The sequence below is a fragment of the Ischnura elegans genome, chromosome 5 (assembly GCF_921293095.1).
Source record: "Ischnura elegans chromosome 5, ioIscEleg1.1, whole genome shotgun sequence".
Taxonomy (NCBI): Eukaryota; Metazoa; Arthropoda; class Insecta; order Odonata; family Coenagrionidae; genus Ischnura; species Ischnura elegans.
The window spans coordinates 127,203,183-127,275,271 of record NC_060250.1 but is presented as its reverse complement, the minus strand read 5'-3'; the positions used below and the strand labels follow the sequence as shown (position 1 = coordinate 127,275,271).

General features: G+C 38.3%; 3 long non-coding RNA genes across 3 annotated transcripts; 1 reads left to right on the top strand and 2 right to left on the bottom strand.

The window, feature by feature from the left end:
* Positions 1-22,983: 22,983 nt before the first annotated feature.
* LOC124159888 lies at positions 22,984-30,721 on the bottom strand. The gene is made up of 3 exons (XR_006865052.1): positions 30,517-30,721; positions 29,973-30,068; positions 22,984-23,332 (listed from the first exon to the last, which is right to left on the bottom strand). It is a non-coding gene; the product is annotated as an uncharacterized LOC124159888 (long non-coding RNA).
* Positions 30,722-32,146: 1,425 nt separating this feature from the next.
* LOC124159887 lies at positions 32,147-47,029 on the bottom strand. The gene is made up of 4 exons (XR_006865051.1): positions 46,955-47,029; positions 46,120-46,392; positions 42,133-42,235; positions 32,147-32,738 (listed from the first exon to the last, which is right to left on the bottom strand). It is a non-coding gene; the product is annotated as an uncharacterized LOC124159887 (long non-coding RNA).
* LOC124159886 lies at positions 43,803-50,094 on the top strand. The gene is made up of 3 exons (XR_006865050.1): positions 43,803-44,116; positions 44,924-45,171; positions 49,062-50,094. It is a non-coding gene; the product is annotated as an uncharacterized LOC124159886 (long non-coding RNA).
* The last annotated feature ends 21,995 nt before the right edge of the window (positions 50,095-72,089 follow it).

Below are 72,089 nucleotides of genomic sequence, written 5' to 3'. Positions count from 1 at the left end.
TATTAATTTCTGTAAATTTGCAATTGAACTCGATTAGCGGTCTTTGAGACCGCACGTCACTTACTAAGAATGCATCAAGAAAAGGAATAAGCGGGATAAATTTCATGGCTACTCACTACTTAGCCTTCCAACTTTAACAATTAAGGCCTTTTTTGAATCTGGCGAAATATTGATACATAAATATAATAATTATAACTCAAGTGTTTTTGGCATCAGTTTTTTGATCCTGCTTCAAATCACAATTTATTATGACAAATTGGTTCGTATTGGGAGAGTAAAAATTTTAATATAAGTTTTAAAATTGTTAAGCATTGAAAGAAAAATAAAACAAAACAATAAAAATGGCGTAGCAATATTTTATGAATTTTTGATTTATTGCGGTCTCCCAGACCGCACGTCACTGGTAGTGTAACAAGAATTGCACGTCACTGGTAAATGGTTAAAAACGACATCCTCAAATGCGAAGTTTGTGAATTTCCTCATTTTCAATTGTGCATGTATATCGTCCAAGTTTAAGTAAGGCCCGACCTTAAACTGATCCCAAGCGTGGCCTACAACTAACTTCATTCCATAGTACTGAGTGTAGTATTTGTAGCCAAATTTTCTTCGACTTGTATCACGTGCTTGTGAAAAAATTGACGCGATTATTCATTTGCTACACGTCCTGCTTTCTTTATCCCCACAGATTTCAATTCTTCTCCTCGTGATCCGTCGATCATTGTCTCTTCAGTTGCTTTCTTCATAGTAAGGCGTCACGTAAGCTCACGGTACAATGGCATCGATTTAACGGAAGTTGTCGAGAATTAGTGATGAAATCCGTCGTTAGCAAACGTTCACTTGATGGATAACTTATCTGAAAAGGAATTAATAATTATCTTCAGGGCTTATTTGATCAGTATCGGAAACCTATGATTATAGCTTTTTCAAGTCTTTATCACTGATGCTAACTTTCCATAACTTATAATTCTAATACGGAATGATTACTCGAAGAGCTAATGTTTGGGCAAATCTTATAGCAGTTAATGAGCAGCGCTTGCAGATACGGTGAAGAAAAACAAAAGAAAAGAATATGAAACTTTTCGTACTTCCTTTGGATTCTTTTAATGCCGAAAGTTAGTTTCTAAAGGCCGTTTTACACGGGGCACGGGATTGCGCAGGTTAGAGCTGCATTTATTTCTAAAATGGCGTGAAATTGCGCGAATGCGTGAACAAAATTAGAACGGGCTATTTTGCCGTCTCGCATCCACGCATTCTCGCATGTGTTCTAGCAATTCACCGCTTTACACGACGCAATTTTGATTGCGCCTTCGCACGTACGTCAGATTGCGCCTTAAGTGTTTTGGTGCATTGCGGCATCATCAGGCAAAATTTCAATTTTTTATTAGGCTAAAAATAACATAGTTATAATAATTATAAAATTAATTATTTTTAATTTAAAGTGAATTTGGCGCTTTGTGTCAAAATGTATTGTAAGTCACTTTCATTTTTGAGAGTAGTGAATGGGTTTAAAAAGTTTTATTCAATTTCCCAGCATCATGTGGTTCCACCATATTTCTTCGAATACCGTTGAACTTGCCCAAATAAGTAGTTTCAATAAAGCCAGAGGTAAGCAAGTAATATTTTTCTACATATTATTTCTCCAACTCCAAGAAGACTCACAGTTTTTTATGGCATAACTGTCATGATTTTGATAACCTATTAAAATGCAGTGTCGTTTCACTTTTCCCACCCTCCAAGATTTTTTTGGGAAAAAAATACGAAATGATTTATTTGGTGGTGATAAAAACGGCGTGCAGGCAGACTCACCCACCACCCACTACTTTTTATTTTGAGAATTTTTATGTAAACGCTTCTTCCTCTTTCAAGAAAGGAGACCGCCTCTGTCGCCTTGACAATGGCCGGCATTGTCCTGTCGCCGGGATAAATACCCAATAACTTCTCCTTAAAGTGGTGCTGGTCCTTTTAAGAGACATCCTGCAAGGGACGCCATCTTCTTCTCGAATTCCATTCCCGCCGTGAGGGGGAGATAGGCTCCCCGCCGAGTGCGCCTCTGCCGGGCGTAAGGTCAACCAAATTCCTATCCCGAAAATGGAGGGGGTGAAAAACAGGGGATGGAAGTTAAGTGACGGAAAGAAAAGGGGTGGTAGGTTGAGCCCATGTAGTGAGTAAGGGGGAGAATGAAAAAGAGATAAACCCTAGATTGGTTTACCTACGGTCTCACCGACCAGAAATTCGATTAATTTGGTTAAAACTTTTCTACATGTCCAAGCAATATTCAATCAACCCGCGCTGCAGTTCAAAATATACTTAAATTTTTGCCTCCCCTGCTGTAATCCTCCTCAAGTTAATGATATTTGTTTATCAAAATAATTATCTTAACTAGTTCTGTGAAACTTGCTTTTTGACAAAAATTTGGTGTTTTCTACGATTCATCAAAAAATGGGATAGTTGATTCGCATTTTTGCGAGGTCACGATGCTTTGGCCTGAAATTAATAAAAAATAAACCACGTTATCTCAGTAATGAAAATACGCTGGATATATATCTAAAATTTTAATAGAATAGCATTTGAGAGTGTTGTATTGAGAAAAATAACGGAGATTGTTTTTTCAAGGGTTAATTTACCGCATATCTACTATGTACTGCTCCAAAAGATTGAAATTATCACCGGTGACGTCGCCTCGCGACTTGTGACGCGCCGTGACTGTAGATGAAGGAAAGCACGCTGCAGTATATACCCAATCTAAAATAGTTTCCTATTTCAAAAATTTCCTCCACTCCATGGACTTAAATTTCACTTTGCTTCAGCATCTTTACTCATAGAGACATTTTTTGGTTCAACAGGCCGTGTGACACCACTCGCCTCTATAATTTACCCCATTGTTGATGGCATGCTAAAAAATACAAATGAATGATATCTAGGCTATACAAGGTTAAACATTCGTGATATAATTTTTCTCCATCTTCTATAATGAATTTTTTTACCAAAAGCAGATAACTACTTTTTACTGAAACCAGAAAACCTATAACCTCAACTTTGTCCTTTTTTTACGATTCGGCAAAAGATAATGGCATAATCAATATTTTTTACCTCGAGGTCACGGTATATTTGCCTTGAATGGGTTAAAAGTCGAGTGCCTTACTTTTTTTTGAAGAAAATTACCTACGTGTATTAAAGAATTTTAATTGAATACTATATGAGAGCATTTTATTTTAGGACAGTTAAGGAAATTGTTTTTTGAAAGTTAAAAATTACACATACTCCGTAATGGTCAAAAAGACCGGGGTGACCACTCATGCCTCAAGTCCTTTGCCTCACTACCGTGGGGTTAATAGGGGTGAGTATGAGAGGGAGAGGGGGGGGGGGGAGGGAGGTATTGCCCGTTTTGGGACTGCGCGGCATAAAAACTTCCTCTTAATGACCCCGGCGTATTTCGGCGAACATTTTATTGCACCGCGGCACATACTCTCAAGGGAGAATCTTCTGCGTGTGTGGAAAGAGCACGACTTCCCACGGAGCGGTGAGTCCCTAAACCGCGTCATAAAGAACAGTTAATGTTTTGGGCATTATTCTCGCTTTTCAAAATAAATTTTCCCCGTCATAAATCAGGAGGAGAGAAAGAAAAAAGAGACCGGGCGGAAAGAAAGGACCTGAGACAGTGACTGAAAACTTAAGTCGTAAGTAGACATCTCTATATATCACGCGGGAGATGTACAAGGAACAAGGCGTGTTTTCTCTACATCAAATGGTCAAAGGAGCCCTTATGATTAAATTGATAGCGGTTGAAACAGTGGTTTTTGCTTTCAATGCCCAACCTGAAATATTCAGATTTTTAAAGAGAGACGGCGTCAACTTCGTAAAAATATTACTACTACGAATACACGCACATAAAATTGGGCCAAAAAAGGTACGTAAAAGAGACCACATAAACGGAAATCGCAGCGAATACATATGGGAGAAGTTAATAAATACCTACTAACGGATCCTAAGGTAGGTAGGTCCTATTTGTATAGCATGAAATCAGCCTACTCTAGATCAATTTTAATAAAATGACGTGCTGAAACTAACTCTATTTTCCAAAAGTATTGAAACGAAAACCATATGAGAATGCCTTTTGTTAAAAAATGCTTGTAACGAAACAAGTTATGCGCAGTAGTAATTAATATATTGGTAGCTACAAATGCTAAACGATAAGCTACTCTGACGATGCTGTATTTATTAATTAGTAAAGAGTTTCTTTACTTGTTCAGGAGAACCTTCTTCCACGACAATAACTCCATATAACACTCACCGCCGATCACCCGGGAGAGTAAATGCATCATATCAACTGTTTCTCTCAAAGTAAATTAAATATCAACGCGTATTAAGCATCGCTTAAGACTTCATAACAATTGGGTCTCATAGATGCTTGCTAGGCTAGTTCAAGTTCAAACGAAGAATGAATTATTCACAGCTCTACAGAGAGTTTAAATAATGAACATTGCTATTTATGTCCTCAGAAATTTCATGCAATTCGACACTTTGGAACTGTTTCTAATATTAAATCCTAAATATAATATGGCCGAGAAATTAAATAGCTGACTTTAATAACTGTTTTAAGGCTGAAAAAGATATTCTGTTGATAATTTACCCCAGTGTTCATCGCGATCGGAGAAAATGAATTGGTGAGTGCCGTGAACTTCATTCATTTGTAAATCCTTCTGAGGCACATCACAGTCAGAGAAGGAGGGGGTGCAAGCCAAGGACGATGGCTTAGCATCAAGATTATTTAGGCATGGAGGAAGCTGCGTCACATTTGAAGCATTCAGTCTTTGTTCTCTAGCGACATGAGATCAATCCTGTTCTCAGCATGAAATGAAGTTGAAGCGACATGGCTAATTGAGGATGTAGCGACGTTTCTTGCCCAAGTACTTTCATTGGCTGGAGGCTTGGCGTAAGCGAGGGAGTCTTGCATCGACCATTAAGATTGCAGGAGTTCAGATACCGGCGTCTAAAAATGATTAGACTTTTCTGCTGCTGCGGTACCTGTTTAACCCATGACAACTATTCCTTTGAATGTACCACACAGCTACATTGACGACAATTTTTATCCTCGGATACATCTACAACAACACTATACCCTGCGAGCCACCTCTAGGCTGTTTGGCACGGGGTGATTAATCACCAACATACAGCGTGAAAGAGGAAATTCCTACATGGGCACCAAACGGTCATTAAAATATTACGCACATCAACAAGACACATTTCCACATATATTCAAAGGCAAAACTTACCAACTTCTCATGAATAAATCTGTCTATGAATCTAGAATATGCAAAAAATGCCGTTAGAAATACTAGAAAATTCCAGAAAAATTCATTAAGGAATATGAGAGTCAGTATACTAAAGTCAGTCAGTACACTACAAGTCAACTAACCTAGCAAGTCCTTACGCTGCCGTTATAGTCTCTTGTCAATCGTGGGAAAAACGACATTTTGAATTAACTGTTTTCCAGTCTATCTCTCTTATTTTATTCTTATGATCTGATCTACACCGCAAAGTAGATACCTTACAAACCTGAAAATCCAAATTTCTATTAAAGTTAGAAGGAAGATATCTCCGCAACAACTTTTTCTATTGTCTTAAGCGATCATCATCGGGGAGAAGGACAGGTTTGGACCTGCGCATGGCTTTGCTAAGAGAAGTAAGAAGAAGTACATTGGAAAAATCCTTCAAATAAAAATAAACTGAAAAAAAATGTATGAGCTTATTTTAGAAAGCAGTGGTACAACCTTTGTAACTTCCATTACAGCGAGATCATGGATAAATTTTTTCATAACCTATATTGCTTAAATCCTTGACTTTATGTCTCCAAAACATTTGAAAGTTTATATTTCATTTCAGAATTCATGGCTTTTTGGGGGTAAATAGTCATTTTAAAGTCGCGAGGCAGGTTACCCCAAAAATATATTAATATTGACAAACATGTACCGCGTAAGTTTGTATTTAACCTTTCATCAGGTGCAATATTGGAATTGCTGAGTTCAGGCGAAATGAGCCTGATAGGCACAGAAGTGAAGAAACATTATTATTTCTTATCATCGCTCACTGGAACACCTTCAAATTGTAAAACAAAATTATTAATGTAGTTGAACACTTACATGATGTCTTTCATGCTATGCACATGCCGCTTTACTCGCCGTCATATGGCCTCAGACCGATCTAGCAAGGTGCGATTAAACGTACTCTTTGAACTAATAAGTATTATGATATGCAATGTATTTCAGCATGTGAATTCTATAAGATCACTGTTTTCTATTTTTTTATCATATTTATGCTTTATGTCGCTCTATTCTGCCATTATTTTGTTAAATTATGCTGGATAATCCGCCACTGATCGGTCGGCATAAATTCGAAAAGTGAAAGGTCGCATGAAGCGTGTCAAAACAAACTGCTATTATGAGTTTAAAGGGTCTATGTCACCTATTGGCACGAAGGAATAAAAAACAACTTTCGCTGCGTCTGTCAGATCTATTGCGCCCGAGGGAAGGTTAATATTTTAAAAATTCTCTAATAATGTTCACGTATTTATCCCGGTAGCCTTTACAACATCAAGAATTCCCCAGGATAGGTACGCATATGTAACGAACAATCGTAAGTAATCGAAGCATTATAACTATTGAAAGAGGGTTCCACAACAAATAACATTAGAGGAAAATGTACTGCGTTTTGGGGAAATATAGAGGGAAGGTGTCGAGACTGAAAACGTGAGGGAAGTCGCCTAAAGAGGGCGTGAGAATCGACTGTGATGTCATCTTACGGTTTCCTAGTTAGGTGACTGTCCCCGGTCTGACCTCTGCTACTATCACCTCTCCCTTCCCACTCCATCTCCGTTGCCATGGGAACGGAGGGGGGGGGGCAGGAAGGGGTCTGTGGTAATTGGACGAGGATTTTAAAGATGATCGGGAGAAGATTTGTGGGAAGGAGAGGCAGGGAGGAAGGAGTTAAGAGGGTATGAGGAGAGAGCAAGAGAAAAACGGGCACCACTCAGTCTTGCCCGCGGGGCGCCGGCGTCCATGCTATGATCGCAAACGCCGACGGAACGACTGCGTAAGAGGAAGCCGCAGTAGAAGTTTCCTCTGCGTTGTCACTTTTTAATCGTATTTTGATCGGTTTTCAAAAATGCCCGCACCGCGGCGATGACTGCAAAGCGATCCATTTACGTATTAGTAACACAGTACAATCTCGTGGTAATCCGACACGTCCAGTAATCCGACGTGTAGGAATGGCGACCTCCCTTCGGCTGACATAATTTCATCCGTTTTATATAAAAAATTTTTCAATACATAGTATTTCTTTTGTTATTATGTAAATAGGAGTTCGTCAGTTTATAACTGAAGATCATTCAGAAAATAAATGTTCTTTGTAGAGCCGCAGTGGTGTCCAGGGTTTATTTTGTCTTAATCGATCATAATCATGACAATTAATTTGGTTATCTAGTCTGACTCACATCCTAAGCAGTAGGGAGAGTGGGCGTCTCACTCTATGCATGTAATTACAAAATAATACCATTTTTATGACTTGTATTTTTGTGCAAAACAAAACAAAAATGAGAGGCGAAATGTCGAAGGAAAAAAGCTCGGACGAGCCATATTCCGAAATGACCAAAACTCTTATCGATAGTTTTCGCGCAATGAAAAGCAATTGACTTGCGTCCGTTAACTTCCGAATTTTCCACCAAATTTCTTGGGCAAAGCTTCATCGCTATGTGGTCGATCTGACTTCAGCCAATCCATCGTATCGTTGTGCGGTTACAGACATCTTAAATCGATACCATGTATATAACCACCATAAAGTTCGTAATGTTTAAAAAAAATTGCATGAGTAAAAAACTAAGATGGTGAAATTGTCTACGGCCTTGAATTTCCAAAATAACATAAAATATTTTTGAGGATGCTGTCGTATAGCAGCGATTGAGTTATTTTCCAGACCACTAATTACAATTTAATATGTTTCAATCTTACTTAATTTTTTTTCTGAAGATTTTACGTACAAAATTGTGAGCTTCTGTGCTCTTTTACTTCCTCTGTCAAAAATCAATAGCAACTCACATTATTGTTTTCTCCATGGCTACATTGAGACCGAAAGGTATTAAGGTTTTTTTTTATCTTTAGACAATATTTTACATAAAAATAAATACATATTTACATAAAAGAAATATTGAAGAGCAGAAAGAGAAAAAGAAAGTCGTAAATACGTCTATGAGAGTCAACGTGAATGATTTGCTATTCTATTCCTGCTGTCTGTGAAACGACTGGATGATTTCCTTCTCAGGCAATCGGAGCCATCGTAACGAGATTAACTGCAGTTACGGGTCACTCCAACAGAGCGCACCGTATTCTAGAACAACGTCTCTTTGGAGGCGAGTCTTTGGCGATTCTCTGTCTGACCTGTGGCTAGAGTGGCCGAGGAAGTGCGGAAGTGATGCGTGGGCGATGGCGGACGACTCCTCTCTCACGGCAATCACCGCTTTCCGAAGTACCCACTGTGGATGCCTCTCACACGCGTGATCTCCACTAAATCACCCTCTTTATTCTCCCTGCGTCCGCGTGCTCTGTCGCTGAGCCACTGATCAGCGGTATCGCCCGCTGACTCACGAAAGAACTTATGAATGCACGCTCGCAACATAAATGACCGATGAACGTGGAAAAACGCCGCTTAACATAATGAATGAGTTGTGTGGATGCAGTTTCCCACCGACTAATATTGAACAGAATGTATTATATTCGTATTTTGGGCCAACTTCGTCCTCAATCGGCGACGGATTGCGATCTATCGCTATTGACGATATAGTCGCATTGAAATCGATTGCAACGCTCCTTTGGAGATAGTCCATGTACAAAAACTTCCGTGTACTATGAACTGAGATGACGTTTCAATTTACTATCCAAGTGCATTACCGCTATTTTTGTGTTTGGTCATTCTAAATATCCCATGATCTGAACTCGTAAAACATCACAATTGTGGCGCGGTGGTACGCACTGTAGTTGCGTTCCGGTGATGAATGGCAGCCATTGGGATTTTTCTCCGCAAAATTGTCTTCTGCTGAACGCAACTACAGTGCGTACGACCGCGAGCTGCTGGCCGCTTTCAGAGCAGTCAAATACTTCAGACATATGGTCGAAGGCAAGGAGTTCGCAATTTTTACTGACCATAAGCCCCTAACCTTTTCATTCAAAAGGAAAAGCGAACAGTTGTCTCCCAGACAATTTCGTCATCTAGATTTCTTATCTCAGTTTACCTCAGATATTCGCCATATATCCGGCATCAATAATGTCGTCGCTGACGCCCTAAGTCGTGTGGAATCAATCCGCTCTCCTATTAATTTTAATGATTTGTCTCTCTCCCAAGCAGACGATGAGGAGCTCAAATCATATTTATCCCCCAGCTCTTCCTTGTCTTTAAAAAAAGTTAAAATTCCTGGGTGTGATAGTGAAGTGTTCTGTGATACGTCCACCTCTGCAGTGAGACCCTACTTGACACTACCCTTCAGGAAGCCGGCCTTCGACACCCTCCATTCCCTGTCACACCCTGGTATCCGCGCGTCCACCAAGTTGGTCGCGGAGCGCTTTGTGTGGCCTTCCCTCCGCAAGGACTGCCGCAACTGGTCCCGCAGCTGCCTTCAATGCCAGCAGTCCAAGGTCCAGCGACACACCGCATCACCCATAGGATGTTTCCCGCTGCCATCCGGCAGATTCCAGCACATCCACTTGGACATCATTGGACCGCTGCCCCATTCCAACGGCTTCCGCTACTGCATCACCGTAGTGGACCGTTTTACGCGGTGGCCTGAGGTTTTTCCTGTTGCTGAGATCACTGCAGAGATTGTCGCCAAGACACTGGTGTCCGGATGGTTTGCTCGCTTCGGCATACCGGCGAAAATCACCACTGACCGAGGCCCGCAGTTTACCTCTCATTTGTTTCAGGAACTCACGCGAACTGCCGGCGCTGACCATCTCCGCACCACGGCGTATCACCCAGCTGCAAATGGGCTCGTGGAACGTTTTCACCGTCATTTAAAGGCGGCGATAATGTGTCACAATCATCAAAGCTGGTCCGACATCCTGCCTTGGGTTCTCCTGGGGATCCGATCCGCCTGGAAGGAAGACCTAAAAGCGACGCCAGCCATGATGGTATACGGCGAAACCCTTCGCCTCCCGGGAGATTTCTTTTCTCTTCCCACAGGTACTACGGTTGGGCAGAGCACTTTTGCTGTGCTGCTGAGGACCTTTATGGAGAGCCTGCGCCCCCAACCCACCTCATGGTATGGAAGCAAGGCTATTTTCCAGCATCCGGATTTGGCCCTGTCCTCCCATGTGTTTCTCCGCAATGATGCAGTCCGGAAGCCTCTTCAGCCTCCATACGAGGGACCATACGAAGTTCTCCACCGTTCACCCAAGCACTACACGATACGCATCCGTGGGAAGGAAACTAAAGTGTCCATTGACAGGTTGAAACCGGCCTACTATATGGACGAAAGCATCCCACCACCGAGAGATAATACTGCCTCAGCTGTGCCTGTCGTGATCGAGAAGCCACACCTACCAGCCCAGAACTTGGAACGGACAACCCGCAGTGGCCGCCGTGTCCATTTTCCTCGCCACTTACTTGATTATATCCATTGATTCTTTTGAAATCATTGATATCATGCAATACATTTTTTGTGCGCCCTTATTTTGGTTTTCTTCTTCGCATTAATTATTTTTTTTCTCTAATTCATCATCCTCCTCCCAGGCCGCATTACTGTGAAGGGGGGTGGTGTGGAGCCGGTGCAGACGACGCGCAAAATACGATCGTCAGCTGTTTGGTAGTTCCGCACGCCACCGCCAGTGGAGCGGAGACGGCCGGTCGGTCGGAGCAACCAGCCAGAGAGTTCTACGCCTACCGTCTAGCAGTAAACGTGGTCAAGGCTACTACCTGGTGTAAAGAGCTGATCGATTGTAGTTGTCTTCCGCAATAAAAGAAACGCTCACCACGAGCGGTTTCGTTACCTTGTAAAAGTCTTTTCCTTTGAAATTGAACCAGCGACGAGGGCAGCCACGCCACACAATGGTCAAGTGCATGGTTAAATGGTAAATTAAATGATTAAATCGGATGAGATTAAATCATGACGAGGGTATACTATCTTATCATCAAGGTTTCTTATAAAGGCATAGTTACAAGGTGGAAAGGTATAAGTTAATGTCTGAAACCATAAACGATTTTATTGCAGCGGAACGAAAAATTTGCGATTGAATTAATTAAATTAGAATGGGATCTATTTTATATATATATATCAGTTGGCACAAGTTCAATGGTTACAAAGTGAATTCATGCGTTCATACATTTGGACATTAATTCGCAAGGACTGATATATCGTATACGAGACTTTATAAACCCTTTTAAGTAAAGAGGTCTCATAGATTCATAAATTTCAAGTATCAAAACTATCGTAATGATTTCATAGAGACATAAAAAAATCTCGTATTGAGAATAATAAAGAATCCGTATTTGTGTTATGTTCTCCGTTGCGGCCAAATGAAATGATCGAATAACTTGTCTATAGTTGAACAAACATCAGTCAAAGAAGCATTTCAAAATATTAATGTAACATGTGGATAAATAAATACCGTTTAACTAATGGTCATACGTATTCGAGAATGAAATTGTTTATTTCACACAAAAAGAAATATTGAAAAGCTTGGTTGAGGTATTTGTGTATGACAAACTGAAAGAATTGCGATATTTCCCGCTGAATTAAGTCCGTGAAAATCATGCGCGACATTCTGAAGCCATAGCATTGCTATCCACAACACATGAGGATTTACATGAGGATTATATAGAGGTCACGGAACGACGGTTTCATTTGATTAGCATAAGCATAAAATATTGATGCATCCTCACACTTAAATCAAAACTGGATAACACGTCACATCTATAATGCCAACTCACTGGGTGCATCGATAATACCGCTTGGATTAAGTCGAATGCGAAACGAGATAAGCACCAATAATTTTAGCTGTAAAGTAGCAATCGGAGTACCAGCCAGGTGAATGAATGCCAATAACCTTAAGCTAAAGAAGACCGCCGATAGTTGAATACCACTCACTTTTGTCGGAAGTGGTCTAAAAGTGTCATCAATTATCGAAATAGGTAGTGCAAGAGAGAGAAACGTGTTTCGCACCGATTTTCCAAAATCATCCTGTTTTGACCGTCGTAAATTGAAAACCGCCAGCACATGACTGAGCGTAAAAAGTCAGTAAAATTGACGATTGGCTGAATATCGATCGCTGACATCCACTGAAAAAAATACAGCAGCTGGCATCTATTGAAGATGGATGTCATTTTTGGATAGCATAGCCGTAAATTATACTGTGGTGTAAATAACCCTCTAAGTCCTTAACAATGGTGACCATCAAGAGTCAAGTAATCCTTGGTGATGAAGTCTAAAGATCTAAAATCAAGTGCCTACAAAGAGCAAGTGAAATCGAAAATCGAGAAATCATAGAGAACTCATAGAAACCCATAAAAAATCCTGTGGCTCTCAGAGCACAAGTTGCAAAAATAGAAGGGGTAGGTAAAATAAAGCTATTCGACATATCTTTTACTGCCTTTTGACAGACATCTGATAAGCTGATCCTCAGCACTAATTTAAGAAGTTTTCCATGCATATATGAAGTCATCACGCCATCAATGATACTTGAAATCATTAAGCCTGCATCGCACGATCATTTTTCCCGTCCCTCAGAGTAATAGCTCCAACGATAGGTTTTCAGGGACCAGGATGGTGGTCGCTCGACCCAACATTTTCTAAATCACACCGCCATTCCCACCGTCCCTTTATCCATTTCTTAATCCACGACTTTCCGTATTTAAAATTGTCAATCGATCAAGAGCCGATCGTGGCGTTAAAATCGCTGTTAGTGGCCATGCTTTCTGATTGATTAAAAGACGGTTCCACGGATGGTTTCAGCGACGAAAAATAGGGACGTGCCGAATGATGTAAAAAAGGGTGGGATTTTCATCCCTCAAGCCATCGCGAATCCTAAAGGAAATTGGGGTTCTTTATGATGAGAGAAGAATTATCCACAGTTTATACAAAAACCAAGTAGCCGTGATAAAATCAGGGCCCAGCTGTGAAGAAGCAAGAATTAAGAAAGGAGTGCGACAAGGCTGTACATTGTCACCGGTAATTTTCAGCGTTTACATTGAGAAAGCCATTAATGAAATCAAAGAAAAGGAATTGGGAGTGAATATCCATGGAGAAAAAATTAGCATGCTAAGATTTGCCGATGACGTAGCCGTTATAGCAGAAACAGAGAAGGATTTGAAAAATATTCTGGTTAATATGGGTAGGGTAATGAGTAGATATCAACTGAAAATAAGCACGAAGAAAACCAAGATCTTAGTATGCAGCAGAAGAGAAGAAGTCAAGACCAACATTAAAATAGGGAGGCAAAAACTGACAGAGGTGGATGAATTCTGTTATTTGGGAAGCAAGATAACTAGTGACGGGAGAAGCAAGAAAGAAATTATCAGCAGAATATCCCAGGCGAAGAGAGCATTCCACCAAAAAAGAGACCTGCTTACAGCGGGAAACTTAAATATGGAAGTAAAGAAACAATTTATAAGAACCTACATCTGGAGTATGCTCCTATACGGAAGTGAGGCATGGGCAATGACCGCAGCGGAGAAAGCAAGGATAGAGGCCTTTGAAATGTGGCGCTACAGAAGAATGATGAAAATCAAATGGATCGACCGAGTTAGTAACGAGGAAGTCCTAAGAAGGGTAGGAGAAAAGAAAAGCCTCATGAATACCTTAATAATAAGACGGAACAACCTTATAGGCCACATCTTGAGACATGATGGCCTGATGAAGACAATCGTCGAAGGACAGGTGGAAGGCAAGAATGGAAAAGGAAGGCCTCGAACAAAATATATGGAACAAGTAAAGAGAGATGTGAAAGAGAAGAAATACGTAGGAGTGAAAAGATTAGCTGATAGGAGAACTGAGTGGAGAGCTGCGTCAAACCAATCCTAGGATTGTTGACCAGTGATGATGATGATGATGAATCCATCGCGAAAATAATCGCTGTAACGATAATTTTTCCTCCTTCGTGGAAGCTCCTCCTCCTTCGATTGCTGTAGCTGTACCTCGGAAGGTACGGAAAAAAATTATTTAGGATGATGTGATTTAAGATTTAGCAAATAATCGGTAATGAAATATAAAAATTAGTGTTAGGTTTTTCTTTTTCAACAAGCTTGTTTAATTCATTGTGGTATTGCGATCTACTGGATGATTCCACTGCCACCGTGTTGATATTCGAGTCGGTTTCCATACTAAAGTGTACCTTTGTGGTACCAGGCTATTTTTCCTCACGAGTTTATTGAGATATAGAAATATTCTAGAAGGCAAGAGCGGGAATTAATGTGTGGAGGCTGAGAAGGAAGCGAATGGGGAGAGGGATTAAAATGAGAGGATGTCGGATGCATGATTTGCACCCGCGATCGAAGACGAGGAGGAAATAGCGGCGAGGTCTAAGAAGGCTTCATGGGAAGTGACAGATGTCGAGGGATGATTCTCCTCTTCCTGCTAGAGACTACCGCGAGAGATCAAAGCTCCAACGACTCCCACAGATTCCCACGACTCACGAGGGGAGAAGAGTGGAGAGAAGAAAATTTGCATCTCCTCGTCGAATGCAAAACGAGACATACGGCCAAGGTTCTGTAGAAAAAGTTTGCCATAAATTAATCGTCGAGAGCGCTTATCAAGATATCACAGGGTCTTGAGGTCAATGATGGCGTTCGTGGTATAAATTAAATCGAGTCCTGGGTCAATTATTGAAAAAGTTAGCATAAAGTTTGACCGATTTAGAATTAACGTGAAATATCTTCAGTGCAGTAACTAGTTACAGTGCTTCCCTTAGGGTTTATTTAGAGCTGAAAGTGAGGATAATGGAAGAGGAAATTTTGAGGGGTAAATAATTTTGATAATATAAAAAAACTCCGAAGATGAAGACGCAACTAAACTCCATTTCAGTATAGTGTATACAGCCGTTTGCCTTTAGTTCTCAGAAAAGACACGGATGGCGCCTGTAATAGTCTGCATAAACACTCCAAATACATACGAATACCAGCACATTGAAATTATTATGTATACTAGCATACTAGACTTCTGTCATACATAAACACTCTGATTAATGATTTAAGTTAGGGTTTGACGATATAAATTGATGCAGTCTCATATTATCTGTATGCATTATTTTCCTTTTTCGTTACTATTACCTACATTATAGCTGTTAATTACCCCTCATAAGCAATAGAATGAACACATGCGGAAATAAATAAATGAACAATCATTTTCAGATGCATTGAGGAACATTTGCGTACTTTCCAAGATATCCGCAATGCCTTTCACAACCACTACCTCCATTATGAAAATCTTAGCTCCAAAGACGAGGAAATACGAGTTATGCGTTGACTGTACGAGAGGTATGTAAAGACTTTGAATTAACCAAGAAATCACTTTCTGATGATTGCGATAATTGCCTGAAATAATTTACGTCGAAAATTAGCGAGGGGAGATATTGAAAAAGCATTATTAAAGCCGCCAGGCTGTAAATATATATGCCTCGACCGACTCGCCTCGGCGCATTGTCGCGGCTGCATTCCGGCATTGAGAGAGGGGAAGATTCGAGGCAGGATAAAGGGTTGAAAGGGGTGGAAGAAAGGAAGAAGAATTGGACGCGGAACTGACGGGACGCAGTGGGAATGAATATTGGGAGAGAGATTGAGGGAGGTTGGGGATGGAGGAGGAATTAAACCTGGGTTGGCGACGCCAGGTCTCTAAAACCGACAAGTCGATCTTCATTCCATAATTTAAATGAAGAATTACTTGCTGCAGTTCATGCTTTAGGCAGCTCTCTTCTTAAAACTTCTCCGCCGTAAGAGCTAAAACGTTTACTTCGCATAGCCATTTGCGGTCTTAGATCCATTGATATGTCCACAAACCGATGGTCACCACTCGAGTCTTCCAGATACATTTGGGAACATTTGCGTTATTTCTAAGATATCCGCAATGCCTTTCACAACCACTTCCTCCATTATGAAAATATAAGCTTCAAAGACGAGGAAAGATGAGTTATGCGTTGACTGCACGTACCGTTAGAATAATGCCATGTACCGTATGTTACTTCACTTCTGAGAGAGTACTTCAATGTACCGTAAGAATACTGCCATGCTGGCACTAAATATGAGTACCATCCGACATCATATGAAATTGTAGAATAATCTTGGTTGTCTAGAACCTCAATTTGGCTTTTTTTAAGATTCCATCAGAATAATCCTGCAATCATTTCGTTTCACTGCGACAGTTTTGGCCTTAAAGGAAAAAACCAACCACCTTACGCAAGATGAACAGAAGATATGTTAAAATTTTAATTTGAATAATCTTTTAAATCAATGCAAAATAGAAGAAAATGGTTTCATAGTACTAAGACGGTCTTATCAAACAGGGTAGACTGCTGCCCCACTCCGTCTAAGCAGATAAGCTACAAAAACCGAGGGGTTTGTAGGTATGAACTATTTTTTGATAGAGTCGGAAATCATCATCGTAAGCAGGAAAAATAACAGCGTTGCCAACAGCAAGAGAACCAAATGGAAGTCCAGTACAGTATCCAGTACAGGAAGTCCCTCGTTACTCGATAGTAAGAAGAGAGAAAACAAAAGCCTCGCAGCTAAATGAGTCCAAGGAATGTAACGAGCATGGACCATTATATTGCCAACCATCGAATGTATATTCTATCGAAATTTCCGTATAAAATAGTATATCCCTACTATGTAGTGGATTTTTGATGTGTGTGTGAATAATGCTTGGATACTTTTCCGATCATACGGTCGTACTATCTGAAGCATGGCACTGCGCCTAAACTCCCAATATGTAACAAAATCCTCCAAAATCAATCCAAATCAACCTTCGAGTTAAATTACTCGAAGAGTGAAGGAGATAATTTCCATACATAAATACAACGTATAAACCCACGAATTGCAAATTTCCCAAGTCATGGAAATGGCCCCCCAAACCTGAATGTGTGGCTTATTTCGAGGTGAGCTCTACCCTAACCTATCCTACTTCATTTTTAATTACTGTAACATTGATTAAATATTAATAATTACTATTATATATGTAAAAAAGTTATATTTATGTATATAGAAGACTTTTTGTTAATGAAATATAAAAAGCCTTGCGATTTTTTCCTTAAGGTGATCCCACCAACAGGCAAAAGCCTCTGGGGTCACCTCCAGCTCCAACTTGGTTTCGTATCTATGTTATTTTAAAATGTCTAAGGAGCAAGGAAATATATTATCGTTATAAGCCAACCTTTGGGTGGAATCACTGACTGAATGAAGGAAATTGAGCTGATACTTAATCTATATCGATCCAGTAGACCGAATTCACATCTTATGCCGCAGTTGTCTACGTCACGGGTTGAGAGCTTGTGAGAATGATTTCCGCATTTTCATCGTCGTCTACGCAGGACACGTGTTAACGCGAATACTCCCCTCGCCACGGGCCTTCCACCCCCTCATGTCTGGTTCGTGCACATCCGTGCATCACACTATAAAACATCCCCGCCCCACTCTCCCTCCCCATGCATTCTCTCCCGGCCGAGACCACCCTATCTCCCGCGCACACCCACATAATGTATTATGTGTACCCCAAGGGTGCGTGATGGGTCTCGTCTCGTGACTTTATCTCACCCTCGAGGATCTTTCCGTGTGCCGCTCGCCAAGGACGAAGCAGAAGGCAAGAAGTCACACGGGGGTGACGCGAGGCAGTAAGTGGGAGGGGTCGTGGGACGCAAACCAACCCCCCTTCTCCAAACCTCATCCCTCTCTCGCTGCAAGTCGGAAGGGAATGCACGGAAAGGAATTTACCCTCACTTTCCCTGTGTTCATTTTATCCGCATTCACATGATAACCTGCGAGCCATCCTTAGGGTGTTTGGCGGGCGATGAAAAATCACTAGCTTGTAGCATCCAAATAAGTTACCCGCATTCACACTATGTGGTCATAAAGAAGATAAAATCATAAGATTAACTCGCGTACATTCATGCAGGTGGTGTGAATTCCCTCCAGGCGTGAATCACCTCATGGAACCAGAGATTATGACACCAAAACTCTTACATAGAGATAAAATTTTCTATCGGTTGATAATAGATATAAGTCAATCACTTCAAAATTAGATTCGTGTAAAGGGTCTACCATTATTTCATTCCCCTTTTTCTCAATATCCCTTCGACTAATTGATTCCCTTGTTTAAATTTCCAATTATTTCATGTCAAAATACATATTAATAATTCCATTAAAAGTTAAATTTGCGTGAAAGGTTTCGTACATCATGCATATGTGTTCCCTTTTTCTCAATTAGCGAGGACCGCGGTTTCGCGGTTTCTAAAAGGCAGGGATGGCAATCGAAATTAAACGACCGTCAAAACCATTAGAAATTCAATAGTTTCGTTCCCGGGAGAGAAACGAAAAATAATAAAACCCGAGGTGCTGAACAGCGTCGAATCGAAATTGGAGTATAAACTAATTCGGGTCAAAACTAAAATAAACCTCTGGGACAAAGCGAAACACAGATTATATTTCGCACCGAAAGGACCACGTGCTTCACTTTCGAATAGTTTAGTTTCCACCCACCCACCGAGCACGAAGTATCATTCAATGGAGTAGAGGTTCGCCCTGCCGCTTCTAGATACTTGGCGCACTTTTCCACTCATAATGCTCAACGCAGTAATCATTGCATAAAGCATGAAAGTAACGCATAAAGCATGACGAAGCTATATGCTTTCACCTGTCCATATTCTGTCTTGAAATGGGTTGAAACTATTCCCTCTAATCCCCCTCCACTCAACTTCTAAAATCTAAACTTAACTATGAGCAGCGGGGTTTCGATTAATTTATTTTCGTTTCCGGGAGTTAAGTTTTGTCCCGGGTAGATACTAAACTCCTTGGTAATTTCAATTTCGTGCGGGAACGACACTAAACCTAGACCTCGTATTTTCGTTTCCCTCCATATCCAAACGAAAAATATTCGTTTAAGGGCAAATATCCCTTGAAAAGGCTTGAATGTAGTGTTAGTCAATCGGAATTAATATTGAAAAATAAAATCACGCGAATTCAATGAAGATGAAATTACCTTCCCTTTTTGAAATGTTCGACTAGATCATGAAAGTTGTTTGGCAAAATTTTTCATATCAATGATCTCTCTCCCTCCTCCCAAAGGGAATTTCCTTCCAAAATAGCACGATTTCAGTCAACAAAATACAAGGGAAGAACAGAATAAGAAATGATTCATTCATTTATTTATTCAAAATTTATCAATCGTTTTGCCAATTTTTCCGTTAAATTTTAACGGTTTTACGATTTTTTCTAAGGAATGCCATAATTGAAATTTGGAGCCTGTAACGTAACGCCAAGTGCATCTAACGTTTATTAATTATAGTTATGCCACAGAAAACAGCTCATATTGGCCTATAAATTCAGGTTTTACGTCAAGTTAACAATTTTAAAACCACGATAAACCATACCCTGTATAGGAGCAACCAACCCAACCGGTAATAGAACCCTCGACCTCTCGTTAATCAAGCGAGGACTTTACCATATCGCCATTGAGGCCAGTTTACAGTATGAATTTTTAGTTTTATAAATAAACGAGGACTATTTCTTTTCAGTGAATAAGCTCACGCTCATCGCGTAGCTCAGAATTGATCCGCTATCGAAAAATTGCTCACATATCCTTCGTCGCTATCATTTTTTTTCAAGATTCTCTCGAGGTATTTAAAAAAAATTTCTGTTTTACACCGTGGCGTAAATTTCCCGAGTTACATATTTCGTAAACAAAAGATAACGTCTCCTTTATGTAAGGTTACACCATTTTGAGTTGTAGAACCAGGTTAATGTAAACTAAAATCTTCAAAAATCATGGAAAATGAAGCCAAAACATCCGGTCAAAGGAATATAGCGTTTATTATTCCATAAAAATCATACCAACGCAACACCAACAGCCTATATTCAAAGGTTTTCGAGAAAAACGAGATCGCGCATGTTTTAAAAAAATTGGTCATGTTTGGGTCACTGTATTTCTGTCTGTAAAAAGTCTTATTGATGTAAAATAACACATGCATCGAGAGCTGGTAATCATTTACAAGTATTCATGATAATTTTAAACCTCTATTTCAAAATACCTAATTCTGGACCACAGTCCAGCTTTTTCCGATTTCAGCCCACTGTGCGGTGGTGCAAAATTCTTAAGGAATTAAGCAAACAATGCAGCCTTAAACCAGAAAACAAATTCGTGATCATACAATCTAAGGAATTCCTAACTTTTTCATTTCTCGTAAGAGGTAGGCTCTGATGTAAGCCATGTTATCTTACACCCCCTATGAAACACTTCTGGGTAAAGTGAATCATCAGGATAATAAACGGATTTCCCTGCAATCTTCGCCAAGAAAATTCCGAAAGCCAATTGCATGTGCACTGAGTGGCAATATTCCCATTGGTTCCCACCTGGATCTCGTCTACGTATCTGGTGATCTTTGCCTCCGTAATATTCGTATACTCCATCAAGTTGAAGTTACAGGCTGGTGGCCCCTACCTTACAATTAAGCACCATATGAAGCCCATAATCAGTTGTCCCCGTGCCATGTCTCAAGCTTAAGCGACAACTAACCTCCTCACAATCATAGTAGGTCGACTGGGAGGAAACTTGAAACTAAGTAGGCACATCATCAAAGTCTTAGGCAACCTCAATTGTCGGTGGTTCGCCATACTCAAATTCCTATATTGTAGGCTGCATGTCTCCGTGATCTTTGACCCCAGTGCTACCCTTGGTGATCAAATGACTACCGATAGTGATATAAGGACATATTCATCGACTCTTTCATCCTTCAAAACCTGAAGTTTGACACCGTAATTTTCAGGATACTCATTTTCACTGACCATTAACTACATCTAGTCGTCGGAGGTCACCTGGGTGACATGAGGGATAATTGGGGATCGTCAGCGGCGTAGCCACCGAAAGGGAGTTTCCGCGTCTCAACCCCCCCCCCCCACCCGCATCCTTTAGTCCTTAAAAGAGGTGCCAAATACTAGTGAGATGGACTCAATAACTTTTAATAAATAATTTTACAAAATAACTGTTTTTAAAATAACTTATGATTTAAAAAAAAGCTGAATACTTCAGTTGGGCATGATGTTGCGATTCGTTACCCACCATTAATGTATTCGAATTACATAAATTAGTTGGTTTTAGACATCCCAGTTTAGACGAATGCTAATGGTCAATTTTGACCTCATTTGAAATAGGCCGGATTAGCGGCCATGCGATGCCACTTCACGTGACGACACATGCTATACGAGTAGCGCATGAATGCATGAGGCACAGAGCTCAGGGAATCATCTCTTAATAATGGCCTACTAAAATTGCCTATGGTCGGAAATTTCCCTTAGTTTCATAGGGTATTAATAATCCTTACCTAAGCCAAGCGCTACCTGCAAGTAGGGTACTATGATACCTGCTAGCAGTCTGTATCGTAGCGGCGCTCATAGCCTCGCACCAAGGAGGACTCACCTTCCTTCAGGACACCTTCAGCTGGAACCAAAATGACGTCACACAGGCTTTTCCCAGCATTCATACTTAGCCGTCGCGTTTTCGCTCGCTTTAAAATTTTTACTTTTCAATTAATCGCAAAAAATTGATCAGAGTCATTTAAAAATCTGGAAGGGTGAAACACTCCTCCAGGAGAAATATATTATTTCAATTTAGGTAGTAAAAATATTGGAAACCCCCCCTATAGTAGCCATTGCTATCATCGAAATACAATTGAGAAATAGCTTTAAATATGGCACTTGAATGGCTGATCAGGGTGACACTAGACTGGATAAATAAAAATACCAACGGAAGTACAAAAATAAAAAATACACAAGAAAAAAGAAATGGACAAAGCGCAGTACAAATATTTAATTATTGTAGGTACTAATGCATTCATTTAATAAATTAGGTGAAAAAGGTAATATAGGACACAGGGACATTAAAATAATAAAAATAAGTCAAAATCAGAAAAAAATTTAAAAAAAGTATTTTATGAAACATGCATTTAATAACTATAATATCTCACAAATCACTATCACTTCACACCAAGGTATAGGGGAGCAATAAAAAATAATCACTAAAATATTCATTAGAATAAGATTTCTTTGATAGCGGAAAATAAATATAGCAGACACATTTCAAAATAGTTTAATTAAAAAAAAGACTTCAACACCCTTTTAAATGATGATTGTAATGAAAAAGCAATTGAAAAAAATAAACAAATTTAATGCTAAAAATTGTGCATACAAAGAAACTGCAAAATGAAATCCTCAATACTACATAAAATACCATCAGTAATACAATAGTTGACAGTCAACGAAATAAAATTACATCCACGGAAGACAATATAAACACCGAAATCACTCGAGCAAAATATTGGATAAAATTCTATCACCGTACCTATTCTAAAAATCATTACAGCATTTGAAATTACACTTGGATACCACACTGCTTTAGCCAGAGGAAAGTCTTATGCTACAATTCAATTACGAACATTAATAATTCATTCGCATCATCAATTGAATTGTTTACACTTTCCTCTGTTACTCCCCCTCCCCACGTAGAGGGAGCAGGTTGGATTTGAGGGGGAGGGAGGGTGGGGAAGGATTGATAATGGAGGATGGGAAATTAGTGTTAGTGCTAGTGTTACTACTATTACTACTACTACTACAGCAAGCAAAAAAATCACTCACTCACACACTCATCAAGCAACATTCATTCACACACCTACGATAGACCCCATGATAAAGTTGCCATGGCAGCAGCCCCCAGTTAGAAAACACTACGAACCTAAATATATTGTTCCTAGCTAATCTACGCACCGCGACGACCTAGTACTTGTCGAAATAAACTAATATCCTAGTAGATACGCTACGTATGTCGAATACCTAAGAATCTAGTTTCCTAATGGATTAATACCTACTCTCCTGCCTAAATCTCCTGCAATGCTGTAAAAAAGACACAAGTTACAATAAATAAATAACAATAAATCACACAGCAATAAAAACACACACACACAAATAGTCAACAGTTCACTGATGAGAACCACACAACTCCAGGCCTTCTGCTTCCTCATATTCTTCAACCTTCGGCTCTTGAGATTCTACAGTTCGACGCACCTCTTCTCCATGACAACGCAGCATTCAGCAGAATCTCCAGCTGCAACAAAAGGAACCATTTGTACTAACGAAAAAACTAACCACCGCATCAGGGTTTAATCCCACGTTAATAAAAATTAAATATCGAATTAGAATAACAACAGGCTTAGTCAGCATTGGTTGAGGCACATCAATAAAACCCATTTCCTTATGCATACAAAATGCTGGTTTCGAATGTTACTGGAATAAAATCGTTTGTAAACTAAGTAAATGCATTTGCAGGTGCCATTTAATTGTATCAAAATTAATTACTTCATAATTTGTCTATTTGATTTCGATAAAAATAGACCGGATATTAATCCATTCTTTCAAGATATAGTAGTGGGTACTAGAATGTGTGCATTATTGTGTTACATCACTGCATCTATGATTGAATGACTATTATGCATGGGTGTAGACCTGTTTTAACATGAATGTCACGTAAAAACTTTCAGTCCCACGAATGGTTCAGTAAAAATAAACATTTTCAAATATGAAAACAAACACAAAAGAAGGAACTGGAGATATAAATTTAACTTTAGGGCATTTCCATGAAAATGTCAACTTTTTCCCTCAAATTAAAATTTAGGTGGGAAATATTTTATTTGGATACATCAACAGTTAAATGATTGAATTTTATTAAATCGGTATTTAATTTGTTCGTATAACTTAATTACTCATTTGTTGATTGTTGAATTCAAGATGGCCGCCAAGGATTGGTAATGAACTAGTTCATCATAGTTTAAAGAGATACATATATCAACAAAGAAGTGAAGCTGTTTTTTATTGAGCTTTTTGTTTTATGTTGTGTAGCTTGGGCAACGTTTTAAAACAATCATCACCTTAAATATGCAATGTATAAAGACTTTAAAATAGTTATGTGTGTGCAGATGCCTAAATGGTAATTCCGTCACAAAAACTCGAAATTGTTTTTATTCTATTACTATTTTACATCAAAGAGGGATGATTTTCCTCCTACAAAGGTAGGTTTTGACACCCTCTAAGGTTTTAATTTTAGTTTCTCTAAAAACTGCTTAATCTAGGCCATATGGCAGTGTGACGGAATTACTGCGATGTGACGGAATTACTGTGACAGAATTACCTAAAATTAGGTGATGTCTGTTTTTAATAAGCATTATTTTTAGATAGCTGTGTTGAATAAATTACCTAATCTCCAAGCTCTGAGCTGATATTTCATGTTATATATTTAACTTTATCATTAGGTTATGTTAGGTAAAGGGATTTTTTTTTGTAGGTGAACTGTTAAAAATATTTTAACTACGGTTGAATATAGTCTCCTTATCTCTACCATGTGAAAATATAGCTTAAAATTGGCAACGCATATAATAAATGTGCATGAGTAGGCCCTACAATAAGAATCAATGTTTAAATTTCCTTATTGAATCACAGAAATGGAAATTAACCTCTAGAAAATGTCCATAGAATATTTATCATATCCACTTAATTATTTCCAGGTAGAAGTGTAATACATAAATATGGCTAAAACACCTGCAGAAAGACAGCGTGATAGTAGAAAGAGAAGAAAAGAAGCAGGATAACATGAAGAAATGAAAAAAAAGGATAGTGAGAGGAAAAGTAGTATAAAACAGCAGATGAATAAGAGGCAAATGAAAGACCAGAAAGAAAAAAATAGATTAGCTCAACGCCGCTTCAAACAAAAACTGAGGGACAGTGCATCAGAGAAACCAGGAGACTCAAATAGAATATATCCACAACCCAACCAAGTTATGATGCCCAAACCTCTTCCATTTTAACATCTCCATACAAAAGAAGGCAAAGTCTAGGAAAAGCTGTAAGCATAATTAAAAAATGTCTCCCTAGGAGTCCGCATAAAGTTAAGAGAGTTTTGCAATATCTTAACTTACAATATGATGAACCCTCTCCACCTAAGACCCAAAGGTAACTCACGATGATATTGTAAACATAATTCAGAATGTCTATTTGCAAGATTCAATCAGTTGGATGTGTCCAGGACAAAAAGATTTTGTAATTTCAAGGCAGCCAGATGGCAGCAAAATAAAGCATTAGAAACGCTATATGCTTATGACATTGAAAGAAGCATACTATTATTCAAGACAACAACATCCGGATCTCAAATGTGGATTTTCGAAGTTCTGTAGCTTGCGTCCTACCCACATAAAATGTTTGACGGATGTACCTCACACGACTTGCACTTGCAAGTATCATGAAAATCTAAGATATTTGTTGAAGGCCCTGTCAAAGTCAGGAGATGCACAACTCATTATACCCACTGAATTCAGACCTTTTTTGGATGCTATTTCATGTGACCAAGAAGTAGAATCCTGCATGATAAGGGAATGTGAAGGATGTGAGGTCAAGTTAAGAAACTTCTGTGATTTGTTTGAAAATCCCCAGACTGAAATCAGGCGGGAACAATGGGAGGAAAGACGAATCAGATATGAAAAAAATATCGAAGAGGGTACAATTGATGATTGTTTGAATGTTCTCGAAAGTCAACTGATATTTTTCAAAAGGTATACATTCATCCAAAGAAAGCAAAGTTCAGCCTTCAATGATGCGAAGTTAAATTGCGACAAAGAGACTGTAGTCAATCAAGTTGATTTCGCAGACAACTTTACCATAATAGACCAAAATGAAATTCAAGCGGATCATTGGAACCACCAGCAAGCTACTCTCTTCACGGCTTGTATGTGGACCCAGGATGCTCGTCAGTCGCTTGTAATCGTTTCAGATGAATTGACTCATGACAAATATGCAGTAGATGGGTTTTTGAGATCATTACTTCAAGAACTACGCACCATGCATCCAAACATCAATAAAGTAAAATTCTTTTCTGATGGGGCAGCAAGCCAATTCAAGCAGAGGCACTTATTCGAAAACATTGCTTTTTTACATGAATTGTTTTCTCTACAAGAACTTGAGTGGAATTTCTTTTTTAGCAGCCATAGTAAAGGTGCAGTGGATGGAATTGAAGGTGAAATTAAAAGACAAGCAAGACTTGCCATATTATCGGGAAAAGCCAAGATTACATCAGCCAAGACTTTGTTTGAATACTGTTGTGCAAAAAATGAGAAAATTAAAATCAAGTATATTTCAAGTAATGAACTACAGGCCAATAGAAAAGAAAATCAGGACCGATGGAAAAGTATATCATCTAGAATATTGGGTACCAGAAATACCCATAATGTTGTAGTAGTAGACAGGCATAATGTCCTACTCAAACCTTATACCGAAGCAATAAACTACACGACATTTCATTTGAGCCTTCAGAAATCCATCAAAAAATATAATCGGTGTGATATCGCTTCCATGAAGACCTTGGCAGTTGGAACTTTTATATTGGCAAGCTATAGTGGCAAGAGGAAAAAACTTATGTATCAGGCACAAATAGCTTCAGTATCAAATAAAGATATCGATTGTTATGAGGTACTGAACCAACGCCGAAATGACGGCAAGGGGATGGTGTACATATTTCCGGAGGGAGAAGACAGATGCTGGATTGACAAAATGGACGTCGTTCACCTTGATCATCAGCCTAAACTTCACATGGTTGGAAAGCGCACTAGTTACGTTTTTCATAATGCAGTGAATGGACAGTAAAATAAAAAATTAGTGCAAAAGAATAAGAATATTTTTCACCTTTTTATTGCTTTATGTCATTACTTGTTATTTGATTATGCAGAAGCTACACTTTTTGTTCTAGCTTTTCATACTGTTTGACTGTTAATTCAGAGTTGTTAGAAGTTAAATGGTCTTATATTTTGAGTTTGAAATAAGTCTAAATAAGTGGTAATTCCGTCACAGTAATTCCATCAAGGTAATTCCGTCACGGTAATTCCGTCACGTGTTTGTTTTAGACTGTTATATATATATAAATAATTTCTTGTTTTGACAAACTGTGCGATCATAAGCAGTGACTCAAACATTGTTCATAGCTATATTGAAAGTTTTAAAATTCATCTTAAATTCACAGAGTTTGAAGATGTTTGAAGTCATTGCACCTAGCAGGTTGACGTGGGAGTAATTCCGTCACAGGCATACTTTACACAAGTTTAGAAGATATTTGATGATTAATTTCGTTTCTCTATATGATCATCATCTTCATAAAAGAATTTTGACTATGCACAGTGAGAAGTGTTTCAATATTTTATTATTTTACAATTTTATCGAAATATCCTATGGCACAATTCTGTCCAATGGTAATTCCGTCACGCATGGAATTGCCCTTTAATTCAATGGAGAAATAAGAAAAATAGCGTCTAAATCGGTCTCAATGAAGGATTCCAGTTAATAATGTGAACCTACTCGGAAACAAAAGTGATACTTACAATAATTAAGCTACCTTCATGATCCATTAAAAATTGCAATCATATCAAATTATATGACTAAGGGGGGGACCACTCTCATAAGTGGTAGACGAACTTTTCATTGTGCCATTTAATTGTATCCAAGTGAATTACTTCATAATTAATCTATTTGATCTCGATAAAAATATTCAGGGTATTAATCCAGTCATTCAAGGTATAGTAGTGGATACTAAGATATGTGTATTATTGCGCTTCATCACTGCCCTTACGATAAAATGACTATTATGCATGGGTGTGTCAGGCAAAAACTTTCAGTCCTACGAATGATTCAGAACATATTAACATTTTTAAATATTAAAACAAGCATGAAAAGAAGTAACGGGAAATATAAATTTAAATCAATGGAGAAATAAGAAAAATAGCGTCTAAATTGGGTCTCAATGAAGGATTCCAGTTAATAATGTGAACCTATTCGGGAACAAAAAAGATACCTCCAATGATAAAGCTACCTTCATGATCCATTAAAAATTGCAATCATATCAAATTACATATATGCCTAAGGGGGGGACCACTCTCATAAGTAGTAGACGAACTTTTCAGTGCTAGGTAATTGCATAAAGAATAATAGTTTAATATCACTGGCTCATAAATATTGATATCCAATTGAAAAAGCGAAGAATATCTACAGGCTTAGTTAGCACTGAATGACACACTTCCAGTAAATCCATTTCCTAATGCATGCAAAATGATATATTTGAATGTGACCGGAATGAAATGAAATAACCTTCTCTATATTCTATGCAATTCAATCCATTTGTAAATTCACAGTATTAATTTAGTATTTATATTTAGTGCGATATATTCTAGTATATTTGTGTAGTGCTGTGTAAAGCATTGCACATAAGATTGAATGACCATTTTTCATTCGTGCAGATCTGTTTTCACATTAATGTTACACAAAAACATTCATTACGAAAAAATAATTCAGAAAATTAAAATATTTACAAATAGTACATAAAAATGGCACTGGAAATAATAATTTAATGTGAAACTACTTGGAAACGACTATTAAAAAGCAACCTAAAAAATCCTTTTTCGAAAAAAATTCAGCTTCATCAAAGAATATGACTAAGGCTGAAACCACTGTCTCTTATGTAGAAGACGGACTTTTCAATGTACAGCGATTCAAAAAAGAAAAATAGCTCAATTTAATTGGCTAGCAAATATTATTATCTAACTCGAATAGCATTACGCAAAAAGCCATTAAACAAAAAAGTATTATTTATACTAAGTCAGAATTTCAGTTTTGCAGAAAGTGTTATTTTCATTATGTACGAATAGAATTTATTTTTTTATGTGAAGTGTAGAAACGTGGTCTTTAGCTAAAATAACAAAATTCATTCCTACCATGGAGCAGCTGTGTCCCATACGTGAAAGTTTCGTAATCCAGTTTAGTTCAGTCGTCCTCTCAAATTTGAATTGAGTTCCAGGGATAAGTTGCAGCTGTTAATGGAAAAATGCAAATGATAAGAAAAACTCAGCTTTGCAAACGTGAAAAGACTGTGCAAAAAATTTAAACTTAAATGACTTTGAAAATTCGTTTAAGTAATAATGATAGCTAATAATAGGAGAATGATACTAGTTGTTTAGACAATTCGTAAAATGTCTAGGTGAAAAGCAATTCCTAGTGATATTTAGCTCTACCGCATTAACCTACTCTATAATTTATGCAATTGATTCCATTAAAAAATTCAAAGTATTAATTTAGTGCAATAGACTCTACTATATTTGTGTAGTGCTGTGTAAAGCGTTGCCCATAAGATTGAATGATTATTTTACGTTCGTGTACACCTGTTTTCACATTAATGTTACACAAAAACATTCATTGCCAACAATAACTCATAAAATTAAAATATTTACAAATAGTACATAAAAATGGCACTGGAAATATTAATTTAATTTTGAAGTCAATGGAGAAATAAGAAAAACGTTTTTATGCAGTCTCAAGGAATGATTGAATTAAATAAAGTGAACCTACTTGGAAACGACTAGGAAAAAGCTACCCTAATGATCCATTCCCGAAAAAAAAAACTCATCAAAGAATATGACAAAGGGTGTAACCACTGTCTCTCATGAAGAATTGCTCAATTTAATTAGCGCGTAAATATTGATATCTAACTGAAAATGCATCAAGCAAAGAAGCAATTGAACAAAATGGAATTATTTATACTAAGTCAGAATTTAAGTTTTGAAAAAGTGTTCTTTCCTTATGTAATGATAGAATTTAATATTTGTTTTTATGTGAAAGGTAGAAACATGGTCATTAGCTGAAATAACAAAATTCATTCCTACCATACAGCAGCTGCGTCCCATACGTGAAGTTTTCACAATCCAGACTAGTTTTGTCCTCCTTTCAAATTCGAATTGAGTTCCAGGGATGAGTTGCGGCTGTAAATGGAAAAAGACAAATGATAAGAGGAATTCAGCTTTACAAACGAGAAGAGACTGTGCACATTTTTTAAAACTAAAATGGCTTTGAAAATTCGTTCAAGTAATAAAGCAATAATGATAGCTAACAACAGGAGAATGATATTAGTTGCTTGCATAGTTCGTAAAATGGATAAAATATTTATTTTACACAATAATGCGTTTATCAACTGCACTAGCTGTCTATTACACTGGAATTGTGGAAAGCATGTATAAAATTTCTTCCCATTAACGTTATAATTTAACTTGAGATGCGAAGTATGACTACGACTTTTCGCATAAAATCATACATTTTTGACAGAAAAATCGTTCTTTATACACTTTATCTTATGAAATACTTATGGTTTTTTATTTTAACGTGAGGTCACGAAATATATGATTATGAATAACAAAGGGAAAGTAATCTTACTGTTACGTGATGGCGCCATCAACGAAGTATCTTCAAGGAACGGAGAAGCATGCTGCACGTCTTCTTCGACCGTAGTCTTTTGCTCGTAAAACCGGCCAAGTCTTGAGCCTAGGGAGAGGTAGGATTAGTAGCACATGCATAATAAAAATAACCCTTACACAAAATACCCCCAAAGCCTCGCATACACTCCACTACAACATACAGAAGGTATCTTTGCACCTAAAGCAGTGACAAAGTCCTATTTCTGTATGCTGCAATGGATTAGCGCGCATGCAATACTTTGGTTCGAAAGACTAAACATAGACGCACGCATTAAAACTCCTAGCCTTACGTTACGCAATTGTTTTGGCCCGAGAGGCCCAAATCAAAGCTAACACGCGCATTATCTTCTTGTCTTGGTCCTCTTCAACCGTCGTCTTCCGTCTTCTTTTCTTCCAATCCAGGGATGACTTTGCGGTCCTCTTCTGTTCCTCGAAACCTGGGGAGAGGTAGGATTAGTAGCACACACAAAATAAAAAACCCTTACACAAAATACCCCCAAAGCCTCGCATACACTCCACTACAACATACAGAAGGTATCTTCGCACCTAAAGCAGTGACAAAGTCCTATTTCTGTACGCTGCAATGGATTAGCGCGCATGCAATACTTTGGTTCGAAAGACTAAACATAGACGCACGCATAAAAAAGCCTAGCCTTACGCTACGCAATTGTTTTGGCCCGAGAGGCCCAAATCAAAGCTAACACGCGCATTATCTTCTTGTCTTGGTCCTCTTCAACCGTCGTCTTCCGTCTTCTTTTCTTCCAATCCAGGGATGACTTTGCGGTCCTCTTCTGTTCCGCAAAACCTGGGGAGAGGTAGGATTAGTAGCACACACAAAATAAAAAACCCTTACACAAAATACCCCCAAAGCCTCGCATACACTCCACTACAACATACAGAAGGTATCTTTGCACCTAAAGCAGTGACAAAGTCCTATTTCTGTACGCTGCAATGGATTAGCGTGCATACAACACTTTGGTTCGAAAGGCTAACACTAAACGCACGCATAAAAACGCCTAGCCTTACGTTACGCAAATGTTTTGGCCCGAGAGGCCCAAATCAAAGCTAACACTCGCGTTATCTTCCTGTCTTGGTCCTCTTCGACCGTCGTCTTCTGTCTTCTTTTCTTCCAATCCAGAGATGACTGTGCAGTCCTCTTCTGTTCCGCAAAACCTGGGGAGAGGTAGGATTAGTAGCACACACAAAATAAAAAACCCTTACACAAAATACCCCCAAAGCCTCGCATACACTCCACTACAACATACAGAAGGTATCTTTGCACCTAAAGCAGTGACAAAGTCCTATTTCTGTACGCTGCAATGGATTAGCGTGCATACAACACTTTGGTTCGAAAGGCTAACACTAAACGCACGCATAAAAACGCCTAGCCTTACGTTACGCAAATGTTTTGGCCCAAGAGGCCCAAATCAAAGCTAACACTCGCATTATCTTGTTGTCTTGGTCCTCTTCTGTCTCCTTTTCTTCAAATCCAGCGGTGACTTCATTCTGTGGAGAGGTAGGATTAGTATGCACATACAAAAATATAAATAACACTTCCCTCCCATACCCTCCCAAAAACACACCCAAAATGCAAGACAGAAGGGAAATATAATATATCACACACACAAGCACACACACACCCCTACCTATTTTTGAGCTCATAATCTAAATAAACCATACTAAGGTTTATGAAGCATGCTTTTTTCGTATTCATTTTGATATCATACCTTTAGCGCTATTTTCATCATTTTCTCAACCTTTTTCTTGGCCAATTTTTATATTCACGTGATTTGGTACCATTTATCATATACCTCTCATATCTTTCAACCATATAACCATTTATTCACCATTTTTTAATGTAAAAGTCAATTTTGACTCTCTGCGTTGTGTTCATTTGATCGACGTCATCACTGAGATCTCATGTACCGGTATACCTTGATTCATACCATGTGTTTTGTGTGTGTTAATTTGAATAAATGTGTAAAAGACGAGTAAATGTAAACCCTACATATAGCCCAAAAATATCACTCTCATGCCTAAAACTTGTAGCGATGAACAGCCTATCACTTCCTCCACCCACTGTTGACTATTTCTCTTTTTCTTTGCAGTCGAATACTTGAATTTCTTCATTTGGTGATATCACTTTTCGATGCTTCGAAGACACTTGCCCAAATCTTGATTCTGTAAAGAAAAGGAAAGATAATTCAAGTTAGTTTATACTTCTAAAGTCACGGATGACCACAGCAGCACAAGGAATTTAATCTTTATTCAAAGCAATTTGACAATTATTATAGCTTGAAAATTAAAATTAAGTCGCTATGATAAATGAACTTTCTGAAACTTTCAGCTTTCTGAAAGCATAGAATAATGAGCAGGAAATGTCATTTAAGTTAAGTATTATACATATACTAATGAATATTAGGTAAATATTTAATCAACAATTAAGATTATGCCCTTTTGGAGCGTTGAAGTCAATACCATGAGCAAAGTAGAAATCAAGTGAAAGCGAAGTCATAGAAAATACAAAGTTGACACTAACGTCTTGTTCTTATAATATTCCCATTCATTGATGTTCTATTTCTTACAAGCGAAATCAACATTAGCAAAGCCAAAATACAGTTTCCTTTTAGAAAAAACATAATTTTTAAGTGATCGTATTAGGATTACCGCACCCGAAGATTTCATTTTTTTTATTGAAAGTTGCTTCAATACTCGTGTTAATGCGTATTCTCCGAAGATTACTTCAGTGGTGGCTTAGTCACTATTTCCATCTAAAAATCACACATACAATTAGCGACAATAACAAATGACTAGATTCAATGTGTAATGATCTAATGAAAATAACATTTTAAAATAATCAATCCGTCAATAGCAGCATTTCCAAGTTGTGTAGTTGAGTGTTGAGGGAGATAAATCGAAGAAACGCAGCACTATGTCCAGGGTGTCTTTAAAGTATGCATACTTTCATTCCTTAACTCGCACTAGGTCAGTTATTTAATCAGCGCATGAGGTGTTATACAGCTTATGTTGCGGTAATAAAATTCAGCATCTACGCATAAAATACATTATAACTTTATATATCCGATATCTACATTAATTTATAGCTTGTAGATATTAATATCGATTTACGCTTAAATTATCGATTACGATCGAATTTGTGAGTAGATGAAATTAAAATTGATAAATGTAATGTAAATCGATCTTCCTCTTCCCTTTAAATCGACAGAAAAGCCGTATAATACATTTATCGTTAGAAAAAACTAACGATAAAAACAGTTGATGCAAAAAGATGAAGAGTGGTAATACTGTAATTACCAAAAATCATGTTTAGTTCACAATTGAAGTCAATGTTGGATTTACACCTTCAATGAAGAATATCCATCACTTGGTACATTATGTGTTACCAATATATCTGTCCATTTCATTTTGCAGACGTAATTAGGCATAGCAATGACGAGTAGTAAGAATTTAAATATATACGAATGTCAAGATTGAAAGATGAAGAAGTTGAACACGCCTACGGTGATAGGAGGGAGGTAATGAAACAGGTAAGGGGTGAAGACAACTTTATTGAGTCAGTAATTGGAACGCTGTCGTCAGCGAAGGTCAGGATGGAATAATAATCGGAAAATGTAGATTAGGAATCGAAATAAAAGAGGAGAAAGGATCCAGGAATTCTGGACAGAAAACAAATGAATGGTTGCCAGCACACTGTTTAGGAATTACATTCGAATAAGATAGATATAGAAAATGCCAGGAGACAACAGAAGATGTCTACTAGACTATTTTTTAGTGACAGCTGAGATTAAGGAACAACGTGAATGGCATGCGATAACAACATGGACGTAGATATCGACACTGATCATAATCTAGTGATGATGAAATGCCATCTAAAAATTCAAAAACTTAAATAAATCAGCGAAGATCTATTGGGAATAAGTGGGCTAATTGAGCTAAAAATAAAAAAAGGTGAGCAAGAGAGAATTGGATCCCTCTGAGATATAAGTGGATATACTTGATAGCGGAAATACTATCAGTGGGTATCAGAAGCGGAAATTCTAGGTAGAAATTCGATGAAGAAAATGCATTATTCACGCAAGGAATATTTAGACCTCATTAAAAGGGGAGAATTCTTAGGAATGCGAACTCTAATGAAGGATAGGCTTGTTACAATAGAATAACGCATTATTTATCTCTGATATCTACTCGACTGGAGTTATACCAGACCCAAAAAGAAGACCGCATAGAAGTGTGAAGATTTTCGGATCATCAGCCCGGCGGATGAAGGAAGAGTAAGAGAAAAATTTTTTGCAGTTAGGCTGCTCTTTGAGAGGAGAATTGAGAAGAAAAAATCGAATTTCATAGCATTTGTGGAGAAATGTAGAATCAATAATGCGGAATGGAATTCAATGGTGAGAATTCCTAAATAAATTTAGAGAGTGCCGCTTTGATTGTAGAATTTAGTGCAGTATATATAATAACCAAGTACCGGTGCTAAAATATGGACCCAAAACTGAAAAACCAAGAATAGGAAAAGAATTCAAAAAAGGATGTGGTCTATTCCCCGTCATTTTCGTTTACATCGAGAAAATCGTCAATGACATCAAAGAGAAGGCTCTGGGTTTCAATATCCGCGAAGAAAAATTAGTATGCCGCGATTTGCTGACGATATAGGAGTCATAGTCGAGACAGAGAAGGATTTGAAGAAGACTTAGACAAATATGGAAAGGTCAATCGTCAGATATCAGCCGAAAATTAACCAAAAGAATACAAAGGTTTTAGTGTGCATCAGAAGAGAGGAGGCTCATACAAGCATTAACTTAGGGAAGCATACAATTGAAGGGGTGAATGAGTCTTCTCAAGTAAGTATCCAAATACCCAACGATGAACGCGGCAAGAAATAAATAGCAGAAAAGTGCAGCCGGAAAGGCTTTCTAATCAAATAAAAACCTTCTAACAGCTGAGAATACAAAAAGTAAGGAACCGATTCATCAGATGCTACACATGAGGGTTGAGGCTTGGACGTTGACATGTGCTGAGATCTCAACAGGCGGAGCAATCGAAATGTGATGCTAGCGATAAATGATGATTATTAAATCGATCGACCGTGAAAGTAACGAGGAAGTTCTAAGAAGTGTGGGAGAAAAGAGAAGCCTCCTAAAAACCTTAATCAGAACTTGACATTTTAGTTGGCCACATTTTGATTGCACGATTCAAATGCAGATTGTGAGCAAGAAATAAATACTAAGTAGAATAGCGCAGTAGACGAGGGCTTCCTAAATAAACAAGTACCTTCTAGCAGCTGATAATACAACCAAAGAAGTAAGGAAACAACTCATCAGATGCCACCTACGTATGAAGTATGTTTCTCTATAGGAGCGATGCTTGTACGTTGACAGGTGCAGAGATATCAATAGGGGAAGCATTCGAAATGTGGTGCTACCGAAGAATGATTACGATGAATTGGATCGTCTGAGTTGGGAATGATGAGGAGTTAAGCAGAGTGAGAGAAGTACGAAGTGTCCTAAAAATCTTACGGAGAATATGGGAGAATTTAGTCGGCCACATAATGAGGCATGATGAAGACAATCGTAGAAGTACAGGTGGAAGAGAATAATGGCAAGGGGCGGCCTCGAATGAATAAAATAGGAAATTAAATAGGAAATTATGTAATAGAAAAGTATTACGTCACTCTTAACAGTCTAGCTTTCATGAGAGATGAACAGAGAGCTGCGTCAAACTAGCATTGGATTGGATTGTGGACTTATGATGGTAGTGAATATCTCTATAGGGTATGGCTAAAGAAAACGAATGCATGTTTATAAAATGACAGTGTCTAGACCCGCGGATGTCTAACCTGCCGATGAATTATCGAGGAAACAAGAATGACGCTAAGTATTATATATGCGTTCATTGATGATGACTAGGTACGATCTATGAAGTACCAAAGGTTATGCATTTAGGTAAAAAATAGTGGATTCAAGACATTTATTCAAATTATTTAATTTATTTAAATGGCTGCGTTAGGTTGATGTTGATGTCTACAGTAAAAAAAATGAGCGAAGAATCTGAACAAACACAAATCACGTCCTTAAATACCATATAATATCTCCTGCTGGTAAATTGATACAGATATATGGTACTTATTGTTTTCTACTGTGAATTGGTTTAGTTTTTTTCCAAATGTCTCCACGATACTTTGAAGGTGGCACCAGTTTTAATCAATTTAGCATGCCTAGCAAAATCAATTAATTAAATCACCATGATGAATGGAATGAGCTCTGAATACGACAACCATGCGCACTGTTGCTCAGCATTTCACTTTTCCTATAATCTCCTCGCATTATATATGCAGCAGATTCATCCCTACGATATTTCGAATGCCAAACTTATCGACGATATTGGGGAAAACTTGGATCATTTGTATAGAAATGGCGTTCTTTGATTTAACTCAAGACCAGGGACGAATGCAGGAGGTATCGTATACGGGATAGAATAACTAAAATGGGCTCCATAACCCGTTCTCAAATGAGACACGAAATTGCAAAACCTAAAACTCAATTTTACGTATAATGTAAAATTTATCGCTCAAAATCGTGAAGTACAGGATTGCATGCGAAAGTGCAAGGACAACTGACTTTCAACTTTCGGGTTCATACACGACGTGAATGTGATTAAAAATAGCCTTAATAGTCTACCCTGTTTCATTTCTAAAATGACTGCATGCCCAAGTGGGGAAAACACAATACCAGTCCAATGACGACTAATTTCATGGCCATGAAGTGGCCAAAATGCCATCGATCTAAAATCCTTTGATTTATAAAAAATATCTTAATTTTTTTTTAAAGTTCAATTGGGTGAATCTCGACGCACTATTCTTCTCTAGGTAAGTGAGGCATGGACAAAAACGGCAGTGGAGTGATCAAGGGTAGGAGAATTTGAAATAAAGAGCCACAGAAAAATAATAAGGATCAAATGGATTGACCGAGTTAGCATCGGGGAAGTCCAAAGAAGAGTAGCATAGAAGAGAAGCCTCGCGGAAACCACGATAAGGCGGAACAACCTTACAGCCATATCTGCAGACATGGTGGTCTGATGAAGACAATCTTCGAGGGGCAGGTGGATGACCAAGATAAACTTCGAATTAATCTTAAGACGAAGACTTAAAAGGTAGATTTCGAATAAAATATATGGTACATATTAACAAGGATTCGAAAAAGAAGAAAAAGGAAGTTGTGGAGAGATGAGGTGATTGGGGAATTCAGCGGAGATTCGCGTCAAACCAGTCTTAGATTTGATGAATGTTGACCTGTGGTGATCAATTGTCATGAACCATGAATAGTCAAAGCATTTGTATCTAAATAAAAGAATAGTGGATCCACGGCATAATACACGATTATATACTATGAAGCATTAAATTTGACTTCTGAATTTACGCAAAACGAAGTCTGAAGAAGCCTTTTCATTTTGCAATCAACCTTGCGGTTCACACACTTTGTAAGAATATGTATAAATAACTTCAGTATTTTAGTGAATTTATTTGAAACAACCTGAGGGTTGAAATATTTAGCGAAAAAATTGTTGAAGAATTGGAACGGACATGGATTACTTAATATATTAATCGATTACTTGCGGTAATACTGCAAATTATCTTCTACAAATAGAATTGATATTGATACGTGGTATTTATTGCTTTGGACTTGTGAATGGGCTTGTTTTTTTGCCAAAAAAACTCTATACGATAATTTGAGGGCTGTGCCAGTTTTGAGTGGGTAGACAAGCGAAATGAAAACCTTTCCTCAACGTTGTGCTCAGGGAATCGCAAGAGCTATTTGTAAGATGAGAGCCAAAGAATTACAAAGTCAACAAAAATAAAAGTAAAGGCATCTTCGGCATAATTTTCAGCAAATCAGAACCCACGTCGGCTAACAGTGATGACAATGCCAATGCTTGTATTTAAACTGAATTACTTTTGTAAATACGGACATTGACGGAATAAGCGATGGAAAAAGGGACAGTGGGAATGATCGCATGATTCAAAAAGTGATGGATCAAGCGATCACTCTTTTGGTCCCTGAAAACCTATCGCTGAAGCTATCGTTTTGAGGAACGACATTAGATATCGTGTGATTCAGGTTCAGGAATAAGGAGTCAGCAAACCAAAGAACTCTTTGGCTGAAATTTTGGCCAAATTTTAGTTTAGGTAAACGATAGAATAAGATGATGTACAATTGGTAGTGAAATGCGTCTTAATATAATGCTGTGTGATACTTTATGAGACGATGAATGTTAGGTAAAGAATGTCAATAAGCGAATGAAGGCATAGAAAGTATGAGTTGTTGCCATTGAGCCGTTTATAGCATTGAGCTAGATCGATGGGCGAATTTACTAAATATAACCATATTGAATGCCACAAATCTACAGTAGAGGTCCAACTTATGACAACTATAGATACTCTGAAAACATACTCATCAGACGGTAAATTTACACGGACAAATGGTTCGGGAGTAAAGGTTCCATGGCATCCAAGATACATGGAAACCTGAGAGGGATGAAAATTAGCGGCAAAAGGTAAAATTATTCGACGGATTCTTCACTCTTGGAATGGAATATCAGGGCGGCTATACCAGGGAGTGCATCAGTCAAATGTGATTTTTTTAAAAGTAAATTAGTAAAGTAAAATCAATATATGATCCTCACAGGAAATCTAGGATCTCGCTGAAGAACGTGAATTCGAAAACTTAGGAATGTTTAATGAGAGTGAGGAAGGATATTTGTCGAAAAGTATTGGAGGCCGGAGAAAATTGGATGAAGAATATTTTCGAAGGCAAACAAATACGTCATGTGTAAGGAAAATTAGAAGCTGCCTATATGATAGTGAGAAAATACTTCAAGTAATGAGCATGGAATGCAGTACTTCGACAAAACGGAGAACTTACGACTGAAAAACAGGACAAAGTGAAGTCAAATATCTGAAAGAGCTGTGCAAAGGAAGGCTTAGCACGAAAGCGACAGAATAGTATATCGAGTTGAATGCAGGTGAAGTGGGAGTCCAAATATTAAGACCAGTAGTGGACGCTGTAGTAGCCAGAATTGGAATTCAATCCCATGAAGAACTCGGAAAGAAGTTGGGGTAATTAACACTCACAGGTGAATCATCTATTAGTTATGAAAAAAATAAAGTATCGAGGATAAATTTAAGAACTAGCTATGAAGAATCACTAATTAGGAACGAAAGGGACATAGTTGTGATATTTCTCCAAATAATTTCATAGTGAATATCACGAAAGGCATTAATGAAATAAAAGAAAAAGCGTCAGGGTTGTGAACGAATATGAATGCATGAATATCCATGAAGTGAAGTTAATCGAAACTTTACTAAATTGAGAAATATTTTTAAACAAGGGTAGGACTATGGCCAATTATCATCTGGAAATCATCCTCAAATATTAGTGCGTTGCAAAAGGAAGTCAAATAATATTAAAATCTATTGGGAAAGAAAAACTGGATGATGAATGGATCCCGGGAAGCAGATATGCAGCGGTTGAAGCAGCAATAAATAATGACATGAATTGACCTGCTGAAGAGACCTTGAAGAAAATGTAGCTATATACCTAATTCGTAAAGAAGGAAATTTAAGCATAAAAGTAAGGAAACATTTCATCTGAACTTACGACTTGAGTGTAAAAACAAAACAAAGATTAAAGAAAGGTATCGGGGACAAAATTGATACCAAGCTATGAACAGTAATGCATTAAGAACGGAGCAAGCAAGACTTTGATATTTTCCTTCCGTTTTTTCTAAGTTAATTTCTATAATATAAAGCACATTAAGTAATGATGGACGAAGCAAGAAAGAGAGTAGAATAGCTCAGGCGAGGAGAGAATTCTTCTAAAAGATGAGTCTCTTTACAGCTGCGAATATAAGCGTATAAGCAAGGAAACAATTCATCAGGTTCTACATATGAAGCATGTTTCTCCATGGGAGCGAGGCTTGGACGTTGCCAGGTTGAGTCAAGAGTGTAAGCATTTGAAATGTGGTGCTATCGAAGAATGGCTAAGATAAAATGGCGATGTGTGACTGAGTAATTAACGTAGCAGTGCTATGAAGCGTGGGAGATAATACAGGTCATCCAAAAACCTTAAAAAGAAGACGGAACACTTTCTTTGGCCACATCATGAAACATGATGGCCTGATGAAAACAACTGTAGAAGGGCTGTTAGAAGGGAAGAAGGGCAAAGGCAATGGCCCCGAATGAGTTACACAGGACAGGATTTAAATGATGTCAAAGAGTAGAAATACTATGATAAGGATGGCGAACAGGAGAGAGGAATGGAGAAATTCATCAAACCAATCACAAGGGAGTTGACAAATAATGATAATGATGAACATGTAAAAAGTAGGTGTCGATGGCATGTCTATTAACGAGGAAATATTTCTAGAGGTTTACGAAAATTTCAAAGATTCTGGCACAAACAGGTAGGAAAATCACCAAATATCATCTGAAAATCACCATAAAAAACTAAATAAATAGTGTACAGCTAAAGAGAGGAATTCAATAATAGCACAGAAATTGGGAAAAAAAAGAAGTAGTCACGAGTTATACCACTTGGGAAGCAGAATGACCAGCGTTTGAGGGAAAATCAGTGGAATAGTCCAGGCGAAGAGAACTTTTAAGAAAATAAATCTTACAGCACAGAAAAGAGGAAAATATTCATCAGGACTCACACACTGAGTGAGTTTATATACAGCCATGAGTCACGGGCAATGACAGCGGTGGAGAAACTGCTGGTTGTTCAGTTGTATGAAAATTGAATGGATCTACCGAAGAGAGGAATGCGGAATTCCACAGAGGAACGGGGAAGCATTGTGGAAATCAAGCAAATGAGAGACCATTACATTCACAAACATCGCAAACCATATTTATCGATGTTTATGGATTACATGAGCGGAAAAGGAAGAGCTGTGATAACGCATTTAAGTAACCGGCAATGAAGGGTGTGAAACAGAATGTGAGAGATTCCAATGCTCTCCACATCAAATCATTAAAGGATGTTTAAATGTGCTGATAGTTACAATATTTGCTAGGCATAGTGTTCTGCACTAGTAGTGCCATCCGTGACCATAACAAATTGTTTTAAAAAACCGTATTAATAAAGGAGGGCAATTAACTGGATGCCCATGAGATTGCCTTCGATCAATGGAGTGTTTGTTTATTTTCTGTAACTCCATATAACACTACCTTCTCCCAATAAAGCGTAATACCTCAAAAATAGCGTGGGCTATGTGCACTTCTAACATTATTAGTTCCTCCCGATTGCCGTCATTGGTATCATAGTCTCGGGCGATCATGTCAGTTGTAGAGCTTAGTATTCGTAATATAAAACAGTATTGGAAAACAGTTAATTATGAAATATCGTCCACTTAAAAAATATCAAATAATTCATTTTTGCGAACTTCTCAGTATTACGTTTACCTATAGCTACTAAGAGGCACAAAAAGAATCAAGATCGATGAATGGGAATATCAAAAGGCATATCACACGGTTTAGATTAAAAGATAAGTGTTGACTCACCATATTTCTATAGGCTTCCTCTTCTTCGCGACCGCAACGCAATGCCCCATTTAACCCCGCCATTGAACAGCATCGACAGAATGCCCCAATATTATTCGTGCGCCTGGAAAAAAAAAAGTTCGCATTAAATGCTGGAAATAGTCTAGCACAAAAGGTTCATAATTAACATGGAGAATAACTAATGTACGATGGTGCAATTAAAGACAAAACCTAATCGTCTTACCTACTAACGGCCTCAAATGCGACAAATGTTGAATAAAGAAAATGCCGAATGTAGTAATGTAACCAATTAAGATCGCCAATATTTTCTCTTACTCATCGAAAATATCTGACTAATTATTGCAGAGTCTCGGAGTAACAGCGGACGTAAAATGAATGCAGTTTAGAAACTATTAATGCGTGGAATAACCCACTGCACAGATAGCAATAAGAGAGAACTTTTTAACGGCAAATAAGGATTTGTGGCCTATAACTGAAGGACTCACTTAGGAATACTATTTTGAAAATTCAGGCGCTCTCGTAGTCATTGAAGAAACATGAAATACACTGTTACACGTCTACTATTGATAGCTAATTTAACCAGTCACAGCGATAAAATGCATCAGAATGTGCTCCACAAAAATCAACTAAGCCACCAGCGTACTGAAAGTAAGCTACTGAATGGAACTTAGGATAACATTTCCTGTAATCAAACAATTATCATTGAGGGGATAAGAAACACGATGATTGTTTAGATATAACCACTAAAATTTAAGTTTCTTATTTCAAATTCGTACACTCCATAATGGAATGCATTTTTCGACAGTTACACAGATTACACTTTCGAACGAATTGATGTGTACTAAGTCAAAGGGGGATCATACAAGTTGAATAATTGTGTATTCGTCACATAAATATGGCTTTGGAAGAAAATAAAATGTGACATATATTCCATGGCCAAAGCACTTTTCGCAAAAACGTTATTGTAATTCAAAATTCAAACGGTCGAGAGTGAAAACATCACGATTTTAAACGAAGAGTTAGTTTCATTTTCACTGGCGTTATTTGAGGAACTACTCTGAGCTAATTTTAACTTAGAGGCACATTCCTCACGTAGTATCAAGAGTTGAAACGTAAAGATGGTTGGCGTAAAAAATTCAGTTATTCAAAACAATCATCACTCAGATCACGATTACTTAATGGGCATAAAAAATGGTATTTGCGTGTTACCTTCTAGAACATAGAATTAACAGTGCATGGAAACTATTACAAAAATGTTCCACCGAAAGAATGGTAAAGGTACTCACCTCTTAACCACATGAGAGATCGCCGCGAAGTGAAGTCCAGCAAGAGATGGGGAGGACTTCTGACACTGCGTCAATCACATGACGAATAGCAGTGACGTCACGACAATTTCAAATCGCTTTATATTTAAAACAACGAAAAGTCTTAAAACATAGAAGATCGTAGATATTAAATTATTTTAATATTACGATTAAAATAATTTATAAGAATTACGATTATATTATAAGCAATAAAAATATTTTTCGCGGAAAACCAATAAGGCGCCAAAAAAAAGATTTGTTCAAAAGGTGGCGCTGTTATACGCAAAGAGCGCGGGATTTCGTTAACGTCCAACGGTCGCAAAACACGTGATCAATATTCTAGAACTTTCTAGTAGTTTCCGAAGGTCGGGACGAATGTAGAATACGTCATAGCATTAATTAAAAAAAAAACGATCGATGAGACGACCAATTTCGCAACGGACTGCATTCAACTGTTGCTTCCAATGCAGCACTTCCTCTACCCTTCTTCACGAATACAACACAAACACACACCCCAGTTCGTCACTTATCGTCATCTAGGCGGAGCATTTGTGCATTTTTGAACTTGATATAATGTTTCAGCCGTTCCCTCGTTCGTTGAGATCACCGTATTTTTCCCTGGAAACGAGGATAGAGAGCTACAAGCAATACGAGGATGAAATACAGCTGAATCGACAGAGGTAAGTGAGCACAATTAATTGAAATTTCAATGGTGTAGTGCACGTAAGTGGTAATCGCAATTTTGGTCTACTCGTTATTATACTCACGCATAAATTTGTCCTTCGTTATGCAAACAAAGCGAGTAGCGGAGTTAGGGAGTGATTAGATGTTGCAAATTTCTTGAGTTCTTAACATCACCAAACGTAATTTACGAAAAGTCCACGAGAGAAATGTATAACATTTTTTGCATTAGTGAATAAAAAAGCTCCGCTGTACAAATACTTTCATTTTAATTCCTGTGTAAAATTTATTAAATGTTCAGACTCAAAATTGAATATTAAGCTCCCATTCCATTCAAGGCTCGTGTTCATCACAAAGGATTAATACCAACCAATTCCGCTTCGGATCTACGTATTATTTCGGTAGTAAATATTCTATTATTGACGGAAAGATTGAATGAATTTCCTAGCTTTATACCGATTTCATATGTGTTATTTAATATTCTCATAATTGCTTCACCGGGTTCAATCGCTGATGAACTTTCAAACGACACTCGTAAATTATCTGTTTTTTTATGAATAGGTCAATGTGTACACAGTGAAACCTAAACAGTTCCAGTAAATAAGTTTCATTAGTAGCAAAGATATTCAGTCTTCGAGAGGATGTATAATGTTCAACTAAGTTAGTTATGTCATCATCTTTTTCCATTATACCACAGATATCGCGCTAACGCTTTGAAGTGTTTTCATTATTAATGATGAGACATGAAAAGATCTTTTTGATGTGTTAAGATAGCACATTATAATTTTTTTTCTGGTCATTCGCAGATTGATTTCACGACAACCGTGCTTAACTCAAGCCGTGTCCGAGTAGAGTAACCTCATGTTGTCATCGTTGTACTAAAGGTATTGCAGAGCCGTTCCTTACGAAGAACTCTGGAGCCTCTATAACCAACTGAAGAGATAATTTACCCGTGAAAGCCACTACTTCAAGGAGAAAACATGGATTGAATGATGAAAATTATTTCTTTCCTTGAAGATAGTCAAAATGGATTTATCGTCGAATCATACTCGAGGTAAGTCATAACGTAATCACTTCATCACTTGAATTTATTACTTTGTCATTACTAAAATTAATAAACCACATTGATTTTATTGAAATTACCATTCATTGTTAGAGTAAAAACTGGTATATTGTGTCGGTTAATACTTATTTTGCAAAATTATTTCAAATTTGGTGCCAATTTTCACCGAAGCAACCACTACCATTAAAAATAAAATGTGCTATCATTTGCCTATTAGAGGGTGCGAGGGTATAGCGGTTATTATACGAGAGGCCATTAACATTGACCATCGAAGCCTCTTTTTCCTCATAACAATGCTTGTATACGGCAAGAAAATGCAGTCTGGAAATAATTCAATAAATTTCAGCTTCAGTACCTGCCAAGTTAATGCCTTGGTCACGACCAGAGCAGTAATTTTCAATTGCTAACTCATTACTTAACGGGTTCATAGATTTCAATAAACTCGAATTAACATAAGAATGTGTATGAATGTTTCACCTATGATACAGTCTGGGCCTGCGAAGTTTGCTCATAACTATTGGGGCGGTCGTAGTCAACTAAAGAAGCCATCGTCTACATTGCAGTATGATTAAAGCTGATGAATTCCTGAATCTTATAGGGTGTAAAATGAACGCATTTGTATATTCCTAAGTTTATTTTTCAACCCATTGCATCGTAATTAACTGAGTAGAGCCTATAATGGTATTGTCGCACGATAGTGAAAGTGCAATAATTGAATTTAATACCCATTGAAATAATATGAAAATATTTCATTTTATCCCGCTAAATCCTGCGTTCAAACAAAATTTCTCATTTTCAAAAATACAGTCAAGAGTAAGTCAAATAATTTTCATTATTATCAGAAAAATGAGTGCTAAAACCAGTTAGTTTAATATCATATTCTGCAAAAATGATTAAGCTTCACATTGAACCGAACTGCAAGAGAAGAATACTCCCTACCTTTTATTTGCTGCAAGTTCCATCGGCGGCAGAGCTAAGCAGCAGAACAGCGACTCCACAGAAGACGAATCTTCACCAACACTTCACATATAATGCACAATTGGCTATGATATTTTTAGTGAACACTTGACAAACAAACTTCACTGCATAACTAGATGGACACTCGCTTATTCCGTTGGGTAGCACAGTAAGGATCTTCACATTCTTCCCATGAGACATGCATTCTGCTAACAGTGTGACCGATGATAAATCTCCAAGGGTTGAGTTGAAGGCCTGAAATGGATTTTTGAAAGCTTGATTACAGGAGTGCACATTCATTCAATGGATTAATTGAATTATTTACATCACCAGCCGTAAAATCTAAAAAGAAGCAAGAAATATTCTTTAAGCTATAACACAAAAAACTGCATTGACGTCACTATACCCCATTTTATACGCCAGAGAGTAACTATGGCAGCAGGAATACATGCTATTTATACCTATTAAAGCCATTCTTAAACGCTTGGTTTCATGATACTGTGACTAGCGCGAGGTCATGTTCATTCCCGAAGAGTTGTAATGTTTTTCCGAACGTTTAAAGGTACATATTAGTATACTTGAACCTAATTCGTGCATTATATCACGTAACCAGACCTTGATGCTGGAGTCAGATTTTAATTATAGTTACAAAGTAAGAAAAGTCTAAACCAAGAATGCCTGTACAAAAAATCCATTAATTTTGTCCAAATCCTACTGCCAAAGAATTTTCAGTTCTTGCTAAAAAATGGTCATAAGTTATGATTTACTGTATGGGAATAGCATGGGATAATAAGCTACTGACAAGCATAGGACTTACCAGTAATTTTTAGCGACGGATCGTCCCTCCCTTAACACTAACCGAACTGCAGCGGGACTTGAACTTCGCTATAACAGAATGACGACTAAGAAGAAAAACCCAAGTGACGCACTGCTTCTTACTTGCAGCCCTGAGAGGTGAGGGTGGGAGGGGAATCAAAGAGAAAATTAGGAGAGGTTGCCTTGCTCATATTGCCCTGGGAGAGTCAAAAATGTCGGCCTGATTTTGAGTGCAATTGCATCACGAATGCGAACCGAGATGTTAGATTTGCGCGTCGCCGGGTGAGCAAGGTAGGTGGTTGTGAGGGGGAGGTATTGGAAGAGAGCGTCGGTGAATTTGAGGGGGGGAGGTAAGGGACTTAGGGCACCACCCTCAACGCAAAAAGGTCGCTCATTTCTCTCCTGACATCAAATACCCACGAAGCATGCCTAGTCTATCTTTCCACGTTCTTGTGTTATATATGTATATAAAAGAGTGTGTCTATGCGTTTCCATACGGCTGAATGGATTGCAAACAAACTTAGTAGGTTATTCCTCATGCTCCTAATGCCCATGGTGCTACTTCTAATTGTATCCGACGCGCCTTTCACATCGTTTGCAAATTACCGTTTGTTACGTCACGTCATACAATTTCTGTGGTCGGACAGTAAATACTATACACAGGATTCTCCACTCCCATGGTTCCATTGACTGCCACTTGTCGCAATAAGTTGCGGCGCTCGCGTCGCTAGGATACAACATACGTGTTAGTCCGCAAGAGATAAGGTACGCGTCGAAAGAAAGATTTTCGTCGTAGATTTTCGAAAGCTTGGTTTCAGGCGTGCATAGTTATTCAACAGATTAATTGAATTATTTACTCCTCCGGCCTTAAAATCGAAAAAGAAGCAAGAAACATTCCTTACGATATGGCACAAAAAATTGCATTGATGTCACTATACCTAATTTTATATGCCAAGAAGGAACTAAAGCAGCAGGAATGCATGCTATTTATACCAATGAAAGCTACTCTTTAACGCCTGGTTTCATGATACTGTAACTATTACGTGGCAATGAATGGTACATTAAAATACTTGAACTGAATTCGTACATTGTATCGAGAAAACTCACCTTAATGCTGGAGCCTAAAACTAATCAAAAATTATGATTTTCTGTATAGAAATAGCATGGAATAATAAGTTTTTCACACTCAAAGGACTTACCAGTACTCCTAAGCGACTGATCGTTCATCTCTGAATGCTCACCGAACTGCAGCGAGACTTCGCTATAACAGAATTCCGACTAAGGGGCAAAAGCTAAAGTGACGCATTGCTTCTTACTTACAGCCCCGAGAGGTGATGGAGGGCGGGGAAATGATAAGAAAATAAGGGGAGGTTACCTTGCACATATTCCCCAAGCGAGAATCAAAAATGCCGGTTTTATTTTGAGTCCGATTGCATCACTAGGGCGGACGGGAGATGTTAGATTTGCGCGTCGTCGGGTGAGCAAGGGAGTCTGTTGTTAGGGGAGGTACTGTTAGACAGCGTCGGTGTATATGAGAGGGGAGAAGGTAAGGGACTCGAGGCACCACCCTCACCACAACAAGTCCGTACATTTCTATCATTACATGAAATACCCACGCAGTGTTCCTAGTCTATCTATGCATCTGTATTATATATGTATATAAAATTGTTTCTCTGTGCGCCTGTCCACAATGCGTTTCCATACGGCCGAATGGATTGCAACCAAAGTTTGTACGCAGTTTCTCATGCTCCCAAAGCCCGTAGTGCTACTTCTTGTTGTGTTCGACGCGTCCTTTATGTTGTTTTCTCTATACCGTTTGTTATTTCACGTCATACAATTTCTGTGGTCGGACAATAAATACTCTAATCATGATTCTCCACTCGCATGGTTCCATTGATTTCCACCGGTCGAAATAAATAGCGGCGCTCGAGTCGCTAGGACACGAGTCGAAAAACTTATTAGACCGCAACAAATACTCTACGCATTGAATGTAATCGTTTATCGGTATAACTCAACCTCAGTCAATTACTATTAATTAAAATTTGTTTTATTTATTAATTCAATTTTTTTGCTGAAGCATGAAGAAAATTTATTTTCCATATTTACAGGAATGCAAAGGACATCGAGACTGCATCGCCAGATTCCGCTGCGGGCCCTTCATTTCATCTATTGCCCAGTCCTAATCTTATATCCTAATACGGCGGTCTATTTGCGGTTTACGCCGGTTTACCTCACGTCTTGGACGAATGTCGGATCACATGTCATCCCGGAGGAAGAGAGTTCCACATGGATTTGATTTTACTATGCTTTCTGCTTGTTCAAAAATATCTTTTTTAATTATTAAATATTATTGGAAAAGTTTTTAGGGGGATGAAGTCATAAAACGGGAACAATGCTGTATGTATTATAACTTTTTAAATACCAAACGGTGTTCAAGGCTCAATTTTGGGGCCTATCCATTTCCTTATTTTGTATAGAAATGATGTATTATTTGCTTCTAAACATTGTAAGGTAATAATTTATGCCATGACAATGTGTACAGAAAAAATTTTAAAATCAGCCGCGAGAGGCTCAAACTTAAATTTAGCAGAAAAAGGTATAGTCTCATGACAATAATGTAATAAATAAAGATAAAACATAAGATAGGAATACATCCTCGATCATCAGCAAGAGTTTACACATTAAATGTGTAAATGAAATATAATATCTGTGCCCTTATTTATATATATATTTTTTTATAGGTTTCGTGTATGCGGGCAAAAGGTTTGGGCATCATACGCGAAAAGTTACTGTTTTGATGCGCAGCTGATCCCTAGTTCCGGGAAATTGAGTATACCAATATGATTACATTTAATACTTAGAAAATAATTGATTTTTATTGAAAATCCACTGTTTTATTGCGTTTGCACTTTGTTATATTTGTCATATTGTGCCACTGTAAACGGGAAATTATGCTGTTTGTTGACAACTCAAGAAATAAAAAACAGAATGCCGTGACGCGGCGCACATATCATGGCGATAAGGAAATCTTAACATTTATAGTTGAATTATGCAGTAATTTATATCATCCTCTATAGCTCTTCGGGTCATATTTAAATTTATTATCAATGGCATGAAGTCGGTTTAAAAACAAATGACGAATAAAAATCAGACCTCAGAATCATTGCACTGGGGAACACCTATTTTATTGTCTTAGACCTTAGACTTGTTTTTGACAAATTTATGGCCTGTGGATAAAAATTTAACCTCAGCTTTTATCAACCAAGTCCACTTTTTAAGTTACGTAAGCTATTTTTGTCTCATATGTCATAAAAAATTGTCAGATGGGTCAGACCAAGGCAGGATGCCCGGGGCCAGGGGCCTTACATTAGTAAAATTTCAAACGCTATTTCTCTTCGGGGTAGGGGGCCTCACAGCTAAACTCTACCCCCGGCCACAAGAAGTCTGGAGGCGGCCCTAGAAAACACAAATGCATATAAATATTTGAGTTAATTTTGCAATGCTAATGCTAATAATGATTAAACTACGCGATTTGGTGGGGCAAACATCGAATTAGTGGCAAGTAGCGAGACTGGTAGGCAGGCAGTTTAAAAAATGCGCAAAGCATGCATAGGATTTGACCACGATCTGAAAACCTGAGCGCAAGAACCAGACGATGACCAATTTATGCAAAAAATGAGATTTCCAAAAACACATGAAGCTCCTCCCCCTTGACTAGAGGACATATTTTTTGCAACTGTAAGCTCCAAATAAGTTCAGTAGAAATTGTCGAAACCTACCTTCTACCGATTCTACCCTCCGAGTGACCATTATTATTTTCTATTTTTCTCAAAAATTCACCTTTAATTATTTATCCGGTCCTTGAACTGTATTTAATTACCTATACATTTATTGCTCTAAATTCAAATATAATGATAATAGAACTTATAGCACAGCGGAACTTCCCCAGGTCGCACCTTCAGTTTTTGCTTCCAAATTTTTTTTCCCAGTTTTCTCTGTATTTAAAAAGTGAATGGGATAAATTTCAGATAGTGGGTAGGCCCTATATTGAGCAGTGTCCCAAGCCTACAATGATGTCGGTGCATCACTGGGGGAAATCCAATATCTATGCGAAAGGAGCTCCACTTGTTCAAATATGAAATAATCAGGTTGGGGAGGACGTGTGGACTACAATGTCGTAGTAGGTATTACAACTTTTTGTTTTGCGAGGTAATGGCAATTTCCACCTCACTATATTTAAAAATATAATGTGTGAGTAATCAAACCAATTTTTTAAGGTTGATTTCCGCCGCTAGCAATAATAATTGATATAACTTTATTCAAAGTTAAATTGAAACAGGTTCTGATTTCTCCCATGAGAACTAATTTTAAAAATCAATAAAAACGAGGGATTTCAATTTGAAATCGAAATAATTTTTGATTCAAAGGATTAATTATTGTTTTATACCATGTCTCTTTTAAACTTTATTAATATTATGATTACCCTAAAATCTCAATCATGTCGGAGGCAACAATTGATTTCAAGCACCCTTCATTCGTTACCATGGATGAGATGTTCAAGGCTCTGGCGCTGAGCAACAATGGGAGTTCCATGGAAACCACTTCTCCGGTTCCTCATTTGGCCTTAGTAGCAGCTTAGTTGTGGACTTGTTTTCGTTAAGCCATTTCTAAGAGTGAAAATGGGCTGCGTTCTTTGCTGCTGCCGACGCCAGGAGGAGGAGATGACGGTCCTGGCTGAAGCAGTGATGGAGGGAGTTGTGGAGGGAGATGATTTGAATTCGCTGGATGCGTCCAGCGAAATCTCGGAGGGAGGCTATCTGGGGGACATAGAAGACGAAGGAGAGAAGGACCTGTCCCCCACGATGGCAGCGGTGAGGGCTCGGGGTCCTATCTCCACTTTCAGCCGCTGGTTGAGAGGGGTCATGGGTCTTTCGAGCAGAGCCTGCTGGCTGTAGGTGACTTCTCAATGGATGACATCTTCCACGAGTGGTACCTGCATGGCCTTCTTTAATACTAGTATTAAAGGAGGCCATGGGTACCTCAGTCAGCAAGCTGTGGAGTGAGTGACAATGAACGGGGCCAGAGGAGGGTCACGGCCCTACTCTGACTTCGGGGGTGCGTGGTATAGGCCTGACCGGAACCGAAGGGGCCCGGAAGGGGAATCCCCACGTTAAACAGGATAACGAGCCGAAAGCGCGGCCTACTGGGCTCGGCATGGAATGCGCTGAAGAAACGGTGGAACACAACAATAGGGTGGTTTCCAATTTTTTTTTATTGCCTTAATCGAAAGATATTTACTCCTGGAGTATGTATTTCACGGTTTTAGATTTTTTAATGACGATATATATTTTTCGCGATTAAATGAAAAGTGAAAAATTTCAAGCGCGCAAAAACGCGACGGGTAAGTATGAATGATGGGTATTCGCTGTGTGACGTCCGCGGTAGGTGACCTTGCTACGAGAGCGCCGCTCCGCTTCGTTGCAGAGGACACACCATCTGAGAGGATAACTTCAACGCTTCGAGCAAAAACTATATTTCTCAGAGAAAAACTAAGCTTTAGCTGCACTCCAAATGCACAGTATCTTAGATAACCGCTTTGTAATGGATCTTCCAAGATTTTTAAATGCATTTACAAAAGTGGTGCACGTCTACTTCAATATGAAAAATGTAATAGCATTGTTAACGATTGGTTATGGTACATACAGAAGTGAATATGATGAGAAGAAGTATTAATTAGAGGAAATTCATTGTATTTTAATCATAGCAAAATATTACGCTGGATGGATATCATGTCGAATTGTATTAAATTCATTAAAAATACTTAACAGTATTCTGACAAGGTTTGGCGGTAGGGCTAGAAGCATATTCCCTTCTTTCAAAGGAAAAACACAAATATCGACATGTATTACGACACAAGTGTTGAGTTACAATAATGTAAATATTAACTGTTGGGTCATAATACCTTCACGATGTGACTCCAAATAGTTTTCATACAATAATTAGCAATTTATTACGATTGGCAAAAGAAATTCACATGGCTCTAGCCGCCTAGGATCCGCGTCGTAATTGATAACGATTGAATACGAAGGCTTATATCATGATTGAAGCAATAATGCAATGCATTACGTAGGGCACTCCTCTACATTGAACACCCTCCCCCTCACAATCCTTGAATCCAGTGATTCACAGCGTCTGCTGAATTACTTGAATGTCCGTGGTAGCATGGATGCCAGCAAAAATCTACATATTAAGTGTGTTTTGTGCCAAAATGTCGTTCTACAACGCTTAAAGCTAGCGGAAAATCGTTCGTCACGGTTCCACTGAGCGAGAAGAAGAGACTTTTGTGGTTTGAAGCGGCCAGAAGGGATTATAAAATCCGTAATAAAAATACTCGATTCCATTGCTGTATAGACCATTTTAAGGTTAGTGCTTACTTATCGACGAAGTGGAAGTAAAGCGAATATTCATACATGGAGAGATGGTTGGTTTACATTGAAAAATCCATTGACTTGAAATTGAGAGAATCTGTAACGGTACATGTATTATAATATAACACATAACGGTACTACCGGCACACAAATTTCGTTATCCATTTTTATGCGCAATGCTTGCATGCGCATGCGCAAAGAAATTCCGAAGTCGAAGGAAAGCAGAGCATGGCGGTAGCGTAGAGCACCTTACTGGCAGATTAATACCTTATCAAGCGAAGAAAACTTTCCGACCATAGGTAATTTTAATAGGTTATTAATGACAAATGTTTCCCTGAGCTCTGTGCCTCATACATGCATTGGTAATCTCAGACGATGTATAACTCCTATCTACTCGTATAGAAACTAAGTTCCTGTGACGTCACGTGGAGTGGCCTCGCATGGGCGCCATTCTGGCTTTTTTCAAATGAGGTTAAAATTGACCACTGAAATTCGTCTAAACTGGGGTATCTAAAACCAAATAATTTGTATATTATGAATACACTAATGGTGGGTAACGAATCGAAATCAGTGCCTTTCGTTTACTTTGATGAAGGAAACTACCCTATTGTTCAACCCAAATAAAATTGAAATCAATCCGTGTAAATTAATTACTCAAATAAAATATATTTTCGTCTGAGTCTTGCCTTTATTAATCCTTCGTCCTTCAATTCCGACGAGAGTAATTGGATGTCCATGGGTTTTAAATATCTTTTATATTTCTCTGAGGCTTTGGAGGAGGATCTATCCCCTCACCCCCATAGTTACACCACTGTCATGAGACATCAATGTCTGATGGAGTCGAGGTACAACTGGGTGGCAGGAATGGAAAAGGAAGACCACGAATATACTATGTGAAACAGATTAAGAAGGACGTGAAATATAAGATATACGTAGTTGTCAAAATATTAGTTGACGAGAGAATTACGTTGAGATCTGTGTCAAACTAGTCTTAGTATTAAATTATTACGGAGGCTTAGTATTAGTATTATTGGCCAGTGATGTGATTATGACTTGGAAATACCGAAGCTGCTACGAAAGAGACTTCCATGCGACCATTCACCATTAACCATTCTTTTGCAATACATTTTTCTGTCGACGGTATAGAGATTAATATTTATTTTTATCCCTATTTCTAAGCTTTTATGATCATTTTCTTCGCATTTGACACAGATCTCAACTTAATTCTCTCGTCAACTAATATTTTGACAACTACGTATATCTTCTATGGACTTCTGCTACAAGCAATATAACGAAAGGCAGGTAAGTAGAGTATTTCAGATTCTGTTAAAAATGTGTGAGAAATGTTTATTTATTGATTTGAAATCATACTGTATTCAAGAAACAACGACAACACAGCAATCGAAGGTTATATCTGCAACAACAAAGCGCGCGCATTCTAGAAGTGTTTCTTGCCTAGTGGAGGTCATTGACACTCCCCTCCCTCCTCAGGTGTTACAAGTGTCATTGCTACCTAAATCATTGCAAATATTGTATAGATTTGACAAATAACGCATTATGATTGCAATAACGAAAAAGAAGTCTATTGCGGGCATATCCGCTTGAAAAATGTAGGCGCTAAAACGCAAAGTTACGTATTTTCGTTTGTATTGGTAAAATATCGCAACAAATATATTTTTAATCTCCATGATCATTGATCAGTACAATCGAGAGTCCGGACTAAGCTGATCCGTATGACCGAGAGTCTACTGCATTTAGTATTTATTAATCAAGCTTTATTAGGAAAACTAGGTATTTTTGTTGAAAAAAACGGCACATATGGTATCACAAAATTTAATACCTATATTGCCTTAAAAAACTCACTATAATACACAAAATATTAAATATTTATGACCCCTAGGTGGAGTGCGTCCCCCCCCCCCCCAGCATTTGACTCACGAGCCGCCACTGTCATCAAACTCAAAAAGCATCATCAAAACTCATCTACTGTGTTAGTTATTGGTACATTCGCCCTATTTAAATATATTAATAGTCTGAGTCGACTAAATTATGTGAAAAAATTCCGTCTTGCTTACACATGTACTTCACCGAAAATACCGAGGTAGGTATATCTCATCCGATTGGACTCGTTAATCGATCGTGAGCTGCCAATGTTCATTACAATTACTGTGTAGCTGAATCTGTAGTGTCAAGGTGGCGCCCTAGCACTTGAATTTCCCAATTTAACGGGTCGTGAAGGCCTCTGGCCGCAGCGCCGCGCCGGGGAGACCGAAGCTGAAGCGCCTCGAGGGTGGGAAAGGGGGGGGGGAGGCGACTCCCCACCCAACTTCACCCGCGACGGCTCCAAAGAGAAATTTGATACTCATGAAATATATGATACGGGTCGCTGGATCAGGGGTCTCAGTCGGAGTTGATACGAGACACCTAAATGCCGGCGAGCCAATTAAAAATAGTAGAAGCGTTAGAAGCCAATTTATGGGGGCAGTGTTCCTCTCTCAGGCGCTGAAAAAATTGGCCTGTAGATACGAAGGACCTTTTGAGTTTATACCTTTTCCGAAATTGTTGGCGATGATATCTTCATTATGAAAACAGGCATTTCGTCAACATCATGCCACCGACCTCGGTGGCGGCTGGGTAATGTCCTCACCTGCCATACAAGAAATCGCGGGTTCGAGTCCCGCCTGGGTAGGTTTCCCCTACCCAGGGAAAATCGGGTGGCCAATAAACGTCTGAGGAACATGATATTCAATGCACATAAAGAAGGTTTTTTGGTCGATTTTTTGGTACGTTTTTCATGGCGACCAATTGATATTAAGTATTTTTTATTATTTTTTGAACGTTTTCTATGCTTTACTTACGGAAAAAGTTTAGGAATTTTTTTGACCAACTTGCAATACTCGTAGGACAAATTCCTTGAAATATAAGGTGTAGGATTTTTTGGTTGATTTTTTGGCTATCTTGAAATGTTCATACGTCGAAACAATTCCGAGCAATAAACGATTTCGATTTTACATTGTCGTGAAGGGCGAATTTTCAAACTCGGATTTCGGCTTTGAGACATGTGCCATATGAAAATTTGGAATCTCATAGAAAAACCGTAGAGGGTACTTTGTACCCTCACGATCTACCTTACTTTTCCCGTAACCATCTTTGTTAATTCATAATAAAATTCCGAAAAATATCCTGCACGCGAAAAATCATTGTCGCCATTTTTTTGTGGAGCATACAATCTTGGATATCTTAGCAACCGTTTCAGCTAGATGAATGAAATTTTCAGGGTATTACTTTGATCAAAAAATTCAACTTTTGCAATGATGACCATTTCGCTCGATCGATTCATGTGCGAGTTATATCGATACTAATCTCCTTAGTTACGCTTTAATCGCTAATAACATTTTTGTTAATCAAGTTTTGAATATGAAAGTCAGATATATAAAATCTGATAATGTGTTTTATCAGACAAATGTTAAATCAAGCGGATCGAATGATTAGAGCCGAAGTAATAATCGATCAAAGTGTGCATTCGATAGATCCCTTTTTTAGACTTATTTACATAGTTACGGGCATATAAATTTTAATATATTGGTAAGATAGAAAAGCTCTATGCACACATGCAAATACTTTTGATGAGTAACGATTCCTAATGAAAATATATCGGTATGAAATTATATCGATAGGACTCATTTTCTCCTTTGCTATTGACCGTACCTCTCTGATATTTTCAGGGTAGTACCTGATCGGTAATATAGATGTTTCGTTATAACAAGGGCTCCATGGCAACCATAGTTTTCATTTTATATCGACATTTAATTTCAATGTAAAGTAAATGGTGATACACTCATATCGTTTTTACGTACCATTTCATTCAGGATTTCGAAGTGGTTGCTAAGGCTGGAAGTGATTGTTGATGTCTGGTAAACCAACTCTACTACACGTAAGCGTAACCAATTCATTATTTTGGTTTAAACATTGACTTATTTTTTACTTTCAATGACGTTTGCATGCATTACACCATTTCAAAATGCTTAACTGTATTTATGTTTTTTTTATATTTGATTGGTTTTAACAGTTTTAATTTCCCTTTGATAATATATCTCCTTTCCAAAATTACATACTACATTATGCATCATTGAAATACGAAAAATTCAATATTCAAGGCGCATCCTTACCCATTCTTTCATCAAATCATTTCAGTCGCATTATTGATTACCTAATGTGCGGAATAATTTCAATCATAGTAACCGGTAATACTGACCATTATATACCAGGGTTGCTTTTTCCCGTGATTATTTAACTACACGAAATTACGGATAGTTTGCTATTAAAATTTGGGTTAGTGGTAGTTTTCTGGGGCCAAAAAATAGCCAGGTATAGTGGATCGAAGCAACGCTCGAGAGCAACCCTTTTTTGACCCTTTTCTCGGGCTCCCAGGGATAAGCTGTGTCTTCGATGGACGGTCGTCACAGCATGAGGTTACCCTTGCCGATATGACCTGTCGTAGTACATTTTTTACTTTACTAATGCCAATACTTAGAGGTAAACAAATACACTTATCATACTCATTGCCGTTGAGCGATTAAATGCGTCTTTTGATTGAGGTTCTACGATGAGAAATAAGGATTTTACGAAAAGTGATCAAATTTACGCCGATGGCCTCCACTGAATTGGCAACGCCGAAATTTTGTACGTGGAGGGGGGAACGCGAAAAGCTCCTTTTTCTCCCCCACTCCAATTTTTAGCTTGTCCACGTGTTCCAGGAATTCTGGTGATGAGGTTTCTCTAAGGTGTTTGGCAAGGTGTGAGTTTTCACCGACCTGCACTACTTCATTTATTCTTCTACATTTGCTAACTCCATGCGAGCAACCTCTCGTGTCTTTGGCAGGGGGTGACCAATTACCAGCATGCAGCATGTAAAAGAATCCCCACTACCGCGCTCCCCAATGGATCAGTGGATAAATAAAAGCATGCAATTTACTTCTACGTAATACCCTGCGGGCCAAATCTAGGGGGTATGGCACGGGGTGATCAATCACCAACATGCAGCATGCAAGAGGACCGCCACATGCACACCACACGGCCCAAAAAACGTTATGCGTGCTAAAATATTATGCAACCACATTTTGTTATAAATGATATTAAAATTAAGAAACATGCATTAAGGTGTACTTAAGCTATTAGGCTGCACTGCAAGTCATTTAATCCATTTGTTAGTTCTAACGCTGACGTTATTATCTCTTATCGATCGTGGAAAAAGTACATTCTGAATTTGTCTGTTCTACAGTCTATCTCTCTTATTTTTTCGTATGATTTGATCTACCGTAGTATATTGGCGTTCGTAAGATACAGCTAACTTCGTAAGCAAAGACACTGCTCTGGATTTTATTAAAAGGTTTAGTCTATTTTTTAATCACTGGTCTGACAGAGATTCCCATCCGAGTTTATCTAAGAGGTTAGTTACAACAACGAGACCACAGTAAGGAATTTTCACGCACCTGACAGCTCTTCTTAGTACGCGTTCTAACTCTGTTTTTAAGCATGTTTCATGAGGATCACAGCACTGATGGTGTATTTCAAATGGGTCTAACGAGGGAGAAGTAGCTTATTTCTCTAACTTTGCCGCCACACTTTCCCAGTATTCTTTTAACAAAACCCAATTTACGATTATCATGACCTGTTATTCCCCGAATATTAATATTCCACGATAGATCATTATTTTGTCTAACTCCTAAATATTTTTGGAGTTTACAGTATCAAATTTGGTACCCTGGATGAAATATATTTGTTGCGGGGAGGGTTTTCTCCAGAACTCATTACTGCGCATTTTTTCCATATATAACTCTAATATCCACGCATCGCAACATGATTGGACTGCAGTAAGGTCGTTCTTTAAATCATCCCAATCTTTACTGCAACGGATTTCCATGTAAACTGCAGCATCGTCTGCAAATAGAGGAAGTTTAATGTCTACTATTTCACCAATATCGTTGATATAGCGAAGGAAGAGGATTGGGACTAAGACACTACCTTGACGGACACCAGAAGTTACTCTAGCCTCGTCGGAGACTGCACCGTCTACTACTACTCGTTGCACGCGAACGCTCCAATGTTCTGTATCCAGGAAATAATATAATCATATACGCCGTAAGATTTCAGTTTTATTAATAACTCTCCGTTTTTTGAAATTAAGAAAAATTGGGTGCGGGAAAATGCGGGATAACCCAATTGTATTTTGGTCTTATGTTAGGGATGTTCAAGGTTAATGATCTACTGTATGTTACCAAATAAACGTTAATGGAGATGTGCAAAACATATGCGAAAAATTCAATTAATTAAATTCCTTATTCAAGAGCGATTTCACCAAGTCTTCTTATGACTCACCCGAGACGGTTGACCATCTCTGCATACGAAAGATTCCGCCTCTTCACATTAGTGCCCACGAAGAGGATTTTTTTTTTATCGCTCAGTTCCTATAGATCACCTTGTCCAGACGAGGTCGCCCTCGTGTCTGTAAAGAACTAGCCTCAAAATGTGTCCCCTACTGGCAGCTAATATTCAGAAAATCCATTGAGCAATACGATGAACCTAATGACTAGAAAATGGCCAATGCAACGCCCATATTAGGTGGAGGCAAGAGACAGCCATCTAATTGTAGACTGATATATTTATCGCCCATCTCATTCTAAGTCCTTGGGCACATTGTTGTCAGCTCAGTTATTAAACAACTAGATGCGCAAAATTTGTTAATGAGAACTCAACATTGATTCAGGAATAGTAGGTCATGCGAAACCCAGTAAGCGCTTTTTTTCCCACGATATTTTAGTCTCCGGAGAGAACTACGTACCAGTAGTCGCGATTTTTATTGATTAAAAAAAAAACATTTCATAAAGTGCCCCACGGAAAGTTAATAATAAAACTGAAATCATACGGCCTAGATGAAGATGTTTCCTGGATAAAAGAACTTTTGTGCGACCGCATGCAAATAGTAATATTAGATGGTACAGTCACCAACGAGGTTAGAGTCACCTTTGGCGTCCCTCAGGGTATTGTCATTGGCCCACTCCTATTCCTTCTTTATATAAACGACATTGGTGAAGAAGTTCACAGTAAGCTACAACTTTTTGCAGACGACGCAGTATTTTACATTGAAATACGTAGCAGTAAAAATAGGGGTGAAATAACGAATGACATAAATGCAATTCAAGCATGATGCGAGGCGTTGCAGCTAGAGTTAAATTTGAAAAAAAATGCGTATGAATTAATTTCATGAAGAAAAAACACATCCCACAACAAAAATATTTCATTCGGGGTAACTACTTAGTAGGAGACATTAGAATCGGCAAAATATCTAGGAGTTATAATCAATAATGATCTATCTTGGAATACACATTTTCGGTAAATAAAGGGTAAAGCTAATCGTTAATTTGGTTTGTTAAAAAAATACTACGAGAGTGCGACGACAAAGGGAGAGAAATATGTTACTTCTACTTCCTTAGACCCCATTTGAAATGCGCTGCCAGTGTTTCGTATCCTCATGAAAGACGCTTAAAAACAAAGTTTGAACTGGTACAGCAACGATCTGCCAGGTTTTTCCTTTTCATGAATGTGCACGTATTAAGTATATGTAGATTCCGTTCTTTAATTTTTCCATTGTTCCATTGAGGAGCGCGATTGTGGGGATCCTTTTGCATGCCGCAAACAGGTGACTGTCCACCACTAGCCAAACACCCTGGAGGTGGCTCGCATGGTGTTATGCAGATATAGAAGAATAAATGAAGTAGTGCAGGTCAGGAATAACTAGCCTTTGGTAGTATTGCCTTTTCAGGAATGAGACAAACATTTTATGACCGTGTGGTGTACATGTGGTAAATCATGGGGTCAAGGGTTCCGTTCAAACAGCAATAAAGTGTTCAAAACAGCCTTTGTCAAAATAGTGATAGTTCATCAGAAGAATCAGACATAGTATGCGATAAGAAAGTTAAACTATCAGAAAAGTTCACAGAAAAACGTAAGTATAATAGAAGCTTTATCGATCGTATTTGTAAATTGGCGTAGTATTAAGAACAAAGTTGCTGATTTCACCCATTAAATTCTAAAAACAAAAGCTGATGTAATCATAGAAACTGAAAGTTGACTATCGGATGAAATAAATGATCGAGAGATCTTCCCGAAATCATATTCGATGTACAGAAAGGACCGTAAAACGAGAACATGAGGAGAAGTATTCATAGCAGTCAAGAATGATATCACAAGCAGAGCCGAGAACTTAGGAGATAGTGAATTGATAAGTGTTTGGTGCTCAGTCGAATGCTCAGCTAAGAGATACTTCACATGCCCATATTAAAGACCACCAGATTCAAGTCTAGATTCAGTTTTAGAGTTAGATAGCCCGATAAGACGTTTTACTTCTCAAAAAAATCGAAATTGTGCCATAATTGGCGGCGATTTATATGCTCCATCGATCGACTGGGAAAATATTGATTTAAAAATGGAGGGAAAGACAAGGACCTGTGTGAAACTTTGCTTTACTCGTTATATTCCAATTCCTTTACTCAGCCAGTAGATACACCTACCAGGGGTACAATATACTAGAACTCTTAGCTACGAATATTCTAGAGCGCGTTATTAGAACTGAGGATGTGGCTGGTATAAGTGACCACAAGGCAGTGCATGGAAAGTTTCGTATGGTCTCCAATGGAAAAGCTGTGCCGAGAAGGGTCTATTTATTATATAAGGCTAATTTTTGAAGGGTTAAAGCAGCACTTGTCGAACTCATTCACTGTTTTCAAAGACGCCACTCTCAACCTTGGGGTAAACGAAGCATGGAACAAGTTCATTAGTATTCTACATCTACATAATACCCTGGAGCCACCTCTAGGGTGTTTGGCAGGGGGTGATCAATCACCAGCATGCAGCATGCATTTGGACTCCCACATTCACACCACACCGTCCAAAAAACGTCCCGTATACTAACAAACTGTACTACTATATGCTGTTAGAAATAATAATTGAATTAAGAAACATGCATTCATATTTACATATGTTAGTGGGCTACACTACAAGTCATGCATTCTATTTATGAGTTCTATTGCTGCCATTATAATCTCTTATTGATCGTGGAAAAAATGTCATTCAGAATCTGTCTGTTCTACAATCTATCTCTCTTATTTTATTTATATGATCTGATCTTCCGTAGTATGTTGGCGTCCGTAAGATATGGTTAACTTCGTCAGAAAAGACACTACTCTTGAATTTATCTAAAAGGTTTAGTCTATTTTTCAATCTACGACAGAGATTTTTTGTCCGACAGAGATTCCCATCCGAGTTTATCTAAGAGGTCAGTTACACTAACAAGACTATCGTAACGATCTTTCACATACCTGGCAGCTCTTCTTTGCACGCGTTCTAACTCTGTTATTAAGCCTTTTTCATGAGGGTCCCAAACACTGGCAGCGTATTCCAAATGTGGTCTAACGAGGGAAAAGTAGCTAATTTCTCTCACTTTGTCGTCGCACTTTCCTAATATTCTTTTAACAAAACCCATTTTACGATTAGCTTGACCGGTTATTTCTCGAATATGTTTATTCCACGATAGATCATTATTGAGTCTAACCCCTAGATATTTCACGGATTCAACTGCCTTTAACTGGGTGCCCCGAATGATATAGTTACGCTGTAGGGAGTTATTCTTCTTCCAGAAATTCATTACGACGCATTTTTCCAAATTTAATTCTAACTGCCAAGCATCGCACCAAGCTTGGATAGCACCAAGGTCATTCGTTAGTTCATCTATATCTTTGCTGGAACGGATTTCTCTGTAAACTACAGCGTCGTCTGCAATTAATCGTAACTTACTCTGCACTACTTCGCCAATGTCGTTTATATAAAGAAGGAATAGGAGTGGGCCAATGACACTACCCTGAGGAACGCCAGAAGTGACTCTAACCTCATTGGAGACTGCACCGTCTAATACTACTCTTTGGATGCGGTCGCTCAAAAATTCTCTAATCCAGGAAATGACATCTTCGTCTAGACCATAAGATTTCAGTTTTATTATTAACTTATAGGAGGGGCACGGGGGCACATGCCCCCCCCAAACCCTTAAAAATATGCTAGATTTTTAATACGGTCCCATTATCATTTCGTTCGTTTTGTATAACGAGGTATCCTTGTGCCCCCCCCTGAACAAAATCATGGATACGGCTTTGCTTGTGCCCCTCCCAGAAAGAAATCCTGGATCCGCCCCTGCATTGAATTGGTCTCAGTCCGATAGTAAAAAAAAAGCTGTTATATTTTTTTAAGCATGTTGGGTTCAAATCTTCATAATCAGAAAGAAAAAAAGCTACAATTCTAGGACAAAGGTCAAAATACGAAAAATCGGCGAGATTTCACAAGTGCATCCGTCGTTAATTTTATATTTCTCTCCATTACATAAATATTCTATTCAAAACGGTCTTAACGCTTATATCATCGTGGTTACTAAGACGACGTTAAGTATTGTTGAGAGCGAAAGAGCGTATCCTCCGTCTACTTCATCTATTAAAACGATATTGTAAGTGTTTTCTTTCCCTTTTTAAGCAACTTATGGACCCAATACTCAAACACGCGTGACACAAACATGTTCCAACCCCCCTCTCGAACCCGCTTGATGAAATCAAGCGCCTATCGACTCGTTTGATATATACTTACGCGAAATATATTCAACTAACAAAATAAATTATTAATAAAATTTAACAATATATGTCAACTAGCTTGCTTGAAAGTCACACTTGGATGCGAAAAACAAATCGTTACTAAAGTTGCAGCTAGAAATATTTTTTTATTAACACTGATGAAAAGAGACAATGGAACAGAGCACCATGAAAAAAGTTCTGTGGGAGAGCCGAAACCTGCGTTTCAAGACAAAAGTATTGGTTAATTAATAGCTGAACTTTGATTCATAATTTTTTCTGATATAACTTTCATCATAAATCACCTCGCAAGCATTTCATATTTTGAAAGATGCAATTGAAAACATGAAATTATATATGAGCCATTATAAATTAACATACGGAAATGAATCAAAAGAAAACAAAGAATAAATTCACCAGTTTTACAACATGCTTTCATCTGCATTAAAGGGAATAGTTGACCTAGTGATCATCACTGAATCTTGGCATTGATGCTATGATGCGCGAGGCTGTGTGGTTCAGAAGCCCTTGAAGGTCCACTACTTCTTTTTCTTCCACTGATATCCCCTCTGGGTATGAAGATTTTTTTTCGTCTAGCCCTTTGATAACTACGATAAAGCTGGTGGCCACAGATCTTGACAATCTTACGAATAATTATGTATAGAAATGTTGATAAATTGCAATCAACAATCGGCGAAAGAGCTTTTTCTGGCGTCAGTTAATTTTGAGTTGTAGGTATTTTCTTCTATTTCTGTATTGTCCGTTTCCCTCGGGTGGGGGTGGTCGTGGTAATTTCCGTGATTATCTTCGTGGCCGCTTCATTCCCTTGCGATCGCAGAGTCATATATGTGGATGGCGATAGCTCAGCTGCTGATGCTTTCTCAAATCAGTCACTTTTCTGCTCTTATTGTTAGACCTTTCACAAGACCTCTTGAAGTCTTTCTTAGGCCTTTCTTTGCTGTTTTATTGATGCCAGCGTACAGTAAGAATGTTTAGTTTTATTAATAAACGAGTAATATTTATTTTCAGTGAATAAGCTCACCCTCATCGCGTAGCTCAGAATTGATGCGCCATCGAAAAATCGCTCACATATCCTTTCGTCGCGATCTTTTTTTTTACAAGATTTCCTCTTGGTATTAAAAAAAAATTTGCTTCTTCACACTGTGACGTAAATTTCCCGAGTTACATATTTCGTAAACAAAAGATAATGTCTACTTTATGTAAGAGTACCTACACCATTTTGAGTTGTAGAACCAGGTAGATGTGAACTAAAATCTTCGAAAATCATGTAAAAATGGAGCCAAAACATCCGGTCAAAGGAATATCGCGTAAATTATCCATAAAAATCATACAAACGCAACACCAACGGCCTAAATTCAAAGGTTTTCGAAAAAAACGAGATCGCGCGTTATTTTAAAAAATTAGTCATATTTGGGCCACTGTATTTCTGTGACTAGTGGTATTGATGTAAAATAACACGTGCATCTATAGCTGGTAATCATTTACAAATATTAACGTTATGTCCAAGGCTCTATCTAAAAAAACGCCATTTTGGACATAAGTCCAGTTTCGTCGATTTTAGCCCACTGTGCAGCGGTGCGACATTCTCAAAGAAATAAGCAAACATTGCAGCTTTAAACCGGAAAACAAATTCGTGATCATGCAATCTAAGGAATTCCTAACTTTTTCATTCCTCGTAAGAGGTAGGCACTGGTGTAAGCAATGTTATCTTACACCCCCTATGAAACACTTCTGGGTAAAGTGAATCTTCAGGATAATAAACGGATTTCCCTGCAATCCTCGCCAAGAAAATTCCGAAAGCCAATTGCATGTGCACTGAGTGGCAATATTCCCATTGGTTCCCACCTGGGTCTCATCTACGTATCTGGTAATCTTTGCCTCCGTAATACTCGTATACTCCAAGTTGAAGTTTCAGGCTGGTGGCCCCTACCTTATAATTAAGCACCATATGAAGCCCATAATCGGTTGTCCCCGTGCCATGTCTCAAGCTTAAGCGACTACTGACCTCCTCACAATCATAGTAGGTCGACTGGGAGGATACTTGAAACTAAGTAGGCACATCATCAAAGTCTTAGGCACCCTCAATTGTCGGTGGTTCGCCATACTCAAGTTTATATTGTAGGCTGCATGTCTCCGTGACCTTTGACCCCCATACTATCCCTGGTGATCAAGTAACTACCGATGGTGATACAAGGACATATGCATCGACTCTTTCATCCTTCAAAACCTGAAGTTTGACACCGTGATTTTCATGACACTCATCTGCGTTGACTATGTCTTGCCGTCGGAGGTCAACTGTGAAATGTGACAAGAGGAATATGTGGATCTCGGTAGTGGGTCACAACCCTCCCTGTTTCCTTTAGTCTTTAAAAAAAGACGCCAAATACGAGTAAGATTGTCTCAAGTAATAAATTTTAGTATATAATTTTACAATATTACTGTCATTAAAATATGGAATGATTTTAAAACAAGCCAAATACTATAGTTGGGTATTATGTTGTCCCGATATTTCGGGGTAAATCTCAATGAAATTTGACTCACGAATGACCCCTGGAGGTCAACAAGTTGACAATCCCAGCATTAGACTGTACCATAGCAAGCTTCTTTTTGGTAGCAACTGTCACATCGGTGATGACCATCCCTATGACCTCATTATGAACACCAATAGTTCGCTAAGAAAGATAGTTCCAATGGTTTAAATTTGACACCGTAATTTTCAGGATACTCATTTTCACTGACCATTAACTACATCTAGTCGTCGGAGGTCACCTGGGTGACATGAGGGATAATTGGGCATCGTCAGAGGCGTAGCCACCGAAAGGGAGTTTCCGGGTCTCAGCCCCCCCCCGCCCCCCAACCTTTAGTCTTTAAAAAAGGTGCCAAATACGAGTGAGATGGACTCAATAACTTTTAATAAATAATTTTACAAAATTACTGTTTTTAAAATAATTAATGATTTTAAAACAAGCTGAATACTTCAGTTGGGCATGATGTTGCGATTCGTTACCCACCATTAATGTATTCGTAATACATAAATTAGTTGGTTTTAGACATCCCAGTTTAGGCGAATGTTAATGGTCAATTTTGACCTCATTTGAAAAAGGCCGGATTGGCGGCCATGCGATGCGACTTCACGTTACGTCACAGATGCTATACGAGTAGCGCATGAATGCATAAGGTACAGAGCTCAGGGAAACATCTCTTAATAATGAACTACTAAAATTGCCTATGGTCGGAAATTTCCCTTAGTTTCATAGGGTATTAATAATCCTTACCTAAGCCAAGCGTTACCTGCAAGTAGGGTACTATGATACCTGCTAGCAGTCTGTATCGTAGTGGCGCTCATAGCCTCGCACCAAGGAGGACTCACCTTCCTTCAGGACACCTTCAGCTGGAACCAAAATGACGTCACACAGGCTTTTCCCAGCATTCATACTTAGCCGTCGCGTTTTCGCTCGCTTTAAAATTTTTACTTTTCAATTAATCGCAAAAAATTGATAAGAGTCATTTAAAAATCTGGAAGGGTGAAACACTCCTCCAGGAGAAATATATTCTTTCAATTTAGGTAGTAAAAATATTGGAAACCCCCCCTAAAGTAGCCATTGCTATCATCGAAAAACAATGGGGAAGTTGCATGGAATTGTTTTCATCGAAATAATACATGATACTTAAAGCAATTTTCACCAGGAATCCATTTTCACCAATCAAACTTCTCGTAAACCATAGATTTTATCATGAAATTCATTTAAAACAGTGAAATCCGTCTGCAAACGCGAAGTTAGCTCTGATTGTTGGTGACGTCATTTCTCCCTACGGCGTTTTCATTTTGCGTGCACGGCCACAGAAGCTACAATGAAGCACTCGTTGAGTAAGTTAATATTTCGACATATTTTTAAACCGTGTTTTCTCTCAAACATTTTATGACGGTATTTAGTCACGTTAAGCATATTTTATCCATTTTCTGTACTCGTATAACAAAAATATATCGAACATATGCGAAATGGAAGACGGTTTCGTGAAAAGACTGTTGCGATAATCTCCCAGAGGTGAATTCCATAATGATGGCATTATATTTTAAAAGTAACCCGAACTTTTTGGCTGCAGAAATTAATGAAGTGAAGGCTTCGCGGTAATTTTTTCTCGTTTATTTTGCCATTAGTGGACCAGCTTTTAGGAATACAGAAGTAGCTACTCGGCCTCCGTTGAAAATTTCTGCATTAAATATTGATGCATCTAGTTAGTGCAAATATAGTTTATATGGCACGAGTTATGATTTTTTTGCTTTCAGTATGATATCGGATATTTGATTCAGTATGTTGTGAAATACTTTCTGTGCACAGATTTAAGGTAATGTTTGTGTACACATTATGCACATCATACTATGTACAGTTTTAAGGTGTGTTCTGTATGCATACTGTCTGAAGTGTGTACATGTTTTGACAGGTTATATGCTTTTGGAGCCACTTTTATAATGGCTGTTTAACGATTAGCATAAGATAATACACCTTTAATGTTAGCTATGAAACTTCTATTTGATGACTACATAATAATTATAAGCGGTTTAATGACAAAATTCAATCATGTATGTTAAATAGTATTAGGTGTGCAACTTATCTCTCGTTGTTTTTTAAATGAAAAATATAACTTTTTTTAAAATGGTTATAAATGTGTGCATTGGTTATAAATGCATTCAAAGTATTTTCCGTCGCTTCCTACAAAATTTCCCCATCATTGAGGCAGAGCCCGAATATCGTTATGGTAGAATTGATTCTCTTTTAAAGCTATCCTCTAATCCTACTTTTGTGCACCAAATGGTTATCAATGCAGGAATGAAGGACAAGCAACTTGTATTCTCTGTCCTTTCTTATTACTCTCTCCACATGGATCCTAAAGCTTTCTATTTGCTTAGTTAGAATAACTTCATCTTTAGAGCTCTTAACATTCTTTGAAACTCTTGGTGGTCTAATTAACTCTCAAATTTTACCACTGAATGAGTGAGCAGTTAGTTTGAACGCGCGACTACAATTACCCCACAGCCTTTTGGAATTTGCTCAAGAAATCCAGTCTATACGAATGACACTATCTATTGCCCGGTCACCATAACCCCTCGAAATGAAATTTTCTAAAGAATAATCAAATGATTTATTTATTTATTGATTGAGTTTAGATAGAAATATTTGAGCTATAAACAATTCATTAATTTTATAGCAATGTAAAAAAATATTCCTTTTGAAATAATTGCGTTAGATAACATAATTTCTATTTTTCTTCACTATCAGCAATATAATGCACTGATTACTGTAAAAAAACGGATTTAGAGTTTCCTTCGCAATTCACTTTTTTATAAAAATATTGAAAATTTTGAAGGATTCGTTGTGTCTAATTTTTCTTAACATAACAACAACAGTTAACCCAGTCTTTTCTGACAGCAAATTGACAATAAAATAATTTTCACAGTCTACTCTTAAATACATTTCTGCCTTTTTTCCAAGAAAAACACAGTATACTGAAGGTTTTTTTTCTGAACACCAACAGTTTTTGATTCTGGTTTTAATTGGCAGGACTTTTCCTGAACTCGGCTTTCCATCACTTCCTCAGGTTGCATTTCCTCCTATGGCACTAAGTCAGTTGATTGGAGGAGGTCGTGATTATATACAATTTAGCTCTTACAAATTCTACACTCCTAGGTAGCAAATATGGTGTCGAGGGAGTTCAGTTGGAATTCTACGCATGTGAATCAATTGATTTAGGAGAGAGGGAGGGTATCCTACTGGATGTACCCTTTAAGTATTCTTATCATGATTAATCATTGATAAATTCAAAAAAATACAATAATTATAAGACATCGGGTATTACGAGGGCCGTCAACCTACGCTAGCTCAGCAAAAACAGCATGCGAGCGACAGGCAGGTGCTGCGCGAACAGGGCAACTGCACTTCCTCCGCACCACACGCTCAAGTCATTTCTCAGCATAATTCTGTTATAATTACTGAAGGTAAAGTGATCTTCACGAACAAATCCCATCGTTTTCGTCGACAGATCGTTCTTCCTCTTCATCGCCTTAACACACTTCTTTCTTCTCGCTTTATTACTCGACATAAGTGTGGCATTTTTTAAGTGTTGCCCCCCCCCAAAAATTTCTGGTACCCCTCCCCCCCCCAGAAATTCCTCGAACTTCCTCCGAACTTATCCGCAGAACTTCTCCCGCCAAGAACTTTTCGCGCTAAGGTTTTTTCGCGCAAAGGATTTTTTGCGCAAAGGGTCCCTGTAGCAAAGTGCCCTGTCTCGCAAAATCCTGTCTCTGGAAAATCCTGTCTCTGGAAACAGTCTCTGAAACAGCCTCCGAAGCAGCCTCCGAACCAGCCTACCTGCAATGCAAGACTTATATAGGACTACTGCGGAGAAATACTTCTCCTTGGCAAGCAAGGGGAAATCGGTGCTAAGGCCTTAGTATTGCACTTGGAGTGAGAAGTTTTACCATTGTCCTATCACAAACTCTCTCTCCCTCCAACACCTCACCCCAGTATCTCCTTCCCCTCAATGTGTTCCAATGAACGATTCCTCTGATGTCTCCAACCCAGAAGTTGAGGGGAAAATTCTGGGTGCTGGCTGTTGTCTCAAAACCAGTGAATGGTGTTTTGTGGAGCGGCCGTTTCTGCAGGGGCAGTGACGCATCAGTGGGCGGTTGTTGAATTCGCCTGGCTACCCCTCCACTCCCTGGAAGAAGCCCTCCCCTCAAATGCTGTCTCGCCTTGCATAGGCAAGCCCTTTTTTCTGGTCGAGACCTGCTGGGAGTCACATGTCTTGTGAGCCATGAGATTTTTAGAGCAATTTTCTGCTGGTAATGTTTCCTTTGGGATCATGAATTTACTATCATTGTTTTCTGTAATACTTCTGATTTTTTGAATACTCTACTTTGAATAGATATCGTACGGTAATAACTCGTAAATTATTTTTGGCTACCTTTTTCTTGTGAGCTGTTTTTCTTGTTTGTGGAGTCTTTTCCCTGATCCAGCATGTGACCGACGGTTGGAGTATTTGCCCTGTCTGGACTTACGTGAAAAATCAAGCAGATTTTCGACGTAACGTCACATAAGGACGAGCATTTTATTAGAATTTCGTGATGTGTTTGAACACCTAGGCACCAAGCAATATTTATTATTCGAGGATATAAACAGCACTTCACGTAGGTAAACATACCGTCTTACTGGCGTACGTATACCGCAACAATCTCCTAACTCCACGCCTCGGACGTTAGCAACTCTGTTTGGGGAGAAATGACGTCACTCCTCTTGGACACACTACTTTCGCTCGCTCCCCCCACTCCTCCACTTTGACCTTTAATATCTCGAAAACTACCGCTAGTATTGAAATTTCCCCCGGAATATATTATTTCCTAGAGGTTTACTACATTTTGACTGAGTTTTCAAAAAATGTGAAAATTCCCCAATGGGGAATAACGTTAAATATGGCACTTGAATGGCTGATCAGGGTGACACTAGACTGGATAAATAAAAATACCAACGGAAGTAGAAAACCAAATTTCCCTTCGTTTCATAGGGTATTAATAATCCTTTTTTTAAGCCAAGTGCTACCTGCAAGCAGGGTACTCTGCTAGTAGCATGCATCGAAGCGGCGCTCATAGACTTGCACCAAAGTGGACTCACACAGCTTTCGGGTCAGGAACCAGAATGACGTCACACGGGCTTTTCCCTGCATTCATACTTAGCCTTCGCGTTTTCGCGCCCTTGAAAATTTTTAGTTTTCATTCGATCGCAAAAAATAGGTATGTTCATTTAAATATGTAAAAGGGAAAAATAAGTCCTCCAGGAGTAATAGTCATCAAGCCTTCGATTTAGGGAGTACAAATATTGCAGCCATTGCTTTCATCGAAAAACAATTGAAAAAATAGCTTTAAGAATGACAATTAAACGGCATATCAGAGAAACACCGACTTTATATATAAAAATACCATTAGTATCAAATAATTATGTTAAGAAATACCACAACAAAGAAATGG